The sequence below is a fragment of the Mobula birostris genome, chromosome 3, assembly GCF_030028105.1.
Source record: "Mobula birostris isolate sMobBir1 chromosome 3, sMobBir1.hap1, whole genome shotgun sequence".
In the NCBI taxonomy this organism is placed as follows: Eukaryota; Metazoa; Chordata; class Chondrichthyes; order Myliobatiformes; family Myliobatidae; genus Mobula; species Mobula birostris.
In genome coordinates, this window is record NC_092372.1 from 29,460,818 (window position 1) to 29,521,765 (window position 60,948).

General features: G+C 40.1%; 1 protein-coding gene across 1 annotated transcript; it reads left to right on the forward strand.

Annotated features, from left to right (window-relative positions):
• The first annotated feature begins 35,140 nt into the window (after positions 1-35,140).
• On the forward strand, positions 35,141-58,868 carry LOC140194554 (inter-alpha-trypsin inhibitor-like). The gene is made up of 6 exons (XM_072251769.1): positions 35,141-35,347; positions 44,780-44,983; positions 48,690-48,851; positions 51,829-51,891; positions 55,738-55,816; positions 57,220-58,868. Exons 1-6 carry the CDS (start codon positions 35,245-35,247, stop codon positions 57,275-57,277), a joined length of 669 nt encoding a protein of 222 aa, XP_072107870.1. The 5' UTR covers positions 35,141-35,244; the 3' UTR covers positions 57,278-58,868.
• Positions 58,869-60,948: the final 2,080 nt, after the last annotated feature.

The window sequence follows — 60,948 nt, forward strand, 5'->3', positions numbered from 1 at the left end:
GAAAAAGACTTCATTACTCTTGGGTAACCAACAACCCAATGGTATGACCACTGAATTTGCCAGCTTCCCGTAGCCCACACGTTTATGTTTTGTAACTTCAAAACATTGAACTAATTCAAAGGAACACATGGGAGTCTGAAATATAGTTTACTGTAAGCGAGGAGTGCAATTACCACGTGGTAGCAGGATGACGTATGCAATTAATGTATTTATACATACAACCTGTAATGAATTATTTAAATGAACAAGAATGCTTAATCAAACTATATACATATATATACTGTGTGTGTGTGTGTGTGTGTATGTGTGTGTGTGTGTGTGTGTGTATATATATACACACACACATATATATACTATATATATACACACACAAAAATACTGACATATTACTGAAATATCAAATACACAACACACTTTCAGATTCAGATTCATTTATTTATGATATGTACATCCAAACATACAATGAAATGCATCACTTGCATTAACAACTAACACACCTGAGGATGTGCTGGGGGCAGCCCGCCAGTGTCACCACATATTTTAGTGCCAACAAAGCACACCCACAATGTTCAGCAGAACACAAGCAGCAACGACAAAGAAAACGGAACAAAACAAAACATAACAATACAAAAGCAGCTAAACAAGTCCCTTTTCTCAACTTCCCTCCCTCCCGTCAGACAACAGGGCAAAACTAAGCTATTCAGCCCATCAGGTCTGCTCTGCCACTCTATCATGGCTGATTTATTATCCCTCTCAACTCCGTTCTCCTGCCTTCTCCCCATAAACTTTGACACCTTTACTAATCAAGAACCTACCAACCTCTGCTTTAAATAAATCCAGTGACTTGGCCTCCACAGCTGCCTATGGCAATGAATTCCACAATGTCACTGTGGCTAAAGAAATTCCTCCTTACTTCTGTTCTAAATGGATGTCCCTCTATTCTGAGATCATGCCCTCTGGTCCTAGACTCACCCACTATAGAAAACACTTGTCCACATCCACTCTAAGCCTTTCAGTATTCGATATGTTTCAATGAAATCTCCCTCCTCATTCTTCTAAATTCCAATGAGTCATCAAATACTCCTCATACATTAACCCTTTCATTCCTGGGATCGTTCTGCTGAACACTTCTACCTACTCACTGCCACCTTTGTTCACCTTTTCCATTCCTTTGTCTTTCTCCCACCACGTTCCATTGCCCTCCATTCCAACCCTCATCTGATTTTAGCTTTCATCTCCCAGCTCTTCATCCCCCTCCTCTCCCATACCTCTATATACTCTCCACCTTTCCTCTTCACTCCCCCAGACCTGATGCAGGGCCTTGACCTGAAACATCACACTTCCTTCACCTCCGCAGATGTTGCTTGACCTGTTGAGTTCCTCCAGCATTTTATTTTTCACTCTCCAAAACAGGAAAGTCTGTCCCTGGGTGGTAGAGAGGACAGATGTGGGAGAAACAAGAATAAGACCTGAGGAAGACTCTTGGACTGAAATGCTGACTGTTTATTTGCCCTCTGGCCTGCAGTGTTCCTTCAGCACTTTGTGTGTGTAACTCCCAGTTGCGCATGGACCATGGAAGGCTACTTCACCATTCATATATACCAGGCATAGTCATGGGCACCTTTGATGGGTGCCAGTTATCTGTCATATATTGCCATTCTACCCTCGTGTGTTTTCTTGTACTGAATAATTGCCTATATCTGTGCTGTGGAGTTCTTTTCCTGAAACAATTGAATCCACATCCATTGACCTAGAAATCACACACTAGAACACACCACACCTGGCCACAGTACACTGGAATACTGCAACCTGCTAACATCAGACGGCACTCTGCGGTGGCTGAGTCTCTCATGGGCAGGCCGCAGGGTCCGGGCAGCAAAATTACTGGAACTGAGGGTGAGTGTGAGGGGGTGCTGGGGTTAGGTTTGCTTATAGGCTGATCAGTAGTCATGCACTAATCCTGAAGGTGAGTGGCAGATGTGGGAAGTGCTGCTCAGGGGTGGGTAGCCGGAGAATCGGTTAGGCCGGTTGGGCGAGGGGAGATGAGAGAGCGAGGAAATACATGGTGGTCCGTATATTCAATGAACCACCAGAGGAAGTGGTTGAAACAGGTACATTAACAAATAAAAGTTACTTGATTATTTACATAGATAGGATAGGTTTTGAGGGATATGGGCCAAATTTGCCAAAAACGACTTTCTACTGCCACCCCCTAAGATGTTTCAAAATTAGTTGGCAGCTTTCCAACAATGGCTTTGGAATGTGTTTCATCCATCGTGATGCACGACTTAATATTCTTAGGTCTAACGAGGCATTTTTTATATATATATGTGTGTGTGTGTGTGTGTGTGTGTGTGTGTGTGTGTGTGTGTGTGTGTGTTTGTATGTGTGTGTGTGTATATATATATATATATATATATATATATATATATATATAGATAGATAGATAGATAGTTACTTTTTTCTATTTTGAAGGTAGCCTGCAGTTTCCAGGCAGTCATTATACAGAGGGAGACTCCGAAAAGTCTTTTTGAAGAATTTATCCTCATTATCACCAGACACCAGAAGCAGAGAAACAGAGTGCGTGGATCCCTGACACATTCAAGCAGTCAATATTAGTTTCTTCTCTTTGAGCACTTGTCCAAAAGTAAACATCTTAAGTTACACAGAGAATGTTCTGCTGCTGTGCTGTTTAAGTAAAAATTATGGAAAGGAATTCACTCATAGAACACAGATCATGACAGCACACGATGTTGTTCCGATCTTTTAATTTACACTGTGAAGGCTGCACAGTTCAGCAGTGATTAGCATAAAACTATTACAGCGCCAATCACCCACTGGGGTTCAATTCTCCCGCAGTTTTAAGGAGTCTGTGACACCGTGACCCGGTGGGTGTTCTCTGGGTGCTCCAAGTTTTTCCACACATTCCAAAGGCATACAGTTAGGATTAGTAAGTTTTCTGCATGCTGTGTTGGTGCTGGAAACATGGTAAAGCTGGTGGGCTGCCCGGCCCAATCCTCACTGATTTGATTTGAGGCAAACAGTTCATCTCACTGCATGTTTCAATGTGTGTGTGACAATTAAAGCTAAGCTTCTTTATATATGCTTCAATGTCAACCTAATACTTCCATCTGTCCATTTTTCTTTCACCTATTTTACTTTTGGGTCCTAAATTCAAAAGCTGTCCTATATTGCTTTTAAGTTTGGAAACTACAGTACATTTTGTACAAAGTTGAGCAGTTAGGTCCTGCTGGGGGTATAATTTTCTAAGAAATTTCGATACAGAAAAAAACATTACTCACATTTCAAACTGAAACAAATTAAGCCAATCCAGCATTTTTCCTCAATGAACTGGCTTCTTTGATAAATTGAGCAAGTTTTGAGCTGAATTTGGAAAATCTTCTACATCACATACTGAGAAGAGACTGCTTTTTCCACAGAGAGTAAGTACTGCATTAAAACACACAACAAATGTTGGTAGCTGTAGATCTGAAATGAAAACAAAAAATGTGGGACAACACTCAGCAGGCCAGGCACCATCTGTGAAGCGAGAAGCATTGAATGTTTCAGATCAATGGCCTTTCTTCAAAACTGAAAGATCAATGGGCTGAGTCAGTAACTTTCTCTGTACCAATGGTGCCTGTGCCTTTTACTGCATTTGTCAGAGCACTTCTCGCTCCCATTGCTTTACCCGGCTTTTTTTACAGACTGAAAAACATTTCTCAATGATAAATAATATATTATCAAGTTTTTTCTACAAAATTAGCACAGCTAATTTGTCTAGCATCCAAACTAGACAAAGAGGGCAGAGTCATGGTTTACAAAGCCCAGGTACAAAGTATTATGGAGTATGCCTGCTTATCATGGATGAATACGTCGCAGAGTGTCCTCAGCCAGCTTGATTTCTTTCTTTCTTTCTTTTTAAATCTTTTTATTGAATAAGTATACAAAAAGGTAAGCCATATAGGCACTAATACACTGTTAGAATATAATAAAATTACAGGATGTATTAATACAAAAAAAATGATACAAACAATGTAATTTAAACATAACATACTAAGGTAACATAATAGTATACTGATTTTTATATAGATATATATATATATATATATATCAATAAAGAAAAGGAAAAAAAAAACCCAAAAAAACCACCGTGCAACTAACTAAAAGCAAAGCAAAGCAATGGGCTAACTTGGAACCAAGCAGAGTTAAAAAAACTTAAAATCACGTCCTCAATCCCGACCTCCATTAAAAACAGTAAAAAAAAACAAGAAGGGTATATAAATATGGAGCAAAAAAAAAGAGGAGAAAAAAAATTACATTAAATGAAAATATTGAATAAAAGATCTCCAGGTCTGTTCAAATTTAAGTGAGGAATCATAAAGATTGCTCCTAATTTTCTCCAAATTCAAGCATAATATCGTCTGAGAAAACCAAAAAAAGGTAGTTGGAGCATTAAGCTCTTTCCAATGTTGTAAGATACATCTTTTCGCTATTAAAGTAAGAAATGCAATCATTCTACGGGCTGAAGGAGAAAGATTACTGGAAATTTTAGGTAGTCCAAAGATAGCAGTAATAGGGTGAGGAGAGATATCTATATTCAATACCTTGGAGATAATATTAAAAATGTCTCTCCAAAAAGTTTCCAGAGTAGGAGAAGACCAAAACATATGAGTTAAAGAGGCTATCTGCCCCGGACATCTATCACAAAAAGGATTAATATGAGAATAAAAGCCAGCTAATTTATCTTTGGACATATGTGCTCTATGAACAACTTTAAATTGAATTAGGGAATGTTTAGCACAGATAGAGGAAGTATTGACTAATTGTAAAATCTGCCCCCAGTCATCCACGGAAATGATAGACCCCAATTCCTGTTCCCAATCTACCCTAATCTTATCAAGTGGAGCTTTCCTAAGTTTCATAATAATATTATAAATCATAGCCGATGCACCTTTCTGACATGGATTAAGGTTAATTATAGTATCTAAAATGTATGTAGGAGGAAGCATTGGAAAAGAAGAAAGTATAGTACTTCAGAAATTTCTAACTTGTAGATATCTAAAATAATGTATTCTTGATAAATTATATTTATTAGATAATTGTTCAAAAGACATAAGGGAACCATCTAAAAATAAATCCAAAAACCGTGAAATACCCTTAGTCTTCCAAATTTGAAAAGCACGATCCGTAAAAGAGGGAGGAAAAAATATGTTACCTAAGATAGGAATTGCTAGCCCAAATTGGTTAAGATCAAAAAATTTTCTGAATTGAAACCAAATACGTAAGGTATATTTAACTATCGGGTTAGAGACGAGTTTGAGGCGTTTCAAATCAAAAGGAAGAGAGGAACCTAAAATAGAGCCAAGTGTATAGCCCTGAACAGATTGTAATTCCAATGCTACCCATTTAGGAATGGATAGTATATCCTGGTCAAGTAACCAAAATTTCATATGTCGAATATTAATTGCCCAATAATAGAATCTAAAGTTAGGATTTCATTCAAAGAAAGGCTCTCAGGACTATAGGTGTAGATGAAGCCACAGCTCGTGAGAAGCTAGCCATCAGTAGTTTACACCACAGACGACAGGTTGCTGCAGCTACTGTGCTATACAAAATGCACACCAGCCACAGCCCTGCAGACCTTCGCACCATGCTGCCTTTATCTTATGAGGGACGGTGCACCACATGATCAAGTTTATCTATGCCTGCTCATGCTGTTTCCATGCCTGATGCGAGAACCTACACACAGGATAGAAGCTTCCTTCACTGTGCTATCAGAATTTGGAACAGTCTTCCAGATGCTGTGGTTGGAAACATCTGTGACGATGGGGTCCAAGCCTTCAAGAGTCGAGTGCACAAACACCTATCATCTCTGGGAGGGAAGTCACAGGCTTCTTCATAAGCTATCATGAAGGGGTCCAGGATGGCAATGCTTGGTTGTTGGTAGGTAGGGTTAATACCTGACTTTCAAGAGCACTTGTGAGTTATGTTCCAGCTGGACTTAGTCCTTAAGCTGCTGGAGAACAGTGCAGAAAGAACAGGTGCTGTTTTCTCCCGGTAGGGATTAGTTTTTAGTTCAAAGTGCTCCTGCCACGTTTTGTCACCCTGCAACCTTATCCTTCAATCTCTTTGAATTATGGAGGACAGCATGTGTATAAATGTCTCTCTCCAGCAGACTTCATCATGATCATCATGTCTTCAGTATTTCTACTATTTTTTAATGTTTCTTAACTGTACATATGATTTCTTTTGTGTTCTATCACTGAGCAGCAGTGAACCATCTGATTGGCCTATCAGAGTCCTCATTGGGAACTAGCTGACGATCAGCATTTCTGATCTGGCTATTGTTCACGATTGCATTTAATAAAAAAAAGCTTCATTAAGATCCAGAAGCTCATGATAAACCACTGTCTAATCACCATATAATGATATTAATTTGATTAAGGGTAAAGCAATTGACCACAGCACCTTTAATAAATGATACTCAACAGATTGTCAGGTGTAACAAACTGAAGTAATCTCAGTGAGAGAAGGTCAATTAGGTGTGTAAATTGCTGCTTTAAAATAACTGAAGTTTATTCACATAAGTTTATGGCATCTTTTAAAGTGTAACTATGAACAGAACAGTTGCAGAGTCCTTTCCAGACTACATTTTGCCACTTTCAATTGTCTCCAGATTAACCCTTTCCTTTCCATTTGTCCTATTGGCCAAGATATTTTCTTGATTAAGTGCCTTGACATGTTGTTGGGATCATTCTAATATCTTATGTAAGTTCAAAGTAGATTTATTATCAAAGTTCACATGAAACCCCCTTTTAAAGGGCTTCTCTCGTTAGCCCCTTGTTAACAGCCATTGGACTAATTGGTGAGAAAACCACCTGTCTCGGACTCTGTACATCTATGGTCGATATGATTTGGGTCCCACCAAACCCGGCAGGTTGGGATGCCTCACACACCCGAACCCCAATCCGTGTGAATACTGTGTAATTACTGCCCCCGTGCAAGAAATGGGGGAAAGATACAACAGACCGTACACTGCATACAATTATAAAGAAAGTATATTTATGAATGTTAACTTAACCAAACTGTTGTTAAAGAAGAAAGAGAAAAAAGAAGGCCCAACACAATTAAAACAGTTAAATGTACGCAGATTGGAGCTCAAATCTTCCAAAAGCTGATGTGTCCGATGTACTCATGGCGCCAGCTCCTATAGATATTAACCAGCTCCTACTCGCCGATCACCGATAGGGTTTCCCCTCTTAGACTCTATTGAATCGCACATTTCCATTGGATGGAATCCTACGGCCGGTTCTCTCAAGCTTCTTCTCTCTCTATCTCCCCTGAAAAAGACCTCGACCCACCCCAGTGTCTGTTACAAAATCTCTACACCCAGCGTAGTGTTGTGGCCATTACAGAGACTTGGAGGGCTCAGGGGCAAGAATGGGTTACTTACAGTGCCAGGCTTTAGATGCTTCAGAAAAGTCAGGGAGGGAGGCAAAAGAGGTGGGGACATGGCACTGTTGATCAGAGATAGTGTCACAGCCGCAGAAAAGGAGGAAGCAATGGAGGGATTGTCTACTGAGTCTCTGTGAGTGGAAGTTAGAAACAGAAAGGGGTCAGTAACTCTACTGGGTGTTTTTTATAGACCACCCAATAGTAACAGGGATATCGAGGAGCAGAAAGGGAGACAGATTCTAGAAAGGTGTAATAATAACAGGGTTGTCATGCTGGGAGATTTTAATTTCCCAAATATTGATTGGCATCTCCCTAGAGCAAGGGGTTTAGATGGGGTGGAGTTTGTTAGGTGTGTTCAGGAAGGTTTCCTGACACAATATGTAAATAAGCCTATAAGAGGAGAGGCTGTATTTGATCTGGTATTGGGAGGTGAACCTAGTCAAGGTGTCAGGTCTCTCAGTGGGAGAGCATTTTGGAGATAGTGATCACAATTATATCTCCTTTACCATTGCATTGGAGAGGGATAGGAACAGACAAATTAGGAAAGCATTTAATTGGAGTAAGGGGAAATATGAAGCTATCAGGCAGGAACTTGGAAGCATAAATTGGAAACAGATGTTCTCAGGGAAATGTACGGGGCAGAAATGTGGCAAATGTTCAGGGGATATTAGGATGGTAGGGTATAGGAACCATAGTGTACAAAGGCTGTTGAAAATCTAGTCAAGAAGAAAAGAAAAGCTTATGAAACGTTCAAAAAACTAGGTAATGATAGAAGATTATAAGGCTAGCAGGAAGGAGCTTAAGAATGAAATTAGGAGAGCCAGAAGGGTCCATGAGAAGGCCTTGGCGGACAGGATTAAGGAAAACCCCAAGGCATTCTGCAAGTATGTGAAGATCAAGAGGATAAGGCATGAGAGAATAGGACCAATCAAGTGTGACAGTGGAAAAGTGTGTATGAAACTGGAGGAGATAGCAGAGGTACTGCTTCAGTATTCACTACATAAAAGGATCTTGGTGATTGTAGGGATGATTTACAGCGAACTGAAAAGCTTGAGCATATAGACATTAAGTAAAAGGATGTGCTGGAGCTTTTGGAAAGCATCAAGTTGGACAAGTCTCCGGGACTGGAAGATATGCACCCCAGGCTACTGTGGGAGGCAAGGAAGGAGATTACTGAGCCTCTGGCAATGATCTTTGCATCATCAATGAGGGTGGGAGAGATTCTGGAGGATTGGAAGGTTGCAGATATTGTTCCCTTATTCAAGAAAGGGAGTAGAGATAGCCCAGGAAATTATAGACCAGTGAGTCTTACTTCAGTGGTTGGTAAGTTGATGGAAAAGATTCTGAGAGGCAGGAGTTATGAACATTTAGAACATAGAACATAGAACAGTACAGCACAGTACAGACCCTTCGGCCCACAATGTTGTGCTGACCCTCAAACCCTGCCTCCCATATAACCCCCCACCTTAAGTTCCTCCATATACCTGTCTAGTAATCTCAAACTTCACTAGTGTATCTGCCTCCACCACTGACTCAGGCAGTGCATTCCACGCACCAACCACTGTCTGAGTAAAAAACCTTCCTCTAATAACCCCCTTGAACTTCTCACCCCTTACCTTAAATCCATGTCCTCTTGTATTGAGCAGTGGTGCCCTGGGGAAGAGGCGCTGGTGATCCACTCTATCTATTCCTCTTATTATCTTGTACACCTCTATCATGTCTCCTCTCATCCTCCTTCTCTCCAAAGAGTAAAGTCCTAGCTCCCTTAATCTCTGATCATAATGCATACTCTCTAAACCAGGCAGCATCCTGGTAAATCTCCTCTGTACCCTTTCCAATGCTTCCATATCCTTCCTATAGTGAGGCGACCAGAAATGGACACAATATTCCAAGTGTGGCCTAACCAGAGTTTTATAGAGCTGCATCATTACATCGCGACTCTTAAACTCTGTCCCTTGACTTATGAAAGCTAACACCCCATAAGCTTTCTTAACTACCCTATCTACCTGTGAGTCAACTTTCAGAGATCTGTGGACATGTACCCCAAGATCCCTCTGCTCCTCCACACTACCAAGTATCCTGCCATTTACTTTGTACTCTGCCTTGGAGTTTGTCCTTCCAAAGTGTACCACCTCACACTTCTCCAGGTTGAACTTCATCTGCCACTCCTCAGCCCACTTCTGCATCTTATCAATGTCTCTCTGCAATCTTCGACAATCCTCTACACTATCTACAACACCACCAACCTTTGTGTTGTCTGTAAACTTGCCAACCCACCCTTCTACCCCCACATCCAGGTCGTTAATAAAAATCACAAAAATTAGAGGTCCCAGAACAGATCCTTGTGGGACACCAGTAGTCACAATCCTCCAATCTGAATGTACTCTCTCCACCACAACCCTCTGCCTTCTGCTGGCAAGCCAATTCTGAATCCGCCTGGCCAAACTTCCCTGGATCCCATGCCTTCTGACTTTCTGAATAAGCCTACCGTGTGGAAACTTGTGAAGTGCCTTACTAAAACCCATATAGATCACATCCACTGCACTACCCTCATCTATACGCCTGGTCACCTCCTCAAAGAACTCTATCAGGCTTGTTAGACATGATCTGCCCTTCACAAAGCCATGCTGACTGTCCCTGATCACACCATGATTCTCTAAATGCCCATAGATCCTATCTCTAAGAATCTTTTCCAACAGCTTTCCCACCGCAGGCGTAAGGCTCACTGGCCTATAATTACCTGGACTATCCCTACTACCTTTTTTGAACAAGGGGACAACATTCGCCTCCCTCCAATCCTCCTGTACCATTCCCGTGGACAACGAGGACATAAAGATCCTAGCCAAAGGCTCAGCAATCTCTTCCCTCACCTCGTGGAGCAGCCTGGGGAATATTCCGTCAGGCCCCGGGAACTTATCCGTCCTAATGTATTTTAACAACTCCAACACCTCCTCTCCCTTAATATCAATGTGCTCCAGAACATCAACATCACTCATATTGTCCTCACCGTCATCAAGTTCCCTCTCATTGGTGAATACAGAAGAGAAGTATGCATTGAGGACCTCACTCACTTCCACAGCCTCCAGGCATATCTTCCCACCTTTATCTCTAATCGGTCCTACCTTCACTCCTGTCATCCTTTTTTTCTTCACATAACTAAAGAATGCCTTGGGGTTTTCCTTTACCCTACTCACCAATGCCTTCTCATGCCCCCTTCTTGCTCCTCTCAGCCCCTTCTTAAGCTCCTTTCTTGCTTCCCTATATTCCTCAATAGACCCATCTGACCCTTGCTTCCTAAACCTCATGTATGCTGCCTTCTTCCACCTGACTAGATTTTCCACCTCACTTGTCACCCATGGTTCCTTCACCCTACCATTCTTTATCTTCCTCACCGGGACAAATTTATCCCTAACATCCTGCAAGAGATCCCTAAACATCGACCACATGTCCAGAGTACATTTCCCTGCAAAAACATCATTCCAATTCACACCCGCAAGTTCTAGCCTCATAATTTGCCCTTCCCCATTTAAAAATTTTCCTGTCCTCTCTGATTCTATCCTTCTCCATGATACTGCTAAAGGCCAGGGAGCGGTGGTCACTGCCCCCCAGATGCTCACCCACTGAGAGATCTGTGACCTCACCCGGTTCATTACCTAATATTCCTAATATGTTTAGGAATAGTCAGCATGGCGTTGTCAAAGTCAGGTCATGCTTTATGATCCTGATTGCATTTTTTGAAGATGTGACTAAACACATTGATGAAGGTAGAATAGTAGATGTAGTGTACATGGATTTTAGCAAGGCATTTGATAAGGTACCCCATGCAAGGCTTATTGAGAAACTAAGGAGGCATGGGATCCAAAGGGACATTGCTTTGTGGATTCAGAATTGGCTTGCCCACAGAAGGCAAAGAGTGGTTGTAGACTGGTCATATTCTGCATGGAGGCCGGTGACCAGTGGTGTGCCTCGGGGATCTGTTCTGGGACCCTTACTCTTCATGATTTTTATAAGTGACCTGGATGAGGAAGTGGAGGGATGGGTTAGTAAATTTGCTGATGATACAAAGGTTGGGGGTGTTGTGGATAGTGTGGAGGGCTGTCAGAGGTTACAGCAGGACATCGATAGGATGCAAAAATTGTCTGAGGAGTGGCAGATGGAGTTCAACCCAGATAAGTGTGAGGTTACAGCTATATAGGACCCTGGTCAGACCCCACTTGGAGTAATGTGCTCATTTCTGGTCACCTCACCACAGGAAGAATGTGGAAGCCATAGAGAGGCTGCAGAGGCGATTCACAAGGATGTTGCCTGGATTGGGGAGCATGCCTTACAAGAACAGTTTGAGTAAACTTGGCCTTTTCTCCTTGGTGTGGCGGAGGATGAGAGGTGACCTGATAGAGGTGTATAAGATGATGAGAGGCATTGATTGTGTGGATAGTCAGAGGCTTTTTCCCAGGGCTGAAATGGTTAACACATGAAGGCACAGTTCTAAGGTGCTTGTAAGTAGGTACAGAGGAGATGTTAGGTGTAAGTTTTTTACCCAGAGAGTGGTAAGTGTGTGGAATGGGCTGCCGGCGACTCTGTTGGAGGCAGATACAATGGAGTCTTTTAAGAGACTCCTGGATAGGTACATGGAGCTTAGAAAAATAGAGGGCTATGAGTAGAAGAAGAAAGCCCTTAACTCTGAGTGGCGTCATTGGGACGCCGTCGTGACGGCATTTTTTTAGTAGGCTTTCTTACTTTTACGGGGCCGAGTTGCTAGCTCGACGTTCAACCCAACACGGATGGAAAGCATGCAAGGGAGCCAGCTGGATTCGAACTCAGGATCCTTTGCTCCGAAGTCCGGTGCTGATGCCACCAGCCAGCTAGAGGGCTATGAGTAACACTAGGAAATTTCTGAAGTAAGTATATGTTTGACGCAGCACTGTGGGCCAAAGGGCTGTATTGTACTGTAGGTTTTATATGTTTGTAACATTCTCTAGAACTTTCTCCCATTTCCACCATCCTGATTGGATGATACTACATTCCTAAGCATGAAAATCACAACCCCTTATTTTTAATGGCAACCCAAACTACCAGCAGAACACACGACTTCTACAGAAAACCATTAAGTGAAATACCCTGCAACATAAGTCGTAAAATCTTAACCAGGGTGTTACATATATATTTCACCGTATGTTGTACAACTGTAAGATTCATTTTCTTGCAGGCCTACTCAATAAATCCAATATCCATAATAGAAGCAATGAAATACTGCATCAGCAGAGCAGACAACCAGGGTGCCAAAGGCAACAAACTGTACAAATACAAAAAGAAAGAAGAGAAAAAGAGAAATATAATATAATAAATATTGAGAACATGAGATGAAGAGGCCTTGAAACTGAGTCCGTAGATTGATGGGGCAAGTGAAGTAAACCCCTCTGGTTCAGGAACCTGATGGCTGAGGTGGTGTAGGTCCTGAGGCTCCCGTACCTTCTTCCTGATGATGGCGATGAGAAGACAGCATGACCTGGCTTGTGGAGGGAACCCGGTGATGAATACTTTTCCTGCGACAGCACTCCATGTAGATGTGCTCAATGGTGGGGAGGACTTTACCCGTGATGGACTGTGCAGCACCCACTGCTTTTTGTAGGATTTTCCATTCATAGTCATTGGTGTTCCCATAGCAAGCTGTGATTCAGCCTGTCAATATACTCTCCACCAAACACGTATAGAAGATTGTCAAAGTTTTATATGTCATGCTGGGTCTTTGCAAACCCCCAAGGTAGTAGAGACGTTGCTGTGCTTTCTCTGCTATAAACAAGAAATCCATTGACTACCCTAATCTTCCTTCAGCCATGAGACCTGTGCCACATATCGATAGTCGTCCAGTACCGAAACCATGGAATCTAGTGGAGGCAGACATAGATGCCATGATGCACACGCCAGGAATGGAAAACAACACCTAAATTGGTATAGAATTTGAACCTTTTATGTTGTGAGAGCCACATCTGAGTTAAATGACCTGATTAGAGACTTGGGTTTGTCAAAGGCAAAAGCAGAATTACTGAGTTCAAGACAGCGAGGATGGAATCTGCTGCCACTAAGTACAAAAATTTCCATGAAACTTGCAATATTTGAGAAAGATGTTTCCAGAATAACTGATGCCAAGATTAAAGAAGGCATTTTTGTTGATCCACAATCAAACAGGTCATCAATGACAGGCATTTTGAAGAACTTCTTGTAGGAACGGAGAAAATTGCATGGAAGGCATTCAGGGATGTTGTTGAAAATTTTCTTGGCAACGACAGAGCACCAAACTATGTGCGGCTGGTTAACAACATGCTTCAAGCACACAAACCCATGAAGAGCAACATGTCACTATATATTTACTATCTGCATTCCCATTTAGGCTTCTTCCCTGCAAATTTTGATACTGTCAGTGACGAGCATGGTGAAAGGTTTCACCAGGAGATTGCGATCATGGAGAAATGGTATCAGGGCACCTGGAATCCATCAGTGCTGGGCGGCTTGTTGATAGACACTTAAGTAAGAAGCCTCAGACACTGAGTAGAAATGAAAATTATCAAAAAAGAAACATTTCAGCTCAGTTGAACTATTGTAAAGCATCAGCACCATTATGCAATTAAACACATTATATTCAACAAAAGGTAATTTCTTATTTCTCCATATTCCTACGTGATACCGGTAGTCTGAAATTATATTTGTGTTCCGCTTCAAGCAGTCTATCATAAACTAAAAAAAATTCTGAAGAAGCAACACTTTCTCCCTTCTATATGCATATTCATCACCACTTTTGATTTGGACTATGACAGCATAACTAATTGCGCTTTGAATATGGAACTCTCAGAATCAAAATGCTCTTTTCATTACTGTATTAATCTAGTTATTTTATCATTCTTATTGCTTCTCCATGTTATTATTGTTATTTGTCAGACCCTCACTGTGGACAACACAAAAGACTGTGGATGCTGGAATCTAGGGCAACACACAAAGTGCTGGAGGAGCTCAGTGGGCCAGCCAGCAGCTATGGAGGGGAGTGGACAATTAACGAGTGGGACAGAGGGTAAGGATCCAGATGAAGGGCTTTATCCCAGAACATCCACAGTCCATTTTCTTCCGCAGATACTTTCTGACCTGCTGAGATCTTTCTGTGAATTAATTGAGTCTTATGTTTTACATGCTGAACCAATGTCACATGTTACATAAATACCTTCTCAAGCCCATTGGGACATAGGCAACTGACAGCAGCTTGCCAGAATCCTCAGGCCTGGGCTGAAGGTTGATCGGCCCTGTGGCTTCAGCCTTTGGAGCTTCTGTTGGCATTTCTGTAGCACTGGGCTTTTAGGGGATGGGGTTGCTAACACCATGCTCAACTCTCCAATTTTGCAGCTGGGCTTGGGACCATCCATGGTGAGGAGTTACATAAATATACATTACTAGGTTAATCTTACATAAATATACATACTGCTGTTGCACCTATCTGCGTCTGCTCTACAATCCATTTAACTCTGCTGATTAACCTGCAAATTTACAGAATACCTAACTCAAGGTGACTAAAGTACCTATCCAAAACCTCTTGGAAACAAGGGAAACAGGAGCAGAAATGGACCAGTTTACAGCCTGTAATATATGAGGCACAGTATAAATATACATTCTTGTTTTCCTTCTGAAGTTCATGCAGCAGGCCCAAACTGCAAAAAATCTTAACGCATAGAATTAAAATTTTAATTATTAGAAGAATTACAGAGTGTACATGCAGTTTTCTCAGTGGCAGCTTTTGGAGATTGACTGCAGGCAGAATAAAGTTGGAGAATCTCTTCAATTATGTAAATATAAGGTTAACCGCATTTCTAGGAAGAGGTGCAGTCGACGTTTCAGGCCGAGACCCTTCGTCAGGACTAACTGAAGGAAGAGTGAGTAAGGGATTTGAAAGTTGGAGGGGGAGGGGGAGATCCAAAATGATAGGAGAAGACAGGAGGGGGAGGGATAGAGCCAAGAGCTGGACAGGTGATTGGCAAAAGGGGATACGAGAGGATCATGAGACCGGAGGTCCGGGAAGAAAGACAAGGGGGGGGGGACCCAGAGGATGGACAAAAGGTATATTCAGAGGGACAGAGGGAGAAAAAGGAGAGTGAGAGAAAGAATGTGTGCATAGAAATAAGTAACAGATGGGGTACGAGGGGGAGGTGGGGCCTAGCGGAGGTTAGAGAAGTCGATGTTCATGCCATCAGGTTGGAGGCTACCCAGACGGAATATAAGGTGTTGTTCCTCCAACCTGAGTGTGGCTTCATCTTTACAGTAGAGGAGGCCGTGGATAGACATGTCAGAATGGGAATGGGATGTGGAATTAAAATGTGTGGCCACTGGGAGATCCTGCTTTCTCTGGTGGACAGAGCGTAGATGTTCAGCAAAGCGGTCTCCCAGTCTGCGTCGGGTCTCGCCAATATATAAAAGGCCACATCGGGAGCACCAGACGCAGTATATCACCCCAGCCGGCTCACAGGTGAAGTGTAACTGCATTTCTACTTGGTTCAGTCTATGAAGTACAATGTTATAGTGTGTGGCTTGTACTGCATGCATACCATGGGAAAATTCATAAGACAGTAACTGTTCTGCCTCTCCCCATGCAGGATTATAGCGTATCAAAACAGTTATTATTATCAAAACAGTTTATTTTGACAACTGTTCATTAAATGTAAATTGTTCTGAGATGACCAATTTTCCAGTTATGGCTGAGATGGCTGGAATCTTCCCATTCCATGTTACAAATCAACTTGTTTAAAATGTTTTATACAAAGCAGATGTATTTGTCTGTTCCATGTTTATTTGGTAATTGGGAAGTCTGAATTATGAGCAATTTTATGATCATTGGCACATGATGTACATCTTCAGCTCTCTAATTTGATAAGAGTTGAGTCATTAGTAAGCTTTCTCTGAGCGTGAGTCTATTTATCTGTATGTCCTGCTTTGTGTGAGTCATGCTCTCTGTCTGTCCATGCCTGCCTCCCTTTATCTGGTTTTCTGTGTTTGGTTTTGTTGTTCTGAGAGCTTGGATACATACATGGAATTAAGATGTAGTGGCCATTACAGAGACTTGGCTGGCACCAGGACAGGAATGAATTCTCAATATTCCTGGATTTCAGTGCTTTAAAAGGGATAGAGATGGGGGTGGGGAGGGGAGGAGGGGTTGCATTTCTAGTCAGGGATACTATTACAGAAGGGGTGGATAATGTAGCAGGATCCTCTTTTGAGCCAGTATGGGTGGAAGTCAGGAACAGGAAGGGAGCAGTTACTCTATTGGGGGTATTCTATAGGCCACCTGGTAGCAGCAGAGATACAGAGGAGCAGATTTGGAAGCAGATTTTGAAAGGCGCAAAAATAACAGGGTTGTTATCATGGGTGACTTTAACTTCCCTAATATTGATTGGCACCTGATTAGTTCCAAGGGTTTAGACAGGGCAGAGTTTGTTAAGTGTGTCCAGGACGGATTCCTGTCACAGTATATTGATAGGCCGACCAGGGGGAATGCCATACTAGATCTAGAATTAGGTAACGAACCGGGTCAGGTCACAGATCTCCCAGTGGGTGAGCATCTGGGGGATAGTGACCCCCACCACTCCCTGGCCTTCAGCATTATCATGGAAAAGGATAGAATCAGAGAGGACAGAAAAATTTTTAATTGGGGAAGGACAAATTATGAGGCTATAAGGCTAGAACTTGCGGATGAGAATTGGGATGATGTTTTTACAGGGAAATATACTATGGACATGTGGTTGATGTTTAGGAATCCCTTGCAGGATGTTAGGGATAAATTTGTCCCGGTGAGGAAGATAAAGAATGGTAGGGTGAAGGAACCATGGGTGACAAGTGAGGTGGAAAATCTAGTCAGGTGGAAGAAGACAGCATACATGAGGTTTAGGAAGCAAGGATCAGATGGGTCTATTGAGGAATATAGGGTAGCAAGAAAGGAGCTTAAAAAGGGGCTGAGAAGAGCAAGGAGGGGGCATGAAAAGGCCTTGGCAAGTAGGGTAAAGGAAAACCCCAAGGCATTCTTCAATTATGTGAAGAACAAAAGGATGACAGGAGTGAAGGTAGGACCAATTAGAGATAAAGGTGGGAAGATGTGCCTGGAGGCTGTGGAAGTGAGTGAGGTCCTCAATGAATACTTCTCTTCGGTATTCACCAAAGAGAGGGAACTTGATGATGGTGAGGACAATATGAGTGAGGTTGATGTTCTGGAGCATGTAGATATTAAGGGAGAGGAGGTATTGGAGTAGTTAAAATACATTAGGACAGATAAGTCCCCGGGGCCTGACGGAATATTCCCCAGGCTGCTCCACGAGGCGAGGGAAGAGATTGCTGAGCCTCTGGCTAGGATCTTTATGTCCTCGTTGTCCACGGGAATGGTACCGGAGGATTGGAGGGAGGCGAATGTTGTCCTCTTGTTCAAAAAAGGTAGTAGGGATAGTCCAGGTAATTATAGGCCAGTGAGCCTTACGTCTGCGGTGGGAAAGCTGTTGGAAAAGATTCTTAGAGATAGGATCTATGGGCATTTAGAGAATCATGGTGTGATCAGGGACAGTCAGCATGGCTTTGTGAAGGGCAGATCATGTCTAACAAGCCTGATAGAGTTCTTTGAGGAGGCGACCAAGCATATAGATGAGGGTAGTGGAGTGGATGTGATCTATATGGATTTTAGTAAGGCTTTTAGCAAGGTTCCGCATGGTAGGCTTATTCAGAAAATCAGAAGGCATGGGATCCAGGGAAGTTTGGCCAGGTGGATTCAGAATTGGCTTGCCTGCAGAAGGCAGAGGATCGTGGTGGAGGGAATACATTCAGATTGGAGGTTTGTGACTAGTGGTGTCCTACAAGGATCTGTTCTGGGACCTCTACTTTTTGTGATTTTTATTAACGACCTGGATGTGGGGGTAGAAGGGTGGGTTGGCAAGTTTGCAGATGACACAAAGGTTGGTGGTGTTGTGGATAGTGTAGAGGATTGTCGAAGATTGCAGAGAGACATTGATAGGATGCAGAAGTGGGCTGAGAAGTAACAGATGGAGTTCAACCCAGCGAAGTGTGAAGTGGTACACTTTGGAAAGACAAACTCCAAGGCAGAGTACAAAGTAAATGGCAGGATACTTGGTAGTGTGGAGGAGCAGAGGGATCTGGGGGTACGTGTCCACAGAACCCTGAAAGTTGCCTCACAGGTAGATAGGGTAGTTAAGAAAGCTTATGGAGTGTTAGCTTTCATAAGTTGAGGCATAGAGTTTAAGAGTCGCGAGGCAATGATGCAGCTCTATAAAACTCTGGTTAGGCCACACTTGGAGTACTGTGTCCAGTTCTGGTCGCCTCACTATAGGAAGGATGTGGAAGCATTGGAAAGGGTACAGAGGAGATTTACCAGGATGCTGCCTGGTTTAGAGAGTATGCATTATTTTCAGAGATTAAGGGAGCTAGGGCTTTATTCTTTGGAGAGAAGGAAGGATGAGAGGAGACATGATAGAGGTATACAAGATATTAAGAGGAATAGATAGAGTGGATAGCCAGCGCCTCTTCCCCAGGGCACCACTGCTTAAAACAAGGGGACATGGCTTTAAGATAAGGGGTGGGAAGTTCAAGGGGGATATTAGAGGAAGGTTTTTTACTCAGAGAGTGGCTGATGCGTGGAATGCACTGCCTGAGTCAGTGGTGGAGGCAGATACACTAGTGAAGTTTAAGAGATTACTAGACAGGTATATGGAGGAACTTAATGTGGGGGGTTATATGGGAGGCAGAGTTTGAGGGTCGGCACAACATTGTGGGCTGAAGGGCCTGTACTGTGCTGTACTATTCTATGTTCTATGTTCTCTCTATTACGTTTCAGTCTCCACGTGCTTCAGCATCAACTCTCTCTTCCACTTGAAGGACTACAACAGATAAAACAGCATCTGTGGGAGGAAATGAATTATCAGTGTTTTGGCTGAAACCTGCATCAGTCCTGATGCAGAGTTTGACCTGTAAAATTGATAGATGAAGGGTTTCTGACATGCAGCATCAAACTGTCCATTTCCCTCCAGTGATGATGCAAGACCCACTGACTTCCTCCAGCATCTTGTGTATTGCTCGGATTTCCAGCACCTGCAGCCTCCTGTTTCCATAAGTTGGGTCATTCATAAGCTTTTCACACAGAGGATTAAAATTTTTAATGTCATTACTCCGGTGTAAACTTCCCCACCATTGAGGACATTTTGAAACGGTGGTGCCTCAAGAAACCGGGACCCATCATTAAAGACCCTCACCACTTGGGACATGCCCACTTCTCCTTACTACATGTAGAGATGAAGGACACGAGCCTGAAGACCTACACTCAATGTTTTAGCAACAACTTTTTCCCCTCTACCATCAGATTTCTGAACGGTCCATGAAACTCATTAACACTTCCTCTTTTGCCTTATCTATTAATGTATTTTTATTGTCACATAGTAACTGTACCACTGCCAAGAATCAACACATTTCATTACGTATGTCAGTGATAATGCCTAGCGGAGCAGTCATCGACGGAGTGATCTGAGTCAGAGTGGTAGGGCTTTGGCTCATTCGGGCTTCGATGAGGTAAGTGGGTGAGTGAACTTCACTTTTTTTTCTTTCCATTTTTTTTTAGAGAAATAAAGATTATGTCTGTAGGGTTAGTACTTTGCGCTGGGTGCCAGATATGGGAATCCTGGGAATCTTCCAGTCTCCCCGATGGCCACATCTGCACCAGGTGCACTGAGATGCAGCTCCTGAGAGACCGTGTTAGGGATCTGGAGCTGCATCTTGATGACCTGCAGCTTATGAGGGAAAGTGAGCAGGAGCTAGATAGGAGCTACAAGGAGTTTGTCACCCTGAGGCTGCAGGAGTTAGATAAGTGGGTGACTGTCAGGGAAGGGATTAGGAAGCACTCAGACAGTAGAGAGCACCCCTGTGGCCATCCCCCTCAGTAGTCGTTATCTCGTTTTGGATGCTGTTGTGGGGGGGGGGGGCGGTGACCTGGCAGAGGACAACCACGGTGATCGGGTCTCTGGCACTGAGACTGGTTCTGTGGTGCAGAAGGGAAAGAGGAAGATGAGGAATGCGGTAGTCATAGGGGATCCCATAGTGAAGGGAACAGACAGGAGGTTCTGTCAGCCTGATAGAGATACCCGCATGGTGTGTTGCCTCCCAGGTGCCAGGGTACGGGGTGTCTTGGATCGGGGACAGAGTATTCTGAAGGGAGAGGGTGAACAGCCAGAAGTCTTGGTAAACGTTGGTACCAATGACATAGGTAGAAAAAGTGAGGAGGTCCTGAAGAGAGAATTCAGGGAGCTGGAAAAGAAGCTGAAAAGCAGGACCTCCAGGGTAGTAATCTCGGGATTGCTGCCTGTGCCACGTGCTAACGAGCGCAAGAATAGCATGATCAGCCATATTAATGCGTGGCTGAGAGACTGGTGTAGGGGGCAGGGCTTTGGGTTCCTGGATCATTGGGCCATCTTCTGGGAGAGGTACGACCTGTACAAAAAGGACAGGTTACATCTAAACCCAAAGGGGTCCAATATCCTAGTGGGCATGTTTAATAGAGCTGTTTGGGAGGGTTTAATCTAATTTGGCAGAGGGATGGGAACCGGAGTGATAGGACTGAGGAAGGAGAAAACAGAAATAAATCAGAGATAGTGTGCAACAGAGATGATAGAAAGGACAGGCAGGAGATGAGGCATAATCACAGCCAGTGGGATGAGTTACAGGGCAATAGAGGCGTGGTGCAGTTAAAACAGAAAGCAACAAATACCGGACTGAAAGTGTTACATTTGAATGCACACAGCATATGAAATAAAATGGACGATCTTGAAGTTCAGCTACAGATTGCCAAGTATGACGTTGTGGCCATCTCTGAAACTTGGCTAAAGGATGGCTGCCATTGGGAGCTGAACATCCAAGGATATATGGTGTATCGGAAAGATAGGTTAGTAGGCAGAGGGGGTGGTGTGGCCCTGTGTATAAGAAATGATGTTAAATCATTAGAAAGGGATGACACAGGATCAGAAGGTGTAGGGTCTCTATGGGTTGAGTTAAGAAAAGGCAACGGTAAAACGACCCTAATGACAGTTGTATACGGGCCTCCAAACAGCAGCCAGGATGTGGATTACAAATTACAGCAGGAGATAGAAAAAGTGTGTCAGAAGGGCAATGTCATGATAATCGTTGGGGATTTTAGCATGAATGTGGACTGGGAAAACCAGGCCAGTACTGGACTTCAAGAGAGAATTTGCAGAATGTCAAAGGGATGGCTTTTTAGAACAGCTTGTTGTTGAGACCACTAGGGGATTGGCAGTGCTGGATTGGGTGTTGTGCAGTGATCCGGAGGTGATGAGAGCTTAAAGTTAAGGAACACTTAGTGAACAGTGATCACAATATGATCGAGTTCACTTTGAAATTTGAGAAGGAGAAATTAAATTCCAATGTGTCAGTATTTCAGTGGAATAAAGGAAATTACAATGGTATGAGTGGGGAATTGGCCAAGGTTGACTGGAAAGGGAAACTAGCAGGAAGGACAGCAGAGCAGCAATGACTGGAGTTTCTGCAAAAACTGAGGGAAGTGCAAAACAGATATATTCCAAAGAAAAAGAAATTTTTGAATGCAAGAAGGACACTACCGTGGCTGACAAGTAAAGTCAGAGCAAAAGAAAAGCAAAAGAGAGGGCATACAAGGAAGCCAAAGCTAGTGGGAAACTAGAGGATTGGGAAGCCTTTAAAATCTTGCAGAAGGAAGCAAAGAAGATCATTAGGAAGGAAAAGATAAATTATGAAAGGAAGCTGGTGACTAATATCAAGGAAGATATTAAAAGCTTTTTTAAGTATATAAAGGATAAAAGAGAGTCACGGGTAGATATAGGACCAATAGAAAATGATGCTGGAGATATTGTAATGAGAGACGTAGAGATGGCAGAGGAACTGAATGCATACTTTGCATCAGTCTTTACAGTGGAAAACATCTGCAGTATACCGGACATTCAAGAGCATCAGGGAAGTGAAGTATGTGCAGTGAAAATTATGACTGAGAAGGTGCTCTGAAAGCTTAATGGTCTGAGGGTGGATATATCTCCTGGACTTGATGGAATGCACCCTTGGGTTCTGAAGGAAGTAATTGGAGAGATTGAAGAAGCATTAACAATGATCTTTCAAGAATCGATATATTCTGGTATTGTACCAGATGACTGAAAAATTGCAAATGTTACTGGGCTATTTAAGGGTGGGAGGCAGCAGAAAGGAAAGTAAAGACCTGCTAGCCTGACATCAGTGGTTGGGAAATTGTTGGAATCGATTGTTAGGGATGAGATTACAAAGTACCTGGAGGCACATGACAAGATTGGCCAAAGCCAGCATAGTTTCCTGAAAGGAAAATCCTGCCTGACAAACCTACTGCAATTTTTTGAGGAAATTTCAAGCAGGGTAGACAAAGGAGATGTAGTAGATGTGGTGTACTTGGATTTTCAGAAGGCCTTTGACAAGGTACCACACTTGAGGCTGCTTAGCAAGATAAGAGCCCATGGAATTACAGGGGAGTCACTAGAATGGGTGGAGCATAGGCTGATGGGCAGAAAACAGAGAGTGGGAATAAAGGGATTCTATTCTGGCTGGCTGCTGGTTACCAGTGGAGTTCCACAGGGGTCAGTGTTGGAACCACTGCTTTTTACCACGTATGTCAATGATTTGGACTATGGGATTAATGGATTTGTGGCTAAATTTGCCGATGATACCAAGATAGTGTCACAAAGGCAGCATTGGTGAGCGGACCCAAATGCAAGACACGGACACTGAAGTACTAGGAACAGGACAGGACAAGACACTAGAGTTAGGGATGTGACTGGATGCAGACTAGGAGCTGGGACAAGAACACAGACTTGGGCTAGGACATTGGCTAGGCAGGCGGGACCAGGACAAGGAACTGGGATCTAGGAGCCTGGGCTTGGACTCCGAGCCGGAGACTGGACAAGGACCCAGAACCTGGGTCTTGAATTGGGCTTGGACCCCAGAACTAGGCGAGGACATGACATGGCTACAGGACTGGACATAGCTTAGGCTCTTCATGGCTTGGGTTCTTCAAGGTGACAGGACAGAATGAGAGACTCCTGGGCAAGACCAGGGAACTCCAGTACAGGACGAGGCACATGGACAGGACGAGAACACAAAGCCTTGACTTGGTACTCAGGAACAGCTGAGCCTTGGACTTGGGATGACAGGAATGCAGAATACAGAGCCTTGGTCTTGGAGAGGACAGGAACACAGAGCCTTGGTCTAGAGCACAGGAACACGGAGCCTTGGACTTGAGAGACAGGAACGCAGGGACATGGAACACAGAGCTGGGACCCCTCCTTGGGAACAGGACTTAGGGCCAGGACCTGTACACAGAACACAGAGCCAGGACCCCTCCTTAGGAACAGGACTTGGGGCCTGGGCTCTACACAGAATGCTGAACACGATGAAACGGCTCTCAACACTAGGTAGCGGCAAATGGCCGGACCTACCTAGTGAAGGCGTGGACACAGAGACAGTTCCAACTCAATGATAGACAGTTCCTTATCTTGACACAGCAAGGCTCTGGTCTCGCTCCGGAGGTAGAACTTGACAAGGTTGCAAGCAAGGCCTCAGAAGGAAGGGGAAGGGAAGGGAAAGGAAGGGAACAGTCCAGTCTCAGGGTAACAGCAAAGATGGCCTGGCTTACCCAACGGAGGCAAGGACAGGAAGGGACAGATCCAACTGCAGGGTAACAGCATGGTCGGCCTGACTTACCCCACGGAGGTGAGGACAGGATACTCACAAAACAAACCAGCAACCACACTCGAACCCAGGGCCACTTACATTCCCAGCCCCAAGACGAGCATCAGGTGCCTATGATTAACCCCAACTGAAACAAGGGACAGCCAGAGGACCTGGAGTCCAGAATCCACAGACTAGACCGTGAACCAGAACGCGGACTTCACGGACCGGACCATGACAGTTAGGTGGAGGAGCGGATAATGTTGAGGAAACAGAAGGTCTGCAGAGAGACTTAGATAGTTTAGGGGAATGGGCAAAGAGGTGATAAATGAAATACAATATTAGAAAGTGTATGTCATGCACCTTGGTGAAAGAAATAAATGGGCAGACTATTATTTAGATGGGGAGAGAATTCAAAATGCAGAGATGCAAAGGGACTTGGGAGTCCTTGTGCAAGATACCCTTAAGGTAACCTTCAGGTTGAGTCGGTGGTGAAGAAGGTGAATGCAATGTTGGCATTCATTTCTAGAGGAATAGAATACAAGAGCAGGGTGTGATGTTGAGAGTCTATAAGGCACTCACGAGACCACACTTGGAGTATTGTGTGTAGTTTTGCACTCCTTATTTTAGAAAGGATATACTGACATTAGAGAAGGTTCAGAGAAGATTCATGAGAATGATTCCAGGAATGAAAGGGTTACCATATGAGGTACGCCTGGCAGCTCTTGGGCTGTATTCCCTGGAGTTCAGGAGAATGAGGGGGGATCTGACAGAAACATTCCGAATGTTAAAAGGCCTGAACAGATAAGATATGGCAAAGTTATTTCTCATGGTAAGGGAGCCTAGGATAAGAGGGCATGACTTCAGGATTGAAAGACGTCCATTTAGAACAGAGGTGCAGAGAAACTACTTTAGTCAGAGAGTGGTAAATCTGTGGAATTTGTTGCCACGAGCGGCTGTGGAGGCCAAGTCATTGGATGCATTTAAGGCAGAGATAGATAGGTTCTTGATTAGCCAGGGCATCAAAGGGTATGGGGAGAAGACAGAAGTGGGGATGACTGGAAGAATTGGATCAGCCCATGATTGAATGGAGGAGCAGACTTGATGGGCCGAATGGCCTATTTCTGCTCCTATATCTTATAGTCTTATGGTCTTATAATAAACCTGATTCTGATTCTGAAGTGCTGCCATTGGACATACATAGTTATGACAAAGAACACATAGATTTTGGACATCAAAGGAATCAGGGATCTAGTGATAGAGCAGTGCTGAGTTGAAGTATCAGCCATGCTATTAACTTTCCGAGCAGACTTGAGTGGCTAAATGGTCTATGCTGCTCATATTTCCTTTGTTCCAACAGAAGCCTTTGATAGGTACTTTGGTCACCCTGGAAAGGTATTCAGCAAATTTAAAACAAATCAATCACTCGAGTTAAATGGATTGTAGGGCTGACTCAGATCACTCATGAAACACCAGCATATATATTTATCTAACATTAGCATAATTAGTTAAAAGCAAACGATGCTGTTTAGAGCGGCACGGTAGTATGCAGTTAGCGCAACGCTCTGCAGCCCCAGCTACAGGATTGGGATTCAGTTCTCGTTGTTATCTATAAGGAGTTTATATGTTCTCCCCATGAACATGTGGGTTTCCTCCAGGTGCTCCGGTTTTCTCCCATATTCCAAAGATGTACGTTAGGGCTGGTAAGTTGTGGGCATGTTATGTTAGTGTCAGAAGCATGGCGACATTTGCAAGCTGCCCAGCACAGCTTGAACTGTGTTGGTTGTTGACGCAAATAGTGCATTTCACTGTATGTTTTGATGTACAAGTGACAGACAAAGTTAAAATTTTAAATCTTTTACCACAAGCTCGTTTTTCTATTTCTCTTTTCCTGCTCTTTTTCCTTGAAACTACGGAAGAGAATCATTAAATATTGCAAACATGAGGAAATCTGCAAATGCTGGAATTTCAAGCAACACGCATAAAAGTTGCTGGTGAATGCAGCAGGCCAGGCAGCATCCATAGGAAGAGGTACAGTCGACGTTTCGGGCGGAGACCCTTCGTCAGGGCTAACTGAAAGAACTAACTGACTAACTTCTTTCAGTTAGTCCTGACAAAGGGTCTGGGCCTGAAACGTCAACTGTACCTCTTCCTAGAGATGCTGCCTGGCCTGCTGCGTTCACCAGCAACTTTTATGTGTGTTTCATTATATATTGCCTCATTTACGATGGCAAAATAAAAATCTCCAGTGGTGAAAATAAACAATTATGTTCCCAAATTATATTGAATTGACCCTTATTGTCATGAATTATAACTTCAGTATTCAAAATGAGCAGAAATCCAAAAGTACGGTGTATTTTATTTTCTTTCAACAACAGTCAAAGAGTTAATAAACAAGGTAAGGATTTAACTTGAGTTAGTATACAATAAAATTATGTCAACAGATTCTCTCACATGGTTCAGAATCAGAATCAGGTTTAATATCACTGACATAATGTCATGAAATTTGTTGTCTTTGCTGTAGCAGTACAAAGCAATACATGATAATAGAAAAAAGAATTACAGTAAATGTATAATAGTTGAATTAAATAAGTAGTGCAAAAATAAAAGTAGTGTGGTAGTTTTCAGGGGTTCAATGTCCATTCAGAAATCAGATGGCAGAGGGGAAGAAGCTGTTCTTAAATTGTTGAGTGTGTGCCTTCAGGCTCCTGTACCTCCTTCACGATGGTAGCAGTGAGAACAAGGCACGACCTGAGTGATGGGGGTCCTTAATGATCAATGCCATAGTTTTGAAGCATCACTTCCTGAAGGTGTCCTGGATACTACAGAGGCTAGTGCCCATGGTAGAGCTAACAACGTTTACCATTTTCTGCAGCTTATTTCGATCCTGTACAGTAGTTCCCCCCTCCCACTCTAGTTCAGTCTATCTATCTCAGTTTCTTCCTACATATTGTAGTATTCATTTTTTAATTAACAAAACTTCATATTTTACTTAAAACCAAGAACAACAGTCAAACATGCAGTATATTGTGGGATTGTACTTACGGGACACTGCTTGAGGTGCGCAATCCTACTTGAATGTAAATTTAAACACTAAAAAGAAAATATTTCAATCACAAAACAGAGGTTTTAAAATGAACACCATAGTTTCATTAAAAAACTAAAAAATCCCTAAGCCATTTATTATAGACTCAGTGGTCTTTTAGGAGGCTGCACTTATAATCAATAAGATAAGGATCTGAAAAAGGAAAGAATGGAACCATTTGAAGAGAAAAGCCGTAATATTAGTTTAACGTTGGTGTTGTAAAACCAAAGCACACACAGAATGAATAGTCTCCTTGTACATTTTATGGTCGCCTGGGCTTATAACTTCTGCCCATATAAAGGTGACATAGAAATAATTTTAAAAAACGATTCTCGATGGGGCACTGGCTTGTTTTCTATTGGTTTATTTTTGCTTTGAGGATTTTATTAGTTACATTTTAATTTTGCATCACTTCCTGCTCTTCACTAGCTCAGAAGTATTGCTTTGCAGTTCCTCTAATTGTTTTGCTGACGCTTGCAGTTTGATTTGGAGCACTTGGACTGCTGATGATGTGACGCAACTGGAAACTTCCATGACATTCTTAGAATCGGAGGAGGACGAAAAGTGAGACTGCTTCAGCCATTTGTTAACAACAAAGTACATAAATTGAATTTTTGTTTGACCAGATCTGTGCCATTAAACGAACAGTAGGGTTCATGGCCACTGTCTTATGTATTGTTGCTTTTTTTTGTAATTCAAATTTTTATTATTATTTATTCTTATTTAACAAAGCAGCACAGCATATCACAGAGCAGCTACAGTACAGCATATTTACACAGACATCCCATGACAGGAAAACAAATAAAATGTAGAAACAGAAAGAAGTTCTAGTTTAAGTTTAAATTAATATACAACCAATATTGATCCCACGTGTCTTGCACTTTTCCCTCACTGTTAATTCTTCCCATGTGTTCATATGATGAACTCTTAATCATTTCCTCAGTCCATTCCTTCACAGTGGGACATCTGGGTTTTTTCCAGTTTTGCAATATAATTCTTGCAACTGTGATGAGATCCACCTTTAAAATAGTAAATTTGTCATTGTTTACATTAGATATCTTTGTCCTATCACTCAGGAGACAAAGCTGTGGGCATAAGGGCAGTGTGGAACCCGACCAATTCCACAACAAATCAAGAACTTTACACCAAAATGGATGAACCATGGAACACTCCCAAATCATGTGAAAATATGTGGCCATCACATTTTTACATTTCCAGCACAAATTATTATCAACAATCCCCATTTTGTAGAGTCTAGTTGGTGTCCAATAATACCTGTGTACTATCTTATACTGAATAAATTTCCCTCTCGCTTCCCTAATATGTCTACCCACATTTGATAAAATATTTGACCACTCATCATATTCAATATTGCTTCCAAGATCCTTCTGCCGTACTGCTTTGAGATTGTTACACAATTCACCCACAGAGTGCTTGAGCATTTTATAAAACACTGATGTTTTATGAACTTCCTGAGGTAATGTAAAATATTCAGTTAATGATTACTTTGTGGGTCACCGTTCTTGAATATGTTACTAATGCAATGCCTTATTTGTAAATACTTCCAAAAATTCCCTTTATCTACAAAGTAATTTTTCCTCTGCAAATCCACATATGACATAAAATTCCCATACTCATAGAAATCACCTACTGTATTTACACCTTTAATCTCCCATTCTTTCCAGTACACCGTTCTTTTCCCAACGCATATCTCAGGGTTATTCCAGAGTGAGCAGTATAACTGGCTTAAATGTGACATTCTACAAGCTTTATGAATTATACTCCACACACCCTTTGAGTGAAATAGTATAGGATTTAGATTAGTTTTGTTTTCCTCATGTTGTGAGAGGATGTTAAGGGGTGAACGTGGTGCAGCCAGGCTCCGTTCTATAATTACCCAACCTAAATCACCATCAGCCCTGTCCCAATGTTTAGCTAATTTGGTCATTTCAAAGGATAATTTATATGCCCTGACGTCTGGTTTGACTGAGCCCACCCATGTTCCTGGACATACATATCTTACTCATTTTATCCCATAGAAAATCACTGATAATTTTGTTATATTGCTTGTAGATCAAATCTGATATATTTAAAGGAAGCATCATAGAAAAATAGTTAAACTGAAGTGCTATGACCATTTTAACTACATTGACTTTACCTCAGAGTGACAGTCGCAGTGCCCCCCACATATCCAGATTATTTCTTATCCTACTCAATAAAGGATCATAATTTAAAGTAATTATTTCATCCAAATTCTAACTGAGTTTGACCCCTAGATACTTCATTCCAACTGGCACCCGTCTGAAATTAAACTGAGATACTGAAATTGAATAACACAATTTTGACATTGGCACAGCCTCAGATTTATTGCAGTTGATTTCATAACCAGATACCTCAGGATATAATTGAGTTGTTTTCATTAGTGGGGATAAGGAATTAGGAGGGTCACTAATCAGTAATAAAATATCGTCAGCATATAGCATCAGCTTATGCTCCTTTCCGCCTCCCTTCACCCCTCTAATATTTGGATCTGCTCTAATCATGATTGCTAATGGTTCCAAAAAAATCATAAGTAACAGTGGGGAGAGGGGGCAGCCTTGGTGTGTACCCTGTGAAATGTTGAAAAATGGGGATATGATACTTTTTGTAATAACTGCAGCCTTAGGGTTCATGGCCACTGTCATAGGAGGGAGGAGAAGATGGCGACGCGACGCAGTGTGCGTAGCCTCTCCGGTGAAATGATATCGTATCTGTTAAATAGGGGCTGTGCACGATTCTGATTTGATGGAGACAGCTGTGAGAGCACGGAGGAACATCTGGAGTAACTTCTGAAATGCCCAGTTCGCTGCCGCTGCTACTGTGCGATCGAGAATCTCCGGAGGGAAGGCCCCAAAATCCTCCGCTTTGCCTGCTGCTGGCGACCGGGGCTGCAGTCAAAGAGTTCGGCAGAGATGGTGCTCAGTGTCGGAGGGCTGGTCGGAGCTCGAAGTTTTCGGACAACTCAGAGTCGGACTGAGGTCGGGCATGGCAGGGAGAGTTTTCTTCCTTCTCCCGTCTGCGTGAGATGTGGGACTTTCGAGAGACTTTGAACTTTTTTACCGTGCTCACAGCCTCTTCATCAAGTTATGGTATTGCTTGCACTGTTGTAACTATATGTTATAATTATGTGGTTTTTGTTAGTTTTTCAGTCTTGGTCTGTCCTGTGTTTTGTGATATCACACCGGAGGAATATTGTATCATTTCTTAATGCAGGCATTACTAAAGGACAATAAAAGAGGACTGCGTGTCCTCATAATCTAATCTAATCTAATGTATTGTTGCTTTAGTGTACTTTATCAATAATGTAAGGCATAAATAACCTTCAGCCTTGGAATGACAAATGGGAAATACTGTTTGTACTATAAAAGTTCCATGTAATGATTATATCTAGCAACAGAGTTCTATTGCCTCTCCTCCGAAGTATAGAACATCACCATAAACAGAAAATGAAATTTTTTAAAAATTGTAGATTAAAACAGAAATTTCTCAAAATACTTATCTGGTCAGGCTGCAGGGAATCAGAGTTAACATTTCAGGTCAATAACTGTTCACTGGGGGAGGGAGGGAACGGTGAAGAGATCAAAGTAAATATCGATGGTAAAATTGTAACCAAGGTTGCAAAATAAATCTTAGAGCTCTCCAGTTAACAGATACTGTAGAAGGAGAAAGAGAATGTAAAAATATCTGAAGAACATGTTAGAACTATGTGAGATAGGTACAATGGTTAATTCTAAATCTTAAAGAAGCAAGTGGTGAAAAGACCAAAAGATCAGGCAGTATTTCTGGAGAGTGCTAACATGGAGACATGCAGAGTTTTTTTTGATATTTGGCAATGCTTTAATTTTAATTTTAGGAGATATAGGGGCCAGAAATTTCAACAGGAATTAATCTGATTTCCCATCTTAATATAGGTAAAAGATTGGAAAAAGTGGCCTTTGTGTCCATGTTACAGACATCCCACCCTGCAAAAACTCATTTCAGGGAAGTAGCACCATCAATTTGTGGGAGACTCCCGGAACTTCTGGGAGAGGTGGGATGCCTGCAATAGAATAGCTCCTTAGCAGCTAGCCAGCTAGTTTAAATAATGTTAGCTATGCTAATGAGCGAATGAGACCTGTTAAACTCACCTCAACACGTCTTTTACAGTCTTAACCCACCATGAGCAATAAAAAAGTTACTGTTGAAAACAGTGCAGTGAGCAACACTGTCATTATTTTTGACCCCTATTAGGCAGGGGTACACTTTAGTGTATTCTGGGGTGAAGTACATTTTATATTTTCTTTTTTTGGAACACCCTGCCATGGTGCTCTCTCTCTCTCTGTCTCTCTTTCTCTCGTGCTTTCGTGCCCTCTCTTGCTATCGTTCCCTCTCGCTCTCTCTTGCACTCGTGTGCTCTCTCTTGCTCTCTCTCTCTCACCCGCTCTCTAGCTCTCTCTTGCGCGCTCTCTCTTGCTTTCTCTCACACTCTCTCTTGCTCTCTCTCTCTCTCTCTCTCATTCTTACACTCTCTTGCTTGCTCGCTCTCAAAAATCGAATTCCAGGATATTGTATATAATTTGCGGGCATCAGGGAGCCACTATCAAATATGCGGGAGACTCCCGGAACTTCAGAGAGAGGTGGAATGTCTGATGTTAATGAAGAGGTCGTGATGGAACAATGGAGAGACTGATCACAAAAGGATTAAGACCTGGTTTGGAACCCAACTGAACATGAGGAAAAACCTAAATGAATTTAAGCAAGATATTTAACAATATTTTAGCAGAAGACAGATTAACACTTACAAAAGCAAAGTTCCTCTTCTCATTACTACAGTCAGGGAGGAGGTACAGGAGTCTGAAGATACACACTCAGTGTTTTTAGAACAGCTTCTTCCTCTCTGCTATCAGATTTCTGAATGGTCCATGAACCCATGAACACTATCTCACTATTCCTCTATTGCACTATTTATTTGTTTTACTTGTTATTGTAACTTATAGTAATTTTTATGTCTTCAACTGTACTGCTGCCAAAAAACAACGAATTTCTCGATTGATGTCAATGATAATAAACCTGATTCTGATTCTGACTTGGATTTGAAGATTAATACAATACACACTACAACACACATAAAATGCTGGTGGAACTCAGAAGGTCAGTCTGCGTGTATGGAGGAAATTAAACAGTCAATTCTTGGCCTTAAACATCAAGCATGGCCTTCATGCAGCATTCTGTGTGTGTTACTCAGGATTTCCAGTATCTTAAGACAGATATATGTCTGAGATAAAGAAGCTCAGTCTAGGCAAGTATAACAATGTATCAATTAAAAGTGCAGAGAAAAGGCTCAGGACGTCAACATTCCTCTCCAGAGATGCTGCCTGACCTGTAGAGTTCTTCCAGCAATTTGCGTGAGAAATACAGAAGACTGTAAACCTCACTAAGTATCACAGAGAGATGGGGACGGCAATTATAGATCAGACAGAAATAAGCTGACTGCATAGCAAGAAATGTTAAAAGAGATATTTGTTAGAACATGACTCTAGAGACTATACATTGTAATATAAAAATTATTTCCATTCCTCAATGTAAAAAAACTATCAGACAAGAGATGAGAATATCAATATTAACTTGAAACTGAGAGAAAGCACAGACAATAGAAAATATTCTGAGCAGCTACCAGCTCCAGCTATTCACAGGGGAAGAATTTAAAATGCTTTTATAAAGGTTAGCTTTATTTGTCACATGTACATCGAGGCATACAGTGAAATGAGTCATTTACATCAAATCAAATCAGTGAGGATTGTGTTAGGCAAGCCTACACGTTTCGTCATGCTTCCAGCACCAACAAAGCATGCCTACAACTCACTAATCCTAACTGTATGTTATTGTAATGTGGGCGGAAACCAGAGTGCCCAGAGGAAAGCCACGCAGTCATGGGAAAAATACACAAACCCTTTACTGATAGTGGCAGGAACTGAACCCCGATATTACAGCTGCTTCTGTAAAGCGTGGCGCTAACTACTACCCTGCCATGCCAACTTAAGGATCATGTTCTGCTGAGATAAACAACATATCCTGTGAAAAGATGACATGGGAGGCATGTCCCAAGACTTCTGTGTATCTTAGACTAACAGGTTCACATTGTCAATGTTTTACACAGGTGACAACTTGAGTGCTATGTCTGTTTTTGATCCTTAAGGAATTGGGGAGAAACGTTCAGGCATGCAGAGAAAACCCTGGTCCCTTGGCTCTGAAGTATAAAAAAGGCCGGTGAAATGTTTGAACAGATTTCTGAAGAGTGACCTTATTGAAGCATATGAGATAGATAAGAAGATGGACGTGGTCAATTTTGAATGTCGTTTTTGGTTAGGTTCAAGGGACCTACAGTAGTTACAATTTAATAAAAAGTAACTGTAGGAAAGGTACGAGAAGTTGTTGCATGCTCATATTGAAATCCATTTGGGATCCAGTTTTGGATAAAGATATTTAAAGTAGATGTAAATGTAACAATCACGTTTCTAAGGTGTCGTGATGGATGGAGGTTATTTCCCCTTGTGGAGAATCTAAAACAAAGGGTCACCTGCAAGAAACAGAGGGTGAAATTTTGGCTCTCGGAGTCCTAGAGTACTACAGCACAAAAACAGGCCCTTCAGCCCATCTAGTCCATGCCAAACTATTAACCTATCTAGTCCCTTCAACCTGCACCTGAACCATAGCTCTCCATTTCCCTCCCATCCATGTGCCTATCCAAATTTCTCTAAAATGTTGATATCAAACCCACATCCCACACTTCCACTGGCAGTCCATTCCACACTCTTACCACCCCCTGAGTGAAGACGTTCCCTGTCATGTTCCCCTTAAACATTTCACTTATCACCTTTAACCCATGAACTCCGGTTTTAGTTTCACCAGTCTCAGTGGGAAAAGCCTGCTTGCATTTACCCTGTCTATTCCACTCATAATTTTGTATAGCTCTATTAAATTCTCCTCTCATTCTCCTGCGCTCCAGGGAATAAAGTCCTAGCCTGTTCAAGCTTTCCCTATTACTCAGGTCGCAAGTCATGAGTCTTCTGCATTCTCTTCCTCAAGAGGTGATTACAATTGAATATTTTACAGTCAGAGATAGATACTTAGAGTCATAGAGCCATACAGAACTGCACCTGGAGCATAGTCCTCCATACCCCTCCCATCTATGTACTTAGTAGAGTCATAGAGCACAACAGCATTGATTCAAGATAAACAAGAAGCTGAAATATTACTGTAGGTAGATTGGAATTTAGAGTGGAGGTTTTAGTTGGATCGACCATGATTTTCTTGAATGGTGGGGCTGGCTCAAGGGGTCTAATTCATATCTGGTGGGTGGAGTAGTGGGTATTTCCAAATAGACAAAGCAAGATCTTCCTTATCTACAAATTTTGAAACCAATAAAATAATTATGAGAGGAGCAACGGTACTTTTGGAAATGATCTTTCTTCTTGTGAATCATGTGATGATGCACAAAGCAATGCACTGATACCATCTTACATGTTTCAGTCCACAAAGGAATGACAAGAAAATTAATATTTTTGCAATAATGATCTTCTGCCACAACTGGCCATTCAGAGGCCACTATGGAATATTTTAATCTGCATTTGGTAATGATAAATTAAGGTTTCTAATCAAAATGATGTAGTATATAATACAGATAAAAGTTTCATTTGTGAGTGACACTAAACTGCTCAGATCAATAGTTGCTTGGTTACTATCTAGAGGTATCGTCATCCGGTATTTTATTACCAGAGAGTCCAAAGGGTTGGTTTTGTTGAAACTGCCATTAAATCATAAAATATGTTATAAAATCGATATCCTAAAGACGGTTTTCAAATTGCACACAAGTGTTTGTGGAAGCATTAATCCACTGACAGCTCCACTTCTGCACAAGTTCCTGTCATTTTATGTTCCAGATGAAGCTCCAAAGCACAGAAATGAGGAGGATAATTTTATCCTTGGGAGTCTACATTGCTGCTTTTAATTTGAGGGTTACAGCTCTGAAGAACAGTAAGTCATCGTGTTCGATTTTGTATAGAACTGCATTAGAGATACAATATTAGAGTTTCAAGATAGATTTCCATTTTACAGTTTAAAAGTTATTACTTTAAGCATGGTACTTTCTCGTTAATCAATGATTTGCCTGATTGTACAATTTAAGTCACATAATTATAACTTAATAAAATTCTTGCAGTCATATAAAGCTTTTTATACTATTTTCAAGTGCTGAACATTATAAATTTCTGTTGGAAGGCAAGTAATGCTTTGATGTGAGCAAACAAAGTCTGGACTTATAAAACTGTAGTGGCAGATGTATACTAGTTATCCATATGAACCCCGGAGTGGCAGTTTAGATTGCCCATGTCTGAGGGGACCTGGTTCTTTTCTTTACTTGTGTTTCTTTTTGTTTTCCTTTGCAGCAAAAATATATTCTTATAAATAATTTGATAAATGGAAATAGCATTTTAAAACAGACTATTTTCTCATGATGACGATGAGGATGTAATTTGTGCAAAATGTAATCAGTACAAAATGGCTGCGGCCTTTACTTACAAAGTGACGACGCTTCAAAAGGACCTTGGTGGCTGTTAGGTAATTTGGAGCAGGTGAAGATCATAAATGCTTCATCCTTTTGCCTCTTTAAAAACGTCATGAATGTTGCTCTTAAAGCTAGTTACATGGTAAATCGCAAAATGTATGTCAAATTACTTTCTCAACACTTTTCAACCAATTCACAGATACCTGTGGATGATGGGTAAAAATTATCTGATGTTTGAGAACTGACTGTAGGATTAAGAAATTAATTATACTGTATTATCCCAAACATTTGAAGCTTTTACATTTAACTAAAGTATAAAAATATGTATTTTTTGTGATAATTATGCTTCAACTAAACTTGCTTGTGCTAGTGAATCGCAGCTATAAGGTAAATAAATTACCTAGGATAAGAAAGGTGCAGATCCTCTTTGTCTTCATCTGCCTTAGTAACACCTACAAAATACTGGAGCAACTCAGCAGGTCAGGCAGCATCTATGGAAAGGAATAAAGAGTCGACTTTTTAGGCTAAGACCCTTCATCTCCTTTGGAAGCTTTCTGTTAATCTTTCCTGTGTTGCCTCTTTTGGCTAGATCATTGTGAACTCCCAGGGTCATACACTTCAACCTACTATAAGACATACAGTAGAAGCAAAATTAGGCCATTCGACCCATTAAATCTGCTCTGCCATTCAGTCATGACAGGTTTATTTTCCACAGACTCCATTTTCCTCCCTTCTCCTTGTAATCTTTGATTCTTTTACTAGTAAAGAACATATTAACCCCTGCTTTAAATATACCCAATGATTTGGCCTCCACAACCGTTTGTGGCAATGAATTCTACAGTTTCACCACCCTCTGGCTAAAGTAGTTTGTTCCTCATCTCTGTTCTAAAGAAACATCCTTCTATTCTGAGGCTGTGCCTTCTGGTGCTAGACTCGCCCACAGTTGAAAATGTCCTCTCCATGTCCACTCAATTCAATCCTTTCAGTATTTGGTAGGTTTCAATGAGATCCCCTTCATTCTTCAAAATTCCAGCGAGCAGAGGCCCAGAGTTGTCAAATGCTCCTCATACGATAAACCTTTTATTAATTGAGTTATAGAGTCATAGAACACTTCAGCACAGAAACAGGTCCTTCAGCCCAACTAGTCTATGCCAAATCACTAATCTGCCTGGTCCCATCGACCAGAACCATAGCCCTCCATACCATTCATCCATGTAACTACCCAGATTTCTCTTAAATGTTGAAATCGAACCTGCGTCCACCACTTAGACCATAAGACCATAAGGCATAGGAGCAGAATTAGGCCACTCAGCCCATCGAGTCTGCTCCGCTATTCCATCATGGCTGATCCTGGCTCCCACTCAACCCCATACACCCGCCTTCTCGCCATATCATTTGATGCCCTGACCGATCAGGAAACAATCAACTTCCCCTTTAAATATACGCATGCACTTGGCCTCCACCACAGTCTGTGGCAGAGCATTCCACAGATTTACTACTCTCTGGCTAAAAAAAATTCCTACTTACCTCTGTTCTAAAAGGCTGCCCCTCAATTTTGAGGCTGTGTCCTCAAGTTCTGGTTACCCTCACCATAGGAAACATCTTCTCCACATCCCTGTCTAGTCCTTTCAATGTTCTGTAGATTTCAATGATGATCCCTCAAATTCTTCTAAATTCCAGTGCACCGGCAGCTCATTTCATACTCCCACCATCCCCAATTGAAGAAGTTCCCATTAAACAGCTCGCCTTTCACCCTTAACCCATGACCTCCAGTTGTAGTCCCATCAACCTCAGTAGGAAAAGTCCTACTTTCATTTACTCTCTCTATACCCCTTATAATCTTGTATACCTCTATCTTCTATGTTCTAGGCAATGAAGTTCTAACCTATTCAACCTTTCCCTATATCTCAAGTCCCTGTAACATCCTTGTAAATTTTCTCTGCACTACCACTCTCCCTGTAAGACCTACCCTGGTTGGTAATCACAAATGCAACACCTCACACTTGTTTGCAATAAATTCCATTTGCCATTTCTCAGCCCATTTTTCCAGCTGACTCAGATCATATTGCATGCTTTGACAATCTTCCTCGCTATCCACTACAGCCCCAATCTTGGTGTTATCCACAAATTTGTTGGGACAGTTTACCACATTATCATCCGGATTGTGGATATAGATGACGAACAACCACTGAACCAGCACCGATCCCTGCAGCACACCACCAGTTGCAGGTCTCCAATCAGAGAGGCAACCATCTACTCTCTGGCTTCTCCCACAAAGCCAATGTTTAATCCAAAATGACTACCTTATCTTGAATGTCAAGCGACTGAATCTTTTTGTCAAAGGCCTTGCTGAAGTCCATGAGGATAACATTTACTGCCTTGCCTTCTTCAACCTTCGAGAGCTCTTCTAAGATTATTTAAAGATGACCTGCCATGCACAAAGCCAGGTTGACTATCCCTGATCAGTCCCTGTCTATACAAATACTTGTATAACCAGTCCCTTAGAATGTCTTCCGATAATTTTTCCCACTACTAATGTCAGGCTCACCAGCCTATAATTTCCTGGTCTATTCTTAGAGTCTTTCTTAAACAATGGAACAACATTAGCTATCCTCTGACTCCCTGGCACCTCACCTGTCGCTAAGGATGCTAGAGCCTCTGTAATTTCTGAACTAGCCTCTCACAGGGTCTGAGGAACACCTTGTAAGGCTCTGGGGATTTATACACCCTAATGTACTTCAAACTGCAAATCTTCTCTGTATTCTGTATGGGTCCTTGCTGCTGTATCGCTCCATTTCCCGAGTAAATACAAATGCAAAAAAATTGGTTTAAGGTCTTCCCAGTCTCTTTTGGCTGTATTCATAGATTACCACTCTGATCTTCTGGAGGACTAATCTTGTCCCTTGCTATCCTTAAGGAAACTTTCCTGACCGCATTTGACAAACCCTTTCCCATTCAGCCCTTTTACAGTGTGGGAGTCCCAGTCAATATATGGAAAGTTAAAATCACCTACTATCACAATCTTATGTTTCTTGCAATAGTCTGTGATCTCTCTACAAATTTGCTCCATTAAATCCCATGGACTGTTGGGTGGCCTATTACGTAATTCCATTAAAATGGTGATACTTTTCCCAGGATCATTCTTGACAAACCTTCTCTGGACTCATAGATATGCGGCCCAAAACTGCTCACAATATGCTACCACAGCAATTTATCCTCTTATGTATCAAACATTTATTCAGCTTTTACTTAAAAGACCCAACAAATTCAATGTGCTTTCATTATTCATACTTTAAATGGTATAATCACTAAGGAGTAAGGCTAATAAGGAGAATGGTGTGACGGAACATAGACGGAATTTTAAATTAATCGGCATTGTCTTCTCTGTTATAGCCTCTCATTATTTATTCTTTAAAACCGTATTATTGCCAAAGAAGGGGAGGGGGAGGGGGAGGGTTAATGTGTTGGTGAAAGAAGAGGTAGCTTTGTGTAAGACAGGCAATTCATTTCAAAGGGAGAGTGAGAACTTGTTCATTGTAACATTGGAAAACCCCGAGACAAGATTGACAATATGCGCATTAGACATAAAGCAAGGAATATAAGAAGGGGGAAATAGAAAGTGAGGAACTTTTCTCTCATAGATCAGATATTGTCATTTCAGTAATATGATCCAATCCCAGATGGATTTAATGACTAAGAGACATATGGTTTAATTCTAAATATTATTTTTTAATTCTATAAACATTATTAACTTAAACATTTCATAAATTAAAAGAAAGAAAGGAAACTTCAGTGATCCTATATTTCCATTCCAAGTTTTTCTCAACAAATTGAATATAAAATTAACAATCTTAAAAAACCACCCCAGCTTTGTTCGGGAGCAGAAGCACTGTATGGAAGGGAAGTTAAATACTGCCACAGACTGGATAAATTTTGCATTACACGCTTATTTTCCATTAACAAAAGAAAGCACTTGTGAAAGAAAATGTTCTCAGCATTCTTGTGAAACAAGACTTCGCAAAAAAACTTGATATAAAATCTATGAAAGATTTCTATATCCAAACTTGGTTCAGTAAAAACATATTTTTGTTCACGGCTCAATTAGTGTGCACTATCATTCACTGTAAAAAAGAACAAAGGTTTCAATCTAAACTCAGTGTAGTATAAACTACATCTTGTCTGCTGTGGCATAAGACCATAAGACATAGGGGCAGAATTAGGTCAGTCAGCCAATAGAGTATGCTGATTTATTATCTCTCTCAACCTTATTCTCCTGCCTTGTCCCCATAACCTTTGACCCCCTTACTAATTGAGAAACTATCAACCTCTGCTTTAAATCTATCCATGACGTGGCCTCCACAGTCACCTGTGACAATGAATTCCAGAGATTCACCACCCTCTAGCTAAAGAACTTCCTCCTCATCTCTGTTCTAAATGGATGGCCCTGTATTCTGAGGCTGTGCCTTCAGGTCCTAGACTCCCCCACTATATGAAACATCCCTTCCACATTTTCTCTATCTAGGCCTTTCAATATTCGATGGGTTTCAATGAGGCTGTGCCCCCTTCGTTTTTCAAAATGGACAATTAATGTAAAACTGTAGAGGGAGTGAGGATGTAACAATCTTAACTCTGTTGCATAGAATTTAACTGATATGACAAAAGTGCAGTTTCTTTCATTACTTGTAGACATTTTGATACTGGTTGAACATGTCAGATCCAGAATGATCACATAGCTAAACAGACTTAGGTATGGTCAGTATTTTGATGGGAGATATCTTGGAAACCAGGTGCACTGGGCTTTAACTGGAGAGAATATGGGATCACCAGGGCCTGATTTATCATTCAAACTATGCCGCAGGAGCTCTGTTGATTGAAATTGCTTTGACTTTGAGAAGTCTTCGTTTTCATGGAAATAATAATTAAGAGATATAAAACCGGTTCCTGTTTGATACTATTGCAAGTTCTATTCCATTTGTGAACTGTGACTACCAATAAAAAAAAACAGGCTTCTAATCATTAGAACAATATAACATTTTTCCCTATATCTACCCTTCCATTTCCTCATTGGGTGACATTGTCACATTAGGAAGGGTTTTGCTGACTATGGTTATACCCAACACAGCTCTCCTTAATATGCCAATGTCACTCAAAGAGCTTGGTAGATGTGGGGAATTGTCATATTGCTCCATGCTATATTACTCATGCTTAATTTATCGCTGAGTAGTTCGACATTTACTTGTGTGACAAAACCCTAAGATGATAGAGAGCTATGCTGGAGTGTTCACACTAGGATTTTCGTGAACTAAATTTGTATTCACAACAATCCAATATTAATATTTCTAAGACACACAAGATTCTGCTGATCCTGAAAATCCAGAGCAACATATACAAAATGCTGGAGGAACTCAGCAGATCAGACAGCATCTGTGGAGAGGAATAAACAGTTGACATTTCAGTCCTTACTATTTCTAAGACTACTTTTTAAAAATTTTAGTTTATTACTTGAATTTAAATCTTCAGTTGCTAATGATAGGATTTCAACTCATGCCCATTTTCCCCATTTGCACTGATTCCATTTATCCACACTACCACTATACCTTTCTATGCCTTATCTACTTAGGGGAGGGAACGTCACCTCAGACCATGAGAGGCCTGCGTCGGGCATTTTCATGCCTTACAAGGCGCAAGCTGGAAGTTACCTACTTAAGTGTCTGTATAAATACCTCTAAATCATAATAATTGTATCTGACTCCACCATACCCTGTGGAAGTGTGTTTCAGATATCACATCGTTGTGTAAAAAATCACTCATATTCTCGTCAAGCCTCTTTCCTCTCATCTTAAACCCATGCCTTCCTGTTTTTGTACCTCCTACTGCTAGTCTACTAGTTTAACTCCAACACTACCACACTCCAAGATGTAATCTAGGCTGCCAGATCACTTATTTTCTGATATAGATTCACATTTCCTAATAAATTTGTCATTCTTATTAAAATTTAACAAATACACACTTGTGCTGAATTCTGACAGTCTTTAGCGATACTCAGGGTGGAAGATAGTTAGCCCAGCAAGCGGATTGCTTCGCCCTGGATGGAGTGAAGCGTCCTGATATCTATTGCAGCTACACAGATTTGGGCGACTGGAGAGTATTTCATCCCACTTCTATCCTGTATCTTCTAGATAATAAAATTTTAAAAGCCAAGGCATTTGCCACAGAATAACTCGTCTGTCATCTGCTTTTATAATTTCTGTAATTGAATGAGCGATAGCTTGGTCAATGATGACTCCAAGAATGTTAGTGCCAAAGGATTTGACAACTATTACTTTGCTGCATTTCTAGTGGATGGGGTTTGACTTACTCCTATTGGAGATGAATATTGCCTGGCAGTCATGTGGCACATCTGTCCATATCTGAATGTTGTCCAGGTTCTGGAGATGAGAAACAATTCATTGTATCACATGGGAAAATGAAGCAAGTGAAACTTCACACTGCACAAACATCAGCAAGCGTCCCAACTTCCAGCTCTGAGAAAAAAAGACATAACCAAGAGTAGTCCATTTAACCCCTCATGCCTGCTGCCCCATTCAATAAGACCATGGGCAATTTTATATGCACTAACCCTATATCCCTTGTTTTCCAAAGTGTTCAAAAACTAAAGGAACATTGAATCAAAAAATATGAGATTCCTTGATAAGACAGCTAATGACCGTAGACATCATATGATGCCGCTGAATCATTTGTTTTCTGTTCTGTATACTTTTACACATATGAAGAAGTAAGATATTTTTGACCTAGTGACTCACATAAGGAGTTATTGATTCTTCAACACACGAGATCTATAACCGAATGACTAAAAGGCAACTCAGTCCATAAGGAAATATTTCACTAGAAAATGTTCCTGCAAAATATGAAATAAAATGATCAAGATAATAATTAAATAAATATTTGTACCCATAACATTCAGAATCAGAATCAGATTTAATATATCATGGGCATATGATAAGAAATTTATTAACTTTACGGCAGCAGTACAATGAACATTCATGGCAGACTTCAAACATAGGAACTGCTGGGTGGCTGTATTAATATCAGAGTAAATTTTATGATCTATGCAGATGGCTCTGATCCCAACTTCCCAACATTTGTTTGCATCACATGAAAACTTCCTAAGGAAGCACTAAATTAATATAAATTGTATGGCAACAAGTGACTTGAATTAGAACAAACATTTTCAGCTTTTTTTTCATCTCCATCAAGGGTGGAAATACATAAGCAGTTCAAAAAGGAATTTATATTTAAAGAAGTCATCATAGCTATATTTCTTCCTCATTCCTTTATCTAAAATGAAACAACTTTGTCAGAATACTTGTCAGTATTCAGCGTCTTTCATTATCTTAGTATAACCCAAATGACTATGCAGTCAATGAAGCACAACAGAGCTTCTGCTTCTGCTTGGTACTGCGCAAGCACTGCCGGACGGCTGTTATAACGCGCAGTCGGTGTGAATGGCGTGGGAGTTAAATTGCCAAGTAAGCTTTTTTGACTAGATCTCCTAAATCGATTTGATTGAGTCTATCTTTAAAAATATTAATGTCAGAAATACTGTGCAGGTCTGGCGGCAGAAGATTCCACTCTCTTGTTGATCTTGGGTAGAGGGAGTACTGGTAACAAATCGTATTGAATGAAAGAGTTTTCAATATGTGAGGTCCAGTTTGCTGTTGAGTTGAACTGACCCTCTGATGAATTTGGATGTTTGATGGAGTGACATTGTGAACTTCTTTGAAAATGAAAATTAACTGTAGTTTAATACATTGGTTTTCAAATGGTTCCTATTGAAGGTTAGAGAGCGTGTTGGTGACACTGGATTTCCTGCTACCAGTGTAATATTGAAAAAGTGACACCTAATTCATGAAAATTTTATGGTGACAACAAGATGCTTTGGCTACGGTGATGATTGATGAGAGTGATCTGGAGAACTGAAAGTAATCAGTAAACGCAGTCTGATCAAACATGCTAAAGGTTGTGATGTGGATAAGGTGGAATAGACTGGATAATGCACCAGATACTGACATTTGTGATTTTGAATTAAGTTGATTTGATGCAGCAGAGGGAGAGACTAAATGTGCTTTAAATTGTGACCTCTCAGAAAGATGGATGTATTCCAAAGGGCATTGAGGTCCCACATCACTAGGATCAGAAACAGTTATTACCTTTCCACCAACTAGTTCCTGAATCAGCATATGCTGTATGCTTCACTCATTTCAATTCTGAACTGATTCCACAATCTATGGACTCACTTTCAAAGACTCAACAACTTATATTCTCGGTATCCATCTATCTATCTATTTATTTATTTATCAGCTCATTTATTAATTAATTTATTTATCTGTATTATTATTATTATTATTATTATTATTTCACAGATTGTCCTCTTTTGCATATTACAGTTTGTAGTTGCTTATCTATCTTTCTGTGTGATTTTTCATTGATTCTATTGCATTTCTTTCTTCTACTGTGAATCCCTGCTCTGCTAATGTAGATGAACTGAACACACTGGTGAGGGAGAGGGAGAAGCGGAGAGTCCGTCATCGTGCCCGACGCCGGCCTCCTAGGCCTGAGTCGACGTAGTAGTAGTAGTAGTAGAATACCTGAAGGAAAATGAATGTCTGGGTAGCATATGGTGACAAAAACATACTTTCATAATCAAAATTTGAAATTTGAAGAATAACAGTTTGTTGCAGAAAGTGGAGTGAGATGAGGAAATGAATTTTGTTTAAGACCTGATGAGGCACTACCAGCATATAAGCAAGTTCTTTTTTTCAACTGGTGTTAATTTATGACAAAGCAGTGACAGACTGTAGCAATTAGCTTTTAACAGAATATTCATGCTCCTCTGATTACAGTTGAAATTTGCATGGATCCAATGGATGCTGGGCAGTCAACAAATCCTAGTTTAAGGAATATTGAATGGTACTACAACAAAGGTGATGACAAATGTAATCCATTTTTCTATGCTGGAGAAGGAGGCAACAGAAACAGATTTTTGAATGAGACATACTGTTTGAAAACCTGCTCTAACAGATACAATGAACTATTCCCGGATGGAAGTAAGTTAATCATTTACGGTAATGTTTATTTTTGGAATTACTAAATAAGTTTTACTTTTTAAGTAATAGGATAGCAAACAAAAATTGGACAATCAATCATTTTTAATACATGAACATCATTTTCCATTAAGCAATGAAGTCAAAATACAGTTTATTAATCTGTTTCATCTTACTTTATTACTAATTACTTCCATTGTAATAATTGATTACTTATTACTTTTTTACTTACATCTTGACATTGTTTGATGCCAAGCCAAATATTACAAGGTTAAATAATTATTATTGCTTTCCAAGTCCAATTCCTAAACTTTAGCTTGGAAAATAACTAACGTAAGTCGAAACTGTCTCAATTAAAGTAGAAGAACATATTTTCAAAATAAAATAATAATTAACCTTCATACAACCTTATAGGAAGAATGCTGGATCCAAAAGCCTTTTAACATTACTACAGCAGAAATAATACCAAATTTCAAACTATCATGAATCAGAAACAGGTTTATTATCATTGACATATGTCATGAAATTGTTATTTTGTGGCAGCAGTACAGTGCAAGACATAAAAAAATTACTATAAGTTACAACTAAAAAATATTGCAAAAGAGGAATAGTGAGGTAGTGTTCATAGACTATTCAGAAATCTGACAGAAGAGGGGAAGAAATTGTTCTTAAAACATCTTCAGACTCTCGTACCTCTTTCCTGATGGGAGTAATGTCTTAGATGATAGGAAAGAGTGAACCACAAATTACTAATACATTTATGAAGAAAATGAAAATAAAAAGGTAGAGAACATATATTTTGCAGTCATATGTTTTGTATTACCTTGCAAAGACATCTTACCTTCAATTGTGTTTAAATAGATTTTAAATTTATTTTTTAAGATCCTGTTGTAAAATCAATCTTATTTCCTTTATTTATTTTTTTTACTGACTTTTTATTGCAACACCAACAAAATACAATCAATACAACCAGTTGCCAATTACATTTTGACTTTTTTAACCCAGCCACCCCCCAACCTAATCTAATTTCTTTTTCAAAAAAAACTTATTAAAATCCTAAACTATTGGAATTGAATTTAATTACTATGGATTTTTCTCTGAGGTTACACTGATGATTGAGAAACACTTTTGTGGAAATTCTATCCTTTAACATCATACAATTTTGAAAAGTATAGGAAAGAAATTATGATTAATGCTGTAGTTTCAAAAATGTAACAAGTACCTTTATGGACTATTTTAATACCAGTGTTGATTGAAAATAATCAAATTAAAACAGAGAAGAACTTATTAAGTCAATAAAAGTAAACAAAAACATTAACTAACAGTTGCATTTTAAATATTCCTTAAATACTGAATTTGTGGAGTAATAGTGTCATAGAATTGAACAGTACAAAATCAGACCCTTTGGCCCATCATGTCTCTGCCGACCATCATGCCCTTCTGTACCTATCCCACTCGCTTGCACTAATTTCATATTCTCTATACCCTGCTCATTCCAGTTCCTGTCCTTATGTCTCTCAATGTTGGTACTGTCCCTGCCTCCAACATCTCCTCTGGCTGCTCATTCCAGACATAAACCACTCTTTGTGTGAAAATGTTACCCTTAAAATCCCCTTTAAACTTATTCCCTCTCACAAACCTATACCCTCTAGTTTTAGATACCCCAACAGTGGGAAACTGACATCAAACCTATCTATGCCTATTATCATTTGTATGCAGTATGAGACACAGGTAAGGTTAATAGACTCTTCTTCTTAAGAACCTCACTCCTACTGGGGCATAGGGTGCTGACAACAACTCACCAGAGTCCTCTGTTCTGGACAGATAGAAGGGTGATTGGTTCTGTGGTTTCTGCTTTCACCACACAACTTCATATGTCTTCCAGGCGAAGATCCTTCCTCTCCCAGGAATGAGGTCTTTGGAGTTTCTGTTGGCACTTCTGCAACACTGGATGAGGTTGCTGTCCCCACGCCCAACCCTTCTCCTTTCGCAGCCAGGTTTGGCGGCCATCCATGGCGAAGTTTCAGAAATACACATTACTAGGTTAATATAACATAAATATACTGACCGGTGTTTAGTGTGTTATCTGATTCTACCCTACAATCCATTTAACTCTGCTGATTAACCTACTTCAAATTTACTGAATTCCAAACTCAGGGTGACTGAAGTACCTCAGAATTAGAATCAGGTTTATTATCACGGGCGTGTGATGTGAAATTTGTTAACTTAGCAGCAGCAGTTCAACGCAATACATAATATAGAAGAAGAAAAATAAATAAATAAATAACACTATACGTGTACAGTATTGAATAGATTAAAAATCATGCAAAAAACAGAAATATTAAAAAAGTGAGATAGTGTCCAAGGGTTCAATGTCCATTTAGGAATCAGATGGCAGAGGGGAAGAAGCTGTTCCTGAATCACTGAGTGTGTGCCTTCAGGCTTCTGTACCTCCTACCTGATGGTAACAGTGAGAAAAGGGCATGCCCTGGGCATACCTCTCCAAGGCCTCTGTGAAATAGAGCAGGAATAGACCATTTATATAGTCTATACTATTTAAGAAACTGTATAAATATAAGTTCTTGATTTCCTTCTAAAGTTCTTTCTTTAAAACAGAGCAGTTTTCAAGGCCATGCTGCAAGTAGGTCTAAACTGTAAAAAATTTTAACATGTAGAAATTAAATTTGAATTATAAATTCTTCTCAATTTTAATTTGATTATTTTCGATCAATAGTAGAAATAAAATATTTCATAAAGATATTTATTATGTTTTTGAAAGACCAGCATCAATCATGTCATCTTATAGTGTCCATTCCTTCAATGAAGACAGACCTAGGCTATCCAGTCTCTCAGGATATCTCAGGCCCTTCAATCTGATGTGACTTAAACAAGATTTTGTACATCAGTTAACATGATATTCTAACTCTTATACTCAGTGTCTTGGCTGCTGAAGGCAAGCATGCCATTTGCCTTCCTCACCACCCTGTCCACCTGTGTTGCAACTTCCAGGGAAATGTATGCTTGGGGTCCTTAGGTTCAGCAAAACTCCAGCGCTCTGCTGTTTCCTGTTTATGTCCTGCCCTGGTTTAACTTACAAAATGCATCATTTTGCACTTGTCCATGTTAAATTCTATCTGCCATTCCTTTGCCCAATTAAACAATTGACCTATGTCCTGCTGAGACCTTAGATAATCTTCAAGGTCCACTGTACTATCAATTTTGTTATCACCTGAAATCGTCACCAACATTCTTTGCCAAATCACTTATATGACAAGCAACAAAGGACCCAGCACTGATTCTTGTGGCAGGCCACTGATCAATCCGAAAACAAACCTCCAGTATGTGTTCTAATTTTCTAGACCTGCCCAGCATTTGTAGAACTTGCAAAATGGAAGGACGTCAATGGAGTTTTTTATTTTTTCTGTAGGCATCATTGTTGTAGAGGTAGTTTGTAGTGCTGGTGTAGGAAATTATGTGGAAAAATCTGGATCTGTAAATCCCTCATGACTGTTGGACATTTGCCAGTAATGGCACAGGGAAAACAGCTTCCACCATCAGATTCTCAAGCTTCATTATAGTTTAGGTATCACAATTTGGTGTCTCTTTTTAAAAATTTCAGAAAATGGGACAACCAAAATGGGCAAAGGACCTGGTGAAAGTTTTCTTTCCAGTCAGGAATCTAGACATACTTTACCCTTCTTTTTGCCAGGTGCAGCATGCCAACTGCCGAAAGAACGAGGAGACTGCCGTGCCATGATACTAAGGTGGTACTACGATGTGAAGACTGAAAGTTGTAATACGTTCTTCTACAGTGGGTGTCATGGGAATGGAAACCAATTTGAAAACAAGAAGAGCTGTTGGAATCTATGTGGTAAATTGTTATACTTCGATTTTGGCAATGTTATAGTAGAGGAGTATATTCATTATGATTTATATTGCCACCAGAGGTTGAATTGATCCATTTTCAAAGACTGCATAAGCGGATAGAATTATTTCAACATTTTTAATGTGCCTCGTAAGTACTTTGACTGAGTATTAGTAGTGAGCGATGAATATTGAACACAGATATGAATGCTCTGATGGATGTGCAATACATCACTGAAATAGGTACAAAACCGGAATTAGGTTTAATATCATCGTGCAGAAATAAAAATTTTAGAAAGGTAGTGAAGTAGTGTTGATGGGCTCAACGTCCATTCAGAAATCGGATGGCAAACGGGGAGAAACTGTTCCTGAATCGCTGAGTTAGTGCCTCATGCTTCTGTACCTCTTTCCTGATGGTAGCAATGAGAACAAGGCATGGCCTGGGTGATGAGGGTCCTCAATGTTGGTTGCCGTTACTGAGGCCTCTTTCCTTAAAGATGTCCTGGATACTACAGCGGCTAGCGCCCATGATGGACCTGACTACATTCATAACTCTGCAGCTTATCTTGATCTTATGAAGTAGGACCGCCCCCCCCAAAAAAAAACCAGAAGGTGATGCAGCTAATTAGAATGCTGTCCACATACATCTGCAGACATTTGTGACAAGCCTTTTTAAAGAACAGCAGCTTACAAAGCCACACACACAAAATGCTGGAGGAATTCAGCACGTCAAGCTGTATCTGTAGGAGAGCGAGAAACAGCTGACATTTCAGACTGAGACCCTTCATCAGGCCCAAACTTTTGACTGTTTATTCTCTTCCATGGTTGCTGCCTGACCTGCTGCGTATTTTGCTCTGGATTTTCAACATCTGTTGAACCCGTTGTACTTATGAACAGCTTTTAGATACTTTTCATCTGGGAGTTATTCATGAGAGAGGATAAAGGTTAAATTTCCATACATACTTATATCCTGAGGAACCAGCAAATATTGCTTCAGATTCCATCATCACCGCAATAGGGATTAATTTCTCTTCCTTCAATGATCTGCAGAGAGCAGACCGCAAAACATGACTGGCCTCTTCGAACGCCCTATCCATTTAAGTTTCCACTGAATCGACACATTGGTCATTGGTCATCTGGTCTTGGTCACAATGTCATCTTCTGGCCTGTTTCCATAATCTGTGACACCCTTCAAGTCAGAAAATATAGCCAAATATCATCCAAATATATTCAATAATTCAGCCCCCAGAGAGCTCTCTGTGGAAGAAAATTCTGTCGGTTACATAGAGAAATTCAAAAGCAATGAGCAACACAGCAGTGTAGCAGTTAACGTAATGCGATTACTGCACTAGCTGGGTGATTGGGGTCTGATTCTCATTGTTGTTTGTAAGGAGTTTGTACATTCTTCCCATCATCATGAAAGTTTCCTCCAGTTTCCCTCCACATTGTAAAGATGTACTGTATGGTTGCAATTAATGAATTGTGGGCATGCAATGTTGGCACCAAAAGCACAGCAGCACTTGTGGGCTGCTTAGCATGAGTCTTGGATTTAATTTCATACAAACAACTCACTTCACTGCACGCTTCAGTATACATCTGATGGATAAAGCTCATTTTTAATCTTTAGAGATGTTCGTCCTTACCTCAGAGTTAAAAATATGAGATATTATTCTGAAACTATACCACTACTACACCCTTCCCTCCCAGGGGAAACATTCTCAAGGTACAAATATACTGAGTTGGTGCAAATTTATAGTAGAGTGCTACATAATTCTTCATTATCTTGAATGAATTGTGTATGCTTATTTTCAAAAGGATAAGAAAACACTATTCACCTTAACCTTTGAATGAGTGGGATTTAAGGAAATATGATGATCATTTCTGAGACTAGCTGATGAGTTAACAATTTTCCTCCCTTCATGTGGTAAGTATCTAGCCACCAGTTCTTAATCACCTAGGTGTGGCTGAAGTTCAAAGAACATGGCAGAGGTAACAACAATGGCTTACTTCTCTGTTCAAGTAAATTTTAACCTTTGGCCATCTTAAACTAAGGTGTGATGTGCAATTGATTACTTCTTTTGAGTAGAAAGGCATCACATTGTATGTTATCATAGAAATGTCCATGTTTATTTAAGCAGAATGAATTGCATCAGTGAAGTTAATGCAATTACTTTTGTTTTATGATGATTAGCTTTCTAAATGAACACAATGAGCTTTCCAAATAGGACAGAGTTTAAAGTCATAAGAAGAAAATGTAAGCTTGATTTTAATAGGCCAGTTTCCCCTTCTCTTCAGGAGCACAGAGGCAGAGAAGGAAAAAAAAGATAAAGACAACTTATGTCAGATCCATGTTCCATGATCTTACCCCACTAGATGTAAGAAGGAACGTAACATAATAATGACGTGGAAATCCAAGAGTTGCCCCAGCTTCTGGTTAAGAAATTGGTTTCTTTACTGGTAGAACCAGACTACATAGAGACCGAAGATTCAGCAGAAAACCTTTGTTCCCAGATCTCGTGAACTATCCTTATCCACAAAATCTAAAGGAGTGTCAGGGCAAGATGCAAGTCAGTTTCTCCTTCTCACATGGTCAGGTTAACATCGAGGTTTCAGGGCCTACAAGATCTATTTTGTTAGAAGCTATTTATGCTCTTACACACCAATATGGTTCAACTCTCTCGGGGCTTACTTTGCAGAATCCTGAATCCTGCTACCTGCTCAAACCAAAATGGGTGTGTGTGTGGGGGTGGGGTTGGGGGGTGGGGAGGGGGTGAACAAGAACCAAATATGTATTTGTACAGTGTGTCTGCTATTCCATATATGAAGTTCACCATTAAATGGAAATTGAAGATTTCAGTACTAAAATGTTCACAGCTTCAAAATTGTAACAAGACTGTAACAAGAATGAAAATTAGAAAAAAATGTATCAGCAAAAAGATAACAAAATGTTCACTTAATTTTTATATGTATTTTTTTTTCCTTAGTTGCAAGCAAACAAGGTCGACGCATCTTAGATGAAGAAATTTACGTTCAGCAGACAGATGAAGGTATTGATGAATGGAAAAATGTATATTCATTTCCATTTTGAAGTATATCCTATGGGATCATGGAGAAACATTGTTGTTCCTTTAAATATTGTATTAGGGTTGAAAAGAGAGAGAAGACACTTTTCTGGAGTGACTGACAACATGTCACAGATTAAACCTGTTCTTTAGCATTGTGAAGGTGGTGAAGGGTATTAGACCAAGAATATTTTTAATATTGAGTTTGATGGTATTGGGTTTGCTGACCATGAAGTTCTAAACTCAGGCAAAGACCTTAAGCCCTATTAGATAAACTAAATAGCCACGAGTACTCTCACTAAAGGGAGATTATACTGTAATTATCCAATGTTCAAAGACTAGTTCATTTCCCTATTTATTCTCCAAAGCAAGTTTAGCTGCCAATAGCCACTATTTGAGCAATGTTTCCTCTCTCTCTACCAAGAAGAAGATACTTCTAGTTAACAAAGTAGTTTAAAACACAGTTCATTTATTTTCAGTGATACGTGTTTAAATCCAAACAATACATTTAAAAACCAAAACTCAAGAGATTCTGCATACACTGGAAATCCAAAGCAACACACACAAAATGCTGGAGGAACTCAGCAGGTCAGGCAGCACCTATGGAACAGTGGAGATTTCAAGCCCAGACCGTTCTTCACGACTGGGAAGGAAGGGGGAATATGCCAGAATAAAAAGCTGGGGGGTGGGGCTGGAGGACTAGCTAGAAGGTGTTAGGAGAAGCCAGGTGGGTGGGAAAGGTAAAAGGCTGGAGAAGAAGGAATCTGATCGGGGAGGAGAATGGACTATGGAGGAAAGAGCTTAAAACATTCTTAAAACAGATAGAAAAACTTACAGAGGATTTTTTATCTTATACGTTTCCAAATTACAAACCATTTCCATAAAGGATTTACAAATCACAGGTACAATTCCTATAAACTAAAAAGACATACCAACAATGCTGATGAATGAATCGTCTATTGCAGAAACTGAAGCCGGAGGAACAGATTCTAGTTTGCTTGTGTTTCTTTCATAGCTTCATGATGTTCCTTACCCGATTCCTCATAAGCCTAAACAGCTCTTTACAGTTATATCCTTTTTCTACCGCTTGGGTGACCTCACGTGTATGTGATATTTCCTCAGATATCCTTTTTACACAAAAGGTCTTAAAGCTTTTGGTAACACGGATCTCAGCTACCACAATTAGTGCTGTAAAGCTAACTTCGCTGAGTACATAAATCTTCCAACTATAAACACATCAGTTATTGATATGCTAAATGATATTATCCATCTGGTCTGCAAGCTTCATTGAACTAAACAACTTAGTCAGTGTTGTCTGTTTTGAACAAAGACAAATTAAACAACCCATTGTCTTATACCGCTCTCTGAAGCAGCAATAGACCAGGTGCATTGACTTTCTTCAGAGAGAGTGTCTGCTGCTTGCAGAATTTGTCTGCAAAGCTGTCATTAGACCGTCCTTTGTTTTAACTTCAAACTGATTACTCCTTGCTATTCACATTTTAAGAACTGAAGACTGACTCCCATTTACGACCAAAAATTAAACAAATTGTCAGTTGGAAGTTTACTTAGAACTACTTCATCTCACAAGTGGCAGCTGCTGTGTTTAGAAGTCGAGATTTTCAACCATAAGCAAGAGGTCCAGGAGGCGAATATCCATCACATGGTTCTGACTCCATAATCAAGTTCGCAGACGACACCGCGGTGGTTGGCCTGATCAGAGGGGATGACGAGACGGCCTACAGGGATGAGGTCCAGCACCTGGCCGCGTGGTAAGCCAACAACAACCTGGCCCTTAACACTCAGAAGACCAGGGAGATCATTGTGGACTTCAGGCATGCTAGGAGCCACAATTACGTCCCCATCTACATCAACGGAGCTGCAGTGGAGCGTGTATCAAGCTTCAAATTCCTTGGTGTCCACATTTCTCAGGATCTCACCTGGTCCCTGAACTCCTCCATCCTGATCAAAAAGGCACAACAGTGCCTTTATTTCTTGCGGAGCATCAAGAAAGCTCACATCTGTCCTAGGATACTGACAGACTTTTACCGCTGTACCATTGAGAGCATACTCACCAACTGCATCTCAGTGTGGTTTGGCAATTGTCCCATATCAGACCACACAGCACTCCAACGTGTGGTGAAAACTGCCCAGCGGATTATCGGCACCCAGTTGCCCACCATTGAGAACATCTACCATAAACGCTGCCTGGGCAGGGCAAAAAGCATTATCAGGGATGCATCTCACCCTAACCATGGACTTTTTACTCTCCTCCCATCCGGTAGGCGCTACAGGAGCCTCCGCTCCCGCACCAGCAGGCACTGGAAGAGCTTCTTCCCTGAGGCTGTGACCCTGCTGAACCTCACATCACAGCATTAAGCAGTATTACACCCATATCGTACTATCTCAGTACTTTTATATTTGTGTGCTGTAGCACTTACTTTGTATTCGCAGTTATTTTGTAAATGACACTATTCTTTGCATTTCTGGTTAGATGCTAACTGCATTTTTGTACTCGGCACAATGACAATAAAGTTAAATCTAATCTAATCTAATCACATCTAAGATAATGAGGAGTATGAGTTAGGTAGAAAACTGAGCTTCAGTTTCAGATCAGCCATGATGGAGCAGACTTGAGAGAAAATTTATTCCTACAGGGATGAGGTGGTATTTCTTTAGTCAGAGGGTGGTGAATCTGTGGAATTCATTGCCACAGATGGCTGTGGAGGCCAAGTCATTGGGTATATTTGAAGCAGATTTTGATAGGTTCTTGGTTAATTAGGGCATCAAGGGTTACGGGGAGAAGACAGAGAACGGGGTTGAGAGGGATAATAAATCAGCCATGATGAAATGGCAGACAGACTTGATGGGCTGAATGGCCTAATTTGGCTCTTATGTCTGGAATTACTGGAATAAAGCAATTATAAATTCTATCTTAGTTATTCTTCCTTCCCAGACTTTCATAATTTATTAAGAGAGGAAAGTAAATGCTGCTAGTGCAATATTGATATGATTGGTCTTTTATATAGCCATATTCTTCCTGTGTGGAATATCTATCTTCCTGTGAATGTTTAATGAAGAAACAATTAAAGTTGTGTCCGACAGCAGAGGACAGTGAATTATAAATGTGGTCACAGAGCCAAATCAGCAACAACAATCATACATCCAAACACAAATTTCATTCCATAACAGTGAGGTAGTTTTACTTGCTTTACTTTTCAATTAACTTATTAATTTTATCTTCATTTTTTAATCAATTCTTACACCTTATCAAGAAGGTTGACCAGTCTTTCAGCAATCCTTTTCAATAAAAAAGTCACAAGGAAGATCAACGCTAGACTTCCATTTTCCGCAATAAAATATTAAAAGGCCTAAATTTCTGAGTGCCTTTATTTCAGAACATTCCAGAGTGTGTGGCTGTCAACAAATTATTTCACAAGGTTTAATAATAATGATAATGTCCAAAATGGAGAGATCAAGTTCTTCACAGCAAGATCTAACTTGAAGATAAATAGTTAAAATGGCTTGAGTGAGGGTAGTTGAGCTTACATTAAATCATGGTCCATATTCTGAAAAGAATTTTCCTTTCTTCTTCAAAATTGTGTAATGATACCTTTTGATATGACATGCAAATGCAGCAGTATTTCACGAGCTCAAAAGAACATTGAACAATTGGTTCCATTTCCAATTCCATTTTGGTTTATTTGTCCCATTTCTTACTATAAAATAATCATTGTTAACATGCAAAGGGGGAACATTATTGCGAATTATTTTGTGCCTCATTTGTAATGCAATTCTGGAAATAACTCTTCTTGTGTTATTTTTATTTTGCAGGTTATACTGCTGCAATTGTCTTTGGATGTCTCTTTGGAGTTGCTGTCCTTGGCATCATCGTTGCACTCGTGATTCAGAGGTATGATATTATTCAGACTTAATAGTATTGGCAATATGTAAACTATCAAACTTGTTCAAATGAATATGGTTCAACTTTTCTAGAAAAGGAAATTTTAAGGAGGTACCTCCGTTGGAAATCTTTGCATTTCAAAATGTTTAATCATTTCAAGTTGCATCATGGGTAAATATGTCAGAAAGTGAGCCTTTGGCATATTGGCCTTTATAAACCAAAGTATTGAGTAGATGAATTGGGATATTGCAGTTGTATAAAACGTTGGTGAGGCCTAATTTGAAGTATTGTGTGTCGTCTTGGTCACATACGTACAGGAAAAATATCAATAAGTATAAAAGAGTACAGATAAAATTTACAAGAATGTTACTTGAGGGCCTGGGTTATAGGGTAAGATTGAATACATTAGGACTTAGTGGAGTGTACTGTATGTGAATTAGGGGAGATTTGATAGAGGTATACAGAATGACAAAGGGTATAGATATGGTGAATACAAGCAGATATTTTCCACTGAGGATCGGTGAGTCTAAAACTAGAAGTCATAGGTTAAGAGTAAAAGATGAAATATTTAGTACAAAGGCGAACTTCTTCACACAAAGAGTAATGAGAGTGTGGAACGAGCTTCCAGTGGAAGTGGTGGATGTGGATTTGGTTTCAACATTTAAGAGAATCCTGGATAGGTACTGTACATGTATGAGAAGGGTATGGAGAGCTATGTTCCATGGGTTGGTTGTTGGGATTAGGCAGAATAGCAGTTTAGCATGGGCTGGATGGGCAGAAGGGCCTGTTCCTGCACTGTAGTGCTCTATGACTCTGTCAGGGGAAATTAATTGTTTAAGTCGTAAGAAAAGAGCGAAACCTGGGATGGATGAAGCTCGGAGGGGGGTGAAAATTGGACTGGACCTGAAAAATATATCAAGGGAAAGTCTGAAATGTATTAAATCGCTAACTGTTTGAAAATGATACTTTACTTGCATGTCCCTAGACAGGCCCACAACTACTTTTTGAACTAATTATAAGGGTACTTATAATTACTGTATAGGATTATTCCTAGATGGATAATTAATTACGAGCTGCAGGGCAAATGGGTCTTTAAGTATTTGGAAGTGAGTTAAATGTGCAAATTAACATGGGGGTTTGGTTATCCCTTTGATGTACCTTTAGTGCTCTGTTTAACATAGTTTTGTTAAGTTCATTTGTAAAGACTCATAACGAATTTTAATTTAACCAATTATTGTTCAAATAGATAAGAATTTTATGTGATCATATTAATTAAAATGCTAAAATTTGCAGAGAATTTCAAACCCATTGTGTTCAAATTTGAGACAAATTTAGAACTTTTTATTGGAAATATAACCATTACTGCTACGTTTTTTTTTCATATTTTATGATGCATACCATCTCTCCATTAGGAAAAAGCATAAACGCCATACGGAGAAATCAAAAAGTACAGAAATGGAGATGCAATAAAACAGCTATCAAGTTCATGAAAAACATACCTATTTCCTGAAGATACATTATTCTTGGATGTAAAGAGTCCATGAATTTTGTATTTTAGATAATGATTTTGTATGTTGACTTTTTTAAGCCTGATAAAAGCAGGATGTTTTATGCCAAATGTCCCCATGTGCTCCTCTTTCGTAAATCCAAAGGACGTTATTCAAGTGTTTTATTATTAGCAGTGAGTCATATTATAATGCTTAAAACCATAATGCAATAAATAATTAATTGTACATTAGCTAAGAGAAGGACAAATTGATACTTGATTATATTTGTCCATATCTGTATTTTACTTTAATACTTCCAACATTAATATTTTTTGAAGTAAAAAAATACAGTCCAGAACAAACTCACATGGAAAATATTGTTTGATAAAAATATAGAGCAAAACAAGAGTATTCAAATTGTGAACGTTTGTATTGAAATAAACTTAAGTTAAATTTTATTTTTGTGTTCTGTATTGACACTAACCATAAACTATTTCCTCATTTTGGGTAAAGTCAAACCATGAAAAAGCCATTTTAGAATAACTAGTATGCTTTTACACCTGAAGTCAAAGTGCCATTTCAATAGCTTTTAATGCACCCTGAAAAAGAAATATCATCAGTATCTTACATAAAGCAATGTTTATATTATGGTTATTAGATTTTAATACTAGTATATTTAGTACATGTGATGATTTCTTCCTTGTTGTTACACTTCTTACCATTTTAACCATATGAACAGACGGGAGCACCAAATTTGACCCCTTTAGACATTTAGACAAAAGAACATAGGCCCAATTTAGAAATATGCATTGATACTACTGAAGCATAATGTTCATATGTTTATTCTGGGAATATAGGTGGCAAATACCAATTAGGTGAAGGAAAGTCTTCCCTATCTGAATGCTAACACTCCATCCTTCATGTCCCGTTGAGTATACGTTAAACAAAGTTCCTGGACTATTTCAGGAACTATATCTACTACTGCACATCCTCCATGGACTTTGTGGAAGTCATGTCTGTTCCAAGCTGGAGTTTCCCAAAATTCCAAGATTCACAAAAAATTGGCTGCGATCAAGTGCCATAACCCAAAGTAAGTAATACATCTTTTGGTGTTAAAGGGATTTCCAAACAGCACGGGCCCATATGAATGGCAGAACAATGCATTATGCATTCTCATAACATTGTTTTCTATTTAAGCTTGCTATGAACTGCTGATTTGGGCGATCCTCTGGTATATTATGAAATATATCTAATTTCCATCTATGAAAATTCTTCAAATAAAAAGGTTGCATTACAAGAGCTATGATGAGGTCAGAATTGTTGGTAATGCTTATAAAGTCTAATAATTAATTCTGAAATTTTGTGTTGTTCCACATTTGAAAACTGGGCTTTTACATGTTTTTCTAATATTTAGTTAATTAAACTGTAATTCAATCATAGCAGTTTATAAGGACATTCATACAATGAACCATGTTTCTCGTCTGTTTATACAAAGAATATTTTATTCAATGTTATGTATTTGAAATACCAAAATTGAAAATAAAGCTGATGCTATTGTGTCTTTTATTTCATAAGCAATCGTACTTTTATGTATCTTATACTATCTTCTTTTGCCATATTGGTTTGAAAAATGTACTGATGATGTGGCCCGATATTATTTTCTTATAGTTAATATATCGTAGCACGACAGTTTAAAATTGTTGTACTACACCTGACATTAAAGATTGAATACTAGTAATAGACCCATATAACTCTCTTCACAGACCAAAATTCAAAGTAAATTTATTATCAAAGTACATATATGTCACCATATACTAACCTGAGATTCATTTTCTTGTGCGCATTCACATTAGATACACAATAGTCAATGAAAAACTATACACATGGATGGACAAACAACCAACATACTAAAGAAGACAAACTGTGCAAATACAAAAAAACTAATAATAAATAAACAAACAAATAAATAAAATATAATAGAGAACATGAGTGTAGGGTCCTGGGAATTGAGTCTAAAAGTTGTGGGATCAGTTCGTTGTTGAGATTAGTGAAGTTGTCCACCCTGGCTCAAAAGCCTGGTGGTAACTATTTTCTAAATAACAAGCGTAAAGATGGCTCAAAACGTGCAAAGACAGATTTACACAGGTATTGTTGACTTAGTATTATTCAACTATGATTCAAATATTTCAACAAAATTAAGGGTAGTTTAAAAATTGTAAGCAGTACTTTATAAATTATACAGAAATCAAGTGAAATCAAGTGTTTGTAATCTTTGTCACCTTTATTTATCCATAGATGCTAAATAAATTCTATCAATTTTAATTTTTTACTGATGACATTCACCATATACAATATTACATAATTTATAATAATATTATTTGAGGTTGTCCTATTTGAAACTAATGATCATTTAAACTTGGCCATATTGTAATGTTCAAAAGTCAATTAATATTACTTGAGCTCAGCAGATCTCTGGAAAATCACAGAAATTATAGATCATAGAAACATAGAAAACCTACAGCACAATACTGGCTCTTCGGTCCACAAAGCTGCGCTGAAAGTGTCCTTACCTCAAAAATTACATAGAGTTACCCACAGCCCTCTATTTTTCTAAGCTCCATGTACCTGTCCAGGAGTCTCTTAAAAGATCCTATCGTATCTGCCTCCACCACCGTTGCCGGCAGCCCATTCCACACACTCATCTCTCTGCATAAAAAACTTACCCCTGACATCCCCTCTGTACCTACTTCCAAGCACCTTAAAACTGTGCCTGCTCATGCTAGCCATTTCAGCCCTGGGAAAAAGCCTCTGACTATCCACATGATCAATGCCTCTCATCATCTTATACACGCATTTTCAACTCAGATCTAATCTGTAACTTGCAGTCATACCATCAAAGTTCAAGGTAAATTTATTAGCAAGGTACATAAACATCACCATATGCAATCCTGAGATTCATTTTCTTGCGGGCATACTCATTCAATCTATAGAATAATAACCATAATGGAATCGAGGAAGACCACCCAACTAGTGTGTTCAACCAGAGTGCAGAAGGCAACAAACAGTGCAAATACAAAAAGAAGAAATAATAATAAGTAAATGAGCAATAAATATCAAGAACATGAGACGAAGGGTACTTGAAAGTGAGTCCATTTGTTGTGGGGCAACTGAAGTAAAATGAAGTTGTCACCAGTTGGTTCAAGAGCCTAATGGTTGAGGGGTAGTAGTTGTTCCTGAACGTAGTAGTATGAGTCCTGAGGCTCTTGCACCTTCTTCCGGATTGCAGCAGCAAGAAGAGAGCATGACCTGTGTGGTGGGGGTCCCTGATGATGGATGCCACTTTCCTGAAAGAACGCTCTTTGTAGATGTGCTCAATGGTGGGAGGGCTTTACTCATGATGGACTGGGCCATATCCACTACTTTATGATTTTCCATTCAAGGACATTGGTGTTTCCATACCAAACTGTGATGCAACCAGTCAGTATACTCTACACTACATATCTATAGAAGTTCATCAACGTTTTAGATGTCATGCTGAATCTCCACCAACTCCTAAGAGGTGCTGCCTTGCTTTCTTCATAAGTGCACTTACGTACTGGCCCAGGACAGGTCTTCCAAAATAATGACACCTAGGAACTTTAAGTTCCACCTCTC

Coding starts and splice junctions, on each gene's coding strand:
- LOC140194554 (XM_072251769.1), top strand. CDS start 35,245: ATGTTCCAGATGAAGCTCCAAAGCACAGAAATGAGGAGGATAATTTTA. Junction 44,984..48,689: donor TGAACTATTCCCGGATGGAA/GTAAGTTAATCA, acceptor TCTTTTTGCCAG/GTGCAGCATGCCAACTGCCG. Junction 48,852..51,828: donor GAGCTGTTGGAATCTATGTG/GTAAATTGTTAT, acceptor TTTTTTCCTTAG/TTGCAAGCAAACAAGGTCGA.